At 37.5% G+C, this 60851-nt stretch overlaps 1 protein-coding gene across 3 annotated transcripts; it reads left to right on the top strand.

The window, feature by feature from the left end:
* Positions 1 to 5351: 5351 nt before the first annotated feature.
* On the top strand, positions 5352 to 52409 carry LOC149806128 (lysosomal acid lipase/cholesteryl ester hydrolase-like). Of its 3 annotated transcripts, none has more exons than XM_089937353.1 (9): positions 5352 to 5468; positions 11486 to 11669; positions 11953 to 12069; positions 12762 to 12964; positions 25223 to 25466; positions 33230 to 33388; positions 35204 to 35275; positions 50922 to 50993; positions 52112 to 52409. In XM_089937353.1, exons 2-9 carry the CDS (start codon positions 11529 to 11531, stop codon positions 52358 to 52360), a joined length of 1257 nt encoding a protein of 418 aa, XP_089793479.1. In that variant the 5' UTR covers positions 5352 to 5468; positions 11486 to 11528; the 3' UTR covers positions 52361 to 52409. The 3 variants fall into 3 exon arrangements, with proteins under 3 accessions (XP_089793479.1, XP_089793488.1, XP_089793498.1); XM_089937362.1 differs by having other exon boundaries at positions 5380 to 5468; positions 11622 to 11669; XM_089937372.1 differs by lacking the exon at positions 5352 to 5468 and having other exon boundaries at positions 11622 to 11669; positions 11953 to 12074; positions 12763 to 12964.
* Positions 52410 to 60851: the final 8442 nt, after the last annotated feature.

Genomic DNA, 60851 nt, shown 5'->3' on the forward strand with positions numbered 1-60851 from the left:
ACAATCACGGTTTTGTCACGATGAAGATTTAAAAAAAATGAGAACCTGGTAGCGATCCACAGAAAGAAAATGGATGTCGTTCTAAACAATCCCAGTTACTGCGAATTTTGTGTTTTGTAGCTATCAAAGTTGTTAATGTATGATTTTCACTATGGCCACGTCAAAAGAAAAAAAATACAGTGACGAGGCTAAGTTGCTTTTTACCGATACAGATTTAGTGTTATGAAATTGAGATGATGACATTTATGAAGACACGTTTGCCGCGAAGGAACGTTTTGACTTTTCTGATTATCCTGAAAACAATAATTTTTATGATACAGCAAACAAGAAAGGTATTTGAAAGTTCATAGAGTGGGGCTTCCTTTGTTCTGATAGTGGAATTTGATGGCCTTAGAGCAACGATGTGTTCTGTCAAACTGCTAATGGTGGTGCTAAGGTAAACGCACAGAGGGCATGAAAAAATTGTCGTCAAAAATCTTATTACAAATGATAATTATCTAAATGCGCCTGCAGGTGAAAAACATTATGCAACAATGAACGAGATCAACAACCACTTTTTCCACAGTCACGCTAAACAAGACGGAACCCCCTACTCACGATGACAAATTTTATGATCTCGATGATGGTGTCATTACCTTAACTTATGGTCATTTCAGAAGAAGAAAAAAAAAAACAACAAACTTTTATGCAGAATTGGGTTACATTTAGGGCGTCATAATTTGATACGACTCCGTAGACTTTTGCTTCACTTTATGCCCACGTAAAAATGTATCCATAACCACTTTTAGATCTTTGTTATACAATACAATAGGCTAGCTTTCTAATCCCTATCATTTTTGTGTAAAATGATTTATAGCTACTAATAATAGCTGACGTCCATTTAGAGATTTTTTGTGTGTAAACTTATATACAGATAATACAAAATGTTGACATCTAAAAGGTAGTAGGTACAATGGCGTTTACTGGGCGCTATGATATTGATTCTTAGTGTTCAGACAAAGACTTTCGGTAGCAAAATTCGCAAACCTTTACTTGAGGTCTAGCTCTGTGGTCGTAAACTATGATCGCAGGTCTTTAATTCACGGTCTAAGCCTCAAAAAAGGTTTGCAGACAGGACCGGATCAGGTCAATAATTTGGGGGGGGGGGTTTGGAGCTTTTTATTTCTCTCTCCATATTTCAAAAGGGCCATGACTTTCCCCAAAAGGACACCAAAGCAAAAGTCTAAGTATCTATTTACGCAAAGTTTGCATAATACCCAATAAACGAGCGCAAGATTAAAAATATGCTCAGATTTCTAGTAACAATTGACTGTACAGTTGTGTGTGTACGTTTTTAAGGGGGTTACCCTGGGAAGATCTTGTACCACCCCAATCCCATAATCCGGCCCTAGCTAAGGTTCAACATCGAAAAGCGAGGTTGACTTAGGAATCCATAATCTTGCACTCGTAGCCGTATTTTCACCTGTTAATGTGCATAGACAGTTTAGGTGGCGCTCACCAGTTTCGTATTTTGCAAAGGGTTAGAATTAAAAATAAAGAATTCTCCCTGGTTTCCTCACTGGTTATACTGATTATTTAAAAAAAGACCTTGTATATCTTAGGTGTTGTTCAAATAATCTTTAATTTCCTTTATTTGGTGTATGATTGATGGGTGTAATATGGGTTACAGAGTATACAGCTTGGCATTGCTTCAAATGTGCACCTCTCAAAAAAACTGCTAGCTCCGCTTGGTCATTTTCACTTCCTGAACATCAGAGGTTATTGTAAAAAAAAAGAGCCGATAACTTTTTTACATTTTATGTATTTGTTTATTCATTCATTACATTTTAAGAAGCTGGTATTGTCAGGTCTGGTAAATTTCATTGTACTATTTTAATAACTGCTAAAGATAGTGTACTTTAGACTAATTCAGGTTTATTTTTTGACAATAAGGGAGCAGTGATTTGAGTTAGCTGTGTGCTTAGATTATTTACAATTTCCACAAGTACAATATCCAATGAAATCCCTGCTACAGTACATGAATATAACATAGAGGTATGCCAACATTCTCTACATTTTCCATGTTGTAAATGTAAACAACTTCACCTTCCACACACCACTCTCTCAGAAGTTCATAATATCTATAGCGCGCCCACTTATCACGAAAATTCTGAAAGTGACACACGTCATTCGGTACTAAGGACAGTCCCCTCCCCCCGCCACCAATTTGAACTCTTTATTCGATTCGTTCATTCAATAATATCTCTTAGCGCCTCATGTGGCACATGCATTCTCCACGAGCGAGCGTCACTGCCGCCGTTATGCAGCCTATCTATCGATGGTTTCCTATCTCAGGTAACACACCTTCATCTCCTTCTCAACTATCCTTTGCCACGTATCCATGGGCTAACCCCTTTTCTGTGTTCCGTCTGGTCTCCAGCGTAAGGCTGTTCGTGATAGTGCGTCCTGTGACATTCGACACACATGCCCAATCCGTCTCCATCTCACCCTTTTCACTGATTGGACAACCGGTTTTGCCTTAGTCCTCTAATGCAGCTCTCTAATATTTTTTATTGTCAGATATTTGAAAGGATCCTCCGCATACATTTCGTTTTAGAAGGTCTCTAGTGTGTGAACCTTGGTGTGCATCATTTGAAAGGTTACTACAAAAAAGTGGAGTGGGAATTCCAAAGATCGCCAAAATATGAACTTTTATTGGTTCCTTTCAGAGCTCCTCTTAGGACCATGGAGGTCTGATGTAATCAGATTTGAGACTTAATTCTCATGTCATTTCATTAAAGTAAGTCAAATGTGTTTATATCATTAGGGTCATGAATAGCTTCGATTATGAGCAAGAGTGAGTGCATATTAATTCTGCCGTTATCTCTACAAAGAATTTATATCAGGTGTATCACAATAGACAAAATCAACATAGTTTAATTATGTGTGCTATTACAATACTAATAAGCCTGATTAGTGAAATGGTCAACATTTAAGTTATGTTAGTCAGTTGAGCGATATTGGCCCACTAGAGCCTCTTGCTGCCAACTCAATTTTAGTACCTCTTCCGTGATTAATTTTCTTCATGGTAATTATTGTTTAGAAAGGCTGCTGGAGACTACTAAAACTTTGTAGTGTTGCCATGTGGTCGTTGACTAAGCTCTTGTTTTTTTATTTCCTCTTATTTTATATTGTATATCTATCATGTATGTCGTCACCTTCGTGGTCGCCACCGACATCTTCATAATCACCACCACCATCTGTAGTAATACGTTCTTTCACGTCATTTTTTTTATATTGAGAAATGAAATATGTGGGAATATAGGGTCATGTCCATGTGTACCGAGAAAATTGTATAGGTCGATATGGTATTTTGGGACGGCTTATAAAATCATCTTTTTCGTCTACTTTAAATATAAAGAGGGAATTTGTCTAATATGTTAAAATTAATTTTTCATTAACTTATATTGAAAGTAATTTTCTACTAAAATATTTTGAGATTAATTTCTGTATTACAACTATATACTGTTTTAATAAAGATTGCGCCCTTATGAGCAAAGTCAAAACTACCTTGCACTATACATTTCTCTTGTATCGTAAAGTTAGGAAAAAGTATACTCGGTAAGTTGTGGAACTAACGAATTTCAAAAATTCCTTCTGAATGAGTAAGCAAGCTGATGTGACAGAATTGTCTGTCTGATGACGTAGTCAACACAGTCAGTTTATGTGGGAAGAGACGGGAGCCTCGTTCTGATTCGAGACAAACGAACGCAAGAAAACTAGTGTGTCCATATTGGCCATAGGGTTACGTTCAAAACTGTGTAAAAACTGACAGCATGCTTGTGCAAAATCGAGGAATCAGCAGACTCTGTCTTTTCTTACAGGTAAGAATCGTCTGTGTTAGTAAACTTCCTTAAAGAATAGGCATTTTTTAATATTTGAGATTTTAAAGGTAAAGTTCAGATTTTTGCAACATCTTTATGAGTTCTTTTATTTTATATTATAATGTAATGGAATGTTTAATTATTTTAAAGAATTTATATTCATTTGTATTTATGGTAATTATTATTGGAAAAGACGAGTTCGTTACCAACTTTATGTTTAGATTTAATGTGGAAATAAAATATTCTTCAAGTAATAAAGAATAATGTTTAGTAACCTATTCGAAATTAGTATTCTACTTTAAATTTAGTAATCGCAACTATTGAATTTCATACTATTTGGCTGTCATGAAGATAATTGAGATTTAACTATCATTAGTATATTCTAAAATGCAGAAATTATACAAATATATCAAGTTGGTAAGCTCGAAGGAAAAGTGTAATCTTATATGTATTTCGTGTATTGTAAATATGAAGGCTTTATAGATGTATCTCTAGAATGTAGTATTTTATATATATATATATATATATATATATATATATATATATATATATATATATATATATATATATATATATATATATATAATTTAAATAAAGTTCGTTCGTCAAGGAATCAGGAGACTCTCTTTTCTTACAGCATCCCTTACCCTCGCTTGCCATATTCCCCAAGATGTAACGGTATCTACACCGTCATGACTAACACACTTTGTTAAGAGAGCCTGCACCCTTTCTTCTCTATCTCTTTCACTATGGGCAAAGATATTTCTTAACTTATGAGTAAATCCTTCTCATAGCAAGAAATGGGAAGAAGGTTATGATACACGAAAATCCCTATCATAACACACACACACACATTATTATTATATGCGCAGAATATCGTTTTGCTTCAGAGACTATATTTCGAAGATTGACGATGTTACTTAGGGATTCACGGTAATAACTGTATGGAAACATGGGAACCAGTCTGGAAATAGGCGACGATAAAATAGAGTATACATGGAGTTTGGCTGGCCAGGATTGGTTGATAAAAATAAACGCTATATTTTTGTAGGAAGAATCTTATGAAAGCTTATCCTAGTTGGAACTGAAAAAAAGTAGAAACCTTGTTTTACTGATGGAATTTCAGTCCTTTAACAGACAGGAAAACTCATTACTGAAATTAGCACCTGCCTCATTGATGCCGATTTGAAAGCTCATATTTCAAATACATGTAGGTTCAGAAAATGCCCCGGCTCATATCATTTTCTCTACACAAAAGCTGTCATCCAAAAAGCATCTATACTGATGAATATAGGTTTTGGAGTTCTCAAAAATTTAAAGCTATTGGATTTTTAATATCGTGGTGTTTGCATAGGTTTACTAAGGGAACTGAGTACCACGAGTCCTTAGAGGTCCAGCACTGCCAAGTCACTTTGTAGCACGCTTTTCTCGCTTAGAACCTGTTTATCTAGTGTCGTCTACATGTTTAGAGATTCGGCAAAAGTAGAGCTCTGATTGGTCATTTTGACATGTCGTCATTTAAATAACATAAGACCCTCAAAATAAATACAAAACAAACACTATGAGGAATAACGTGTTTCATTTAGTATCCTATCAAGATAATAGGTAAGTTTAGCTAACAGTTTGCAAACGTACATATATGTTTCGTGTTGAAGTAGAACATAGTCCTGTTAGTGTTGCATGCCTCCTACTTCGAAAAGTATTACTGAACATGTAATGTTATTTTCACTTTAAATAACATAACATATTTTCCTTTGTTGTTCTTGCAACTTCCATCAGAAAGTGGACTACCAATAACACCGGTGGCGACTCTACTTTAAAACATGCAAATACTTAAAATAGGCTAGTTAACATGGTTTGCATTTTTACCAACTATAGAATATATCAGATACAAAGCAAATAGAAACAAATGGATACAACTAAATTTATAAGAAAATTCTCTAGACACGATGTCCATTGGTAATACGAATATGCTTGACAAGGTGGGTGGATGGGTATGATTTTGCCAAGCATCACCTATAGTACGTAATAAGTGAAAGGTTATGAATTAGTAACTTTATTAAAAACTCATTTAAGTGTTCAACTTCAGGGACAATCTATATTGTATTTTATTTTACGCGCAATAGATCGCAATTATGCTGTTGTATGTAGACTAATCAAGATGCAACGAGCGTTACATGTTTCATATACATTGGTCCTTGCGTACACTGCACGTAGTCAACATTACGACACCATGTAACTGTCTTCGTCCAGTCAATCCGGCCCCTTGACGTAACGGTCATGTACGCATAACTGTAACCCGATGGCTATCAAGCCTGTCTCATGGAAAGAACAGTTGTGGTCGGTGCTGATAATTGCTGAGAGAATTCCGAAACATTCCATGTTACGTTATAAAATAATTTATTTGCTTGTTTACATTTTACCTTTGCGTCCGTCTCGCGTGCGGAAGATTGTGGGTTTGATCCCTGGCCGAGTCGTACCAAAGACTCACAAAAATGGTACTAACAACTGCCTCGTTTGGCGCTCAGCATTATGAGGTTAGTGTTAGGACTGGTCGACCTGGTGTCAGGATAAAGTGAATGGGTGTGACATCATGCTACATGTCTGCTGCATGATGCCCCAGTGCTAGACAAAACTATAAACTGTCACCCTGCTGACATCGTAGCGATAAGACTGAAAAATGGCTAAAGCTACGTTACAAATCCAAATCTTACACACACACACACACAAACACACACACACATTTTACGTTTCTTCTCCTTTCACCGCATTTAGTTTTTTAAATATCCAACAAAGTTTGCATCGTCGGGTATCATCAGTCCTTCATTCTAAATACCCGTCTAAAACTAATGGCAAGTGCTTGTATTAGCTACTTAGCCTAAATAAATAATCATATACATTTCAAGAAGGATGACATAATATGAATGTTAATGGATATTTTTTAAACCTATTATTATGGTCCGTTTATTGAATATAAAGTCCTTTCGTCATTCCCAGTGTATTGATGGATACTCTCTAGATAGATAGATAGATAGATCGAGAGAGAGAGAGAGAGATGTATATATATGTGTATGTCTGTCTATCTGTATATATGTATGTATGTATATGTCTATCTGTATGTATGTATATATATATATATATATATATATATATATATATATATATATATATATATATATATATGTATGTATATCTATATATATATATATGTATATCTATATATATACAGTATATATATATATGTATATGTATATATATATATATGTATATACAGTATATATATGTATATGTGTATATATATGTATATGTGTATATATATGTAAATATATGTATATGTATATGTGTATATGTATATGTATATGTATGTATATATATATATATATATATATATATATATATATATATATATATATATATATATATATATATATATATATATATTCTGGCCTCCTTAAGCGGCAGTGTCATACCAGTGTTGCATTGCGAACACTTGCGAAGTAGTACTGGGATCGAACTGGGAAAGGGTAGTCAAGAATCTAAGTCAGCGACAGAGCAATTCTTTATTAAAAAAAAAACAACGCTACAATAGATATAGAAGAAAAATTGCACACAAATCACTTTAAATAAATAATAAAATTTTTATATTTAACTAGTGCTAATCGGCTGCACCTAATTCTATAATTTTTGTGTTTTAGAATTAAAGCCAAATAAATTGCCAATATTGTACAAATGCTTAAGAATAAATTATTACAAATTAATACCAAAGTTATTTTCAAATGTATTTTATTAAATTTTTATTCTAAAACTCGAATATTATTTCTTGTAATTTCAAAGGCATTTTATTTCTAAATCAATTATTTTGTAAATTAAAGTTGGTTACAAACCATTTTTACAAAAACCAAACTTAATATTATAAATTAAAATAAATTCTAAATAAATTTAAATCCGAGACGCACTATATGTAAAAATCCATATTTCAAAATAATAATAATAATAATAATAATAATAATAATAATAATAATGTCAGTTGTGATTTTGTGACATTTTTCTTGTTATTAATAGTTATTTTGTGTTTTGTGTATGACATTTGAACACTGGGTAAATTAGTTTTATCCTAATAATCATGCATATATACATGTGCTGCTTCAGAAAGCAAGATACAAAATGTCAGTTTAATGTGGTTGGTGGTCTTCATAAAGGGGAAATATTTAGACCAAAGTCTTTAATTTGAACATTTTCTCTTGAAGTCATTATTATATAAAAAAAGAGTGGTTAGAGATTTAAACTCAAGATTCATAAAGTATAGAAATCCGATTTAGCAATTGCAATAAAAATACAAGTGATAAAACAAAACTAAGGCAGTAACTTTGGGCCATTGAGAAATTAAAAACAACCTAGTTTTAAAACCTCCACAACTTCGAATGGTATACTTTAACACACGGATCGTCTACCTGTTTTCTAACACTGTTTAGTTTTTCAGATTTTCTTTACAAGTGATGTTCATTTGAGCGCAAATAATAAAAGGCAACTAAAAAGCGCAGAATGTCGCATTTTTGTACCAAAGGAAATACAACTGCGAGCAAATGATAGTCCAATGTGCACTCATGAAATGTAACGAAACCGCAGACGAAACAGTATTTATAAAATTAGTAACATCCGGCTGCTTTCAGACATTCTGATTTGTCGAGCTGATACATGTACAAAATGAAAAGACACACAATCATAATTCCCTATGAAAATTTTAGACAAAAATAACGCAGTAAATCTGCTTTATGGCTGACTAGAATATGAACAAAAATCAAGAACCCAACACATTTAATTTAATTTAATTTAATTTAAAACTTCAAGACTATTTATTTATATATTATGCACAGTAAGCTGTACCCAAATACACTATTGATAAGGTGTTTTGTGTGATAAGGTTCTTATGGTTAATGGAACTGGAGAACCCACTGAAAATGCTCCTGGAAACAAAAGTGTTCTCGAATAAAGTCAGATAAAATGGTCATAAATTTGTTAGCCATAGTTTGCACCTGCCAAAAACACGAGTACGGTTACGGTTATTCTTTGAAACAACGATTCGGCCCATAATTTGTGCCAAGTCTCTGACGCCACAACTTAATAATCGTAAAACACTAGATGTTACAAGCATTCTCATCTTCCCAAATAAGGAGCACACTTAGTGATTTGTTTCCTTTAAAAGACTTTCAAAGTAGACTTTTGCTTCGATGCAGATAAAGGACATGCGCACTACAGAAATACTATGTAGTACTCCATTTGACCGGTTTCGTACAACATAAATACTGCATTTATGACATAATCCTAACATCGCATCAGCGGGGGTCGGCTACAGTGGTGAATCATTGTGCAAATCACAAACTGAACTATTTGTGTTGATGTGCTGTAAAACGCACAATCAAACACCAAATTCAACATTTATAATATCGAATGTTTCATGCTACAGAAATACTATGTTGGTGTTGCACTATTATTCGAAATACTGGCTATCCTGAATATGTCGAGACATTTTAATTTTTTTTTTTAGGAGCAAGTTTTTATTGTGAAACCGACAGGAATTTGACATTTGTACAGTATGAGCACTCTGAAATCCATTTAAGCATGACATGCCAAATAGAATATCCAAGTCTGGCAACAGTTATCTGATTCTGAAAGTTCCATGTCAGGCTAAAATCTTTGCAAATATAACGCATGGTGATATGCTGTTGTTAAACGGTAAATCGACAAAATACTCGCCACCTATTCTTCGCGTCTTCAAAAGATATCATTAATACTAACAGTATCATTGCGTTTCGCGGATTATTGTTGTTGTTGTTGTATGGTTTAACGCCATTTTTCAGCACAAGATAGGCTGGCTGTACATGGCGGACAGTATAAGTGGTGGATGAAGAACCCGGGAAAACCATGGAAAAAACCCACCGACCCACGAGAAGCTACTGGCAAGCTTTCTCACATACCCACACTGGCCGAACCGGAGACTCGAGCCCACGCAGACAGAGGTGAGATGGCAATGATCCGTAACGTTGAGCGCGTTAGACCACTTGGACACTTAGGGCCCCCGTTTCGCGGATTTCAGCTTGGCATTGATTGTAGCATAGTACATGTATGTAGGCTTATTTAGGTTTTAACTCTAGGAGTTTGCTACTCTTTCTAATCGTATCGGCATTTTCAACAAAGTGACGATAATAGGCTGGTCCTGAATGACCTCAGATACGGCTGCCACAATGAACACGTTGAAAATCTTGTTACCAGTTTACCTGAATATGGTCATACAAAATTGGTTTTCACCTGACGCCTTCTAATGGTATACAATTTGTCCTAAATAAAAAGGATGTAATCCTTCATCCAATATGGCTAATGCAGTAGCTTATTTTAAATCTTGTTGTTTAAGAACATCACATATGGTTTGAACACTATGCAGTTAATAAGGACAACTGATACAGTAATGCAGTGGCGTCGCTAGGGGGGTGCGGACCGCACCCGGTGACACCATCTCAGAGGGGTGACACCAAAATGAAAAATTGCAAATTTTACAGAGCACACACTGCTCGGTCTAGTCGGATTTCATAAGCGGATAACCGATCATAGTTAAATACATGACTAGCAGGCACAGCAGTGGCGTCGCTGGGGGGATGCGGGGGGTGCGGACTGCACCGGGTGACACCATCATAGGGAGTGACACCAAAATGACATTACTAAGGATTCTGTATGGTCTGTTACGGAAGGAGGACCATGGGGGTGACACCATGAGCTACCGCACTGGGTGACACCAACCCGAGTGACGCCACTGCAGTAATGAATTCTATGTAAGTCTTTCGGATACCTGATATATTTTTGTTTAACTTGTGATCCAATTACAAATTAATTTGGGAGCACAATATTCGGCAAAAATGTTGTCGCACACGCAAAGAACAAATTAGCATAGCCATTTAAAAAAAGAAACTAAAGTCAACTAAGATTTCGCGACATTGTAGGCACGATATACGTCAGAAAGTACGGAAACGTATTATACTCGTTATTACGCCTTAAATGGGCGTCCGCATCTCTAAACACATTTTGGCCTAACATCCGTAAAACTTGATAACTGATCGCTACATGTTTGTCACTCTCCACCCCGAAAATAATTCTGCGGGCGCCTCTGGTACGTTACTTTGTAGAGTATTCAGTTGTCCTATTTCCATTCCGAAGACGCTTGGAAAGTTCGATCAAGAATTGGCACAGTATTGAGATTTTCTTTATTAGCTGTGATTGTCATAGTATTTCACCTTAGTCTAACGGGAGAAATTCACAAAACATTGGAGGGGGTGAGGTGGGGGTTGGCAACTGAAAAAAATTTGTTATCTATAACAAAGTTGGAAAGTCAATAAAGAACACTGCCACCGGGTACCTTGGACCCTCGCGCCGCCTCTGGTGGTCCCGCAAGAGCGTCAAAATTGCGAATTGTACAATATGGATAATACAGCCTGGAATGTTCTGTCAAACTGAACTAACCTTACTCGTTCATCACGGATCATACTGCCAGAAATGTTTATAAATCAGAAATGTGTTAACATTCGCTAATATTAAAGAGTTGTTAAGAAGACAAAGTTATTTCAATAATGCAGGCAAATTTGGATGAAGAGAACGACCTGAAACTGCGTCCAAGAAATGTCGGTCACGCCACGTTCAACGCTACTTTTCCTCTCCTTGTTAAATGCTGTTTCGACCCATCCACTAAAATCGGGCTACTACTTCTTTCAGGAGGAAGAGAATGCAAATTCCATAGACCCGGAAGTTTACATGAATGCAGTAAGTATACTAATCAATGATAAATATAAAAAATAGAACGTACAAAAATTGACACATGACAGCATCACAAATTTCTGAGCAAAACATTTAAACAGATAGCTTCTTTAAATATATTATGCAAGACGATACGAAAAAGACTCGTCAGCCATCGTAAAAATAAAATATTGCATGCGTATTAAGTGTCAGATTGTGATGACCTTGATGAATTATCCTTTCTACTTGATTAATACAGTTGCAGTGAATGACAAAAACAAGTATAGGATCCCGCATCATTACTTTTCAGACTGAGCTGATCACGAGCAAAGGATATCCGTGTGAGAATCATTACGTGACAACCGCTGACGGATTTATTCTCAATCTTCAGAGGATTCCACATGGGAGGCAAAGGACAAGCACACATGATAAGTAGAGCGATTTCTATCTTGTATAAAAAATAAACAAATAACAATAAGATGCATGCCCTGCTGCGGGCCATCTCGCCATTACATTGCTACTGGCGAAATAGATTGTTATAGATCGAACATAAAATAGCATTACTTAAAACAGGGTTACGACACTGTTTTCAAAACATAAAGACCTTGAAATTTATTCAGCTTTTGAGATGGCTTTGTTCAATATTGATCACAAAAACATGGTGGACGGCGATATCAGGAAAGCAGTTATGACAGCTTAATGTCATGCAAAAATATTCACAGCTAAACAAACACTGCGAAAAACAGACGAACAGGTAATGAATTTTTAAACACTTTATTGGTAAATTCAGTTTGCAATGGTCAGTTTCATTTGTAGTGTACACCAGGCATTATGTTATTAAAAATGTGCTTCTGATTGTACTTGTAGAAAATAATTAGGAACAAAAATTACTTAGTTATTATAACTTTACGCATAACAATCGAGACTTAATGCATCACCACTCGTTTCTCGTATAGTGCAGCAGTGGATGCCATCTTATTGTTATATTTTTATGCCACCTAAAATAAACATACCGAAAATATAATTGAACGAAGGCATTTAAACCTGATTGTTAACATTGGTAGTTTTTATTTTCAATTTGCCAATTTCCAATTATTAAGTCTCTTTCTACTGTATATAGGATGGCCAAAGCCAGTGGTTTTACTCCAGCACGGGCTCCTTGGCAGCTCCGATTGTTTTCTTCAGGATTTAGCCAACGAGAGCCTAGCTTACATTCTCGCTGACCATGGCATGGACGTGTGGCTCGGGAACAATCGAGGAAACGTATACTCGCGGCAACATACAATCTTGAAGCCTTCCATGAAGGAATTCTGGGCTTGGAGGTTTGTTTGTTTCTTGCTTTCTTTTTATTTTTGCTAGTTTTAATGGGAGCTAAGTATCTTTCCCAACGACAAAACTTGGGCAGCCGCCATCCCACTACCAGCTCAGCTACTTTGGTTTCCCAGGTTTCAAGGATGCGTTTCTCCTTCGAATACAATTCACGATCACATTAAAGTTATCGATGTAAGCCCTACTGTCTCCCGAATGGGGCCCCGAGTGGCCGAGTGGTCTAAAGCGCTCTCCGTTACGGATCACTGCCATCTCACCTCTGTCTGCGTGGGTTCGAGTCTAGGATTCGGCCAATGTGGGTATGTGAGAAAGCTTGCCAGTAGCTTCTCGTGGGTCGGTGGTTCTTCCCGGGATTTTCCCGGGTTCTTCCTCCACCATTAATACTTACTGGCCGCATAGTCTATCGTGTGCTGAAAATGGCGTTAAGCCCCATAACAACAACAACTGTCTCCCGAATCCAGCCCTCCCAAAGACGAAAATTCACCTTTCTGTCTATAAAATATCGACAAAGCACAATAACTCTTGCCCCTTAAGTCTACAGGTGGCGCTAGTTTAAAGCTTTCGCTGTGAATTGGACAGCCTTGGTTGAATTCGCCTCCAGAAAACAAATTGGATTTTGTGTTTTATTAATTTTATCCAACGAGAATTACATTATTTTCAGACTTACTGCATCTTATTTTAAAGGTGCTATACTTTCTTAACATCTGGACCATATTTATGAGAATTTTCTTCACCTATGTGAACTTAGTCTCTGCATTCTCTAATTGCATGGTTCTCACTGCTACACTATAATAGAAAAATAAACGTGTTTGTAGTTCGTGTTTGCGTACGCTATTTATTTAACACACGGTGTCTCTGATACGCTTAACTTTGTTTATTATTATTATTATTATTATTATTATTATTATTATTATAATTTCTTCTTTATTCATTTTATTCATTTATCGTTTCAGAACATAACAAAGACGACAGAGTGTACGAAATGCAAAGAATTCAAGGGCAGCATGAATTCACAATGATCTATGCATTTCATATACCAATTGTACATCATCAGTTACATGCAGCCCGTATTCGAACTGGTTAAACACTACATGGTCGACAGTACTAACGATAAGTTCAAAGAACAAGGAGCGACGAGGAAATCAAAGTCTGAGAGTACTTAAGTATATAACCCCTAGTATAGCCAGTGTCTCACTTCGCTAACGTCGATAACAATAATTATATTTTTCTTTATTTCTTTGTCGTTTCAGAACATAACAATGACGAAGTATACATTTTGGTATAACAGGCGACGACAAAATTGATTAGTTCTGACCAACTTTTCCCGTCCTTCCGTCTCGAGTCCTAGCTGAGAATTTCAACGCTATGGGGGAAGAATTTCCACCCAATTCTTGGCAGCCCATTGGGCTTAAGTTCCATCGCATGTCTTAGCATAGCCTTAGGGGCTGCAAATCTGGTGCATGGGGTTTATCAATGAATGGAATGAGCAGTACTATCTGACTGAACCAACTTCGGTGTGATGCTGCACTGGTTACACACCGTTCAGTCCAGCCATACGGCGAGCGATTCATACCGTTCAGGGACAGTGTGGTTTCCATTGTATACCGTACCACATTTCGTCAAATAGAGCGTGGAATGTTGAATTTGTCAGAGATTTAATTGATTGATCCATTCGTTCATCTATCATTAGCCACTTCACTGGTAATGCCGCAGTCAATCCTACCGACCGTACGACTGACTGAAGTACCGATAGCTTTGTTTCGACAAGCTGTCTGTACATGTCTTACAGATACTACTAGCCATTTACTCACGGATTACCCCTCTGGGACGATACAGTGGCCGCCTTAGAGAAGATGGCCACGCCTCGTCGATACCTTTTTGGGGTATGCATTATACGGATAATGTGGGGATAAACTTGTTGATAGCTCACACTCGGGTTCTCCAAGGAGATGACCAAGTATAGGTTTCATGCTGATATAGAGGAAATATATTTAATGTTATCGATTTCGAAATGTTCAACAACCCAACCTATACACCAACATAAAGGGTCAAGACCTCAGTCGATATTGACGATGAGGAAGTGAAGCCCTCCTTTCGTTTTCTATAGCTGTCCGGAAAAATCAAGGAATTTCTGATAGGCAATTCCAGAGCCTTTTTCTGAGACTCGAATACAGCGTCCTTTATATCAATTTGGTACGGAACTTGTTCTGACGTATTCTGTACAGATCTCCGCCGTTAGGCAAAATCTACTCGTCAACACGACTTCGCCTACTCGTTTAAGAGGGATAAAGGAGTTTTTTTCATGCCACTTCAAAGCACATTCGTAAAATTGTGGCCACGTCATTGTTGTTGGATTTGGCGTCACTGGCAATTTTCCGGTTAGCGGACAATGCTGGCAATGACCACGCCTGGGAGTCTACGGCTGAAATATTCAAGTTGATTCTCCGGGCGGCCCACCATGCAATGGCGAATGCTTTGACCGCTTCCGCTAACTGGGATCTTGTGCAACGGGACGCATGCTTATGCCTTTCATCGCTCAGGCCTTGTCATGCACAGACTCCGCGAACCACACCTATGGATCGCCTCTGATGTTTGGTGGCAAGATAGAGGAAGTACGGAGACAGCCATTCTCCTTCCTTTTCTCTTCACAAAAATAACGTTACAGATCACCCCTCCCAAATCTCACTCATTGACGAGATGACAGGAGAGGAGATAAATTGGGATCGTTTACTTCTCGACCGTAGAAACACCAACGGTCCCAACTCTAGCTGCGGAGACAATCTGCTCATCAGTCTCGGAGGCAGTCATCTTGTGGGAGTAGGACACCATGTTTCACTACGACCAAGCCTCCACTCTCACCGTTGACTCCTGTGCCCGACCGCCCATAGGCAGTTAACCGGTTGGTGCCATACTCGTAGGTTACCCAGTTATCATTCTTTAGGAGAACTACTACTACCTCGTAAATCCGGCCCTCCGAGATACCACTTTTAGCTAAAGAGAGTTAAAAGTTGTCTGCCGGCCTATGTCGTGGTCTGGCAGAATGATTTCCCCTTAGGTATATGACTTGGTGCCAAAGCCTAAAAATATCTCAGTTACCACTTTCGCGCGTGCGAAGAAGCACGCCCTCGCCACGAGAGACCTCGCAAAAGCCAAAGTTACGCGGATGATATACCACAAGTTGGAGGAGGTTTTCTCTTCTATGGAAAGTATACTCAATCTATATTTCCAACTTTTTCTCTTTCTATCAAGACAAAGTTCTGCCTTTACAAGTCACATATTTAGGTAGTTGCCACTTCACATTCAGTTTGGACTGTACTTATCATATACGTGCAAGTCTCTAGTGTTTATATAACTCCTAAAGATGTGTTCTTCCATTACGTACGGGTACACATTGGCGAGTTTCTATCGAAGTCTTTCGTAGCGTCCTGGCGCCAATTTTATATTTTTATTTGTACGGATGGTCTCTGTGTCATTTTCCTTACAAGTATTGCCTTCATAATGAATATTGTCGCACCTACTGTGTAAGTCTCTATAAGCGTGCCTCATTTCCTTTCAGCGAAGTTTTTATTGTGTGCAATGTAGACATTCGTGTTCATTACTGTATTTCTTCCGTTCGAGTCGGACAAGTACAGCTCAGCGCTCTCTACATGGTTTATTCAATCACCTCCTGCGTATCACGTTTCTTTAGGCGACACTCGAGTCATGTTTACCTGCACAAACTTTAAATCATATTTATAGAGCTCTTAGTCGCTCGCACGTGTTGCCTACCAGACTTCACAATATATATTGGCACAAGCGAAAGTAGTAACTGAGACAATTTTAAGCTTTGGCACCAAGTCATATACCTAAGGGGAAATCACTCTGCCAGACCACGACATAGGCCGGCAGACAACTTTATATATATATATATATATATATATATATATATATATATATATATATATATATATATATATATATATATATATATATATATATATATATGTATGTGTGTGTGTGTGTGTGTGTTTCATGACCACTATTTTTAGCCTTGGAACACCAGGCTTCAATGATTTTAACTACACATGCCGTCCTTGACCTTCCTTACATTCCGCAGACATGCAGCATGATGTCCCACGCAGCCACATTATCGTGGCACCAGGCCGACCAGTCTTAACACTAACCTCTTAATGCTGAGTGCCAAGCGAGGCAGCTGTCAGTACATTTTTATAAGTCTTTGGTATGACTCGGCTGAGGATCGAACCCTAGACCTCCCGCATCCGAGGCGGACACTCTAACCACCAGGCCACCGGAGCGGTCTTGACTGTTGTCGATTTCTGGGTTACCCTTTTAATGATTTAGCTCTACACAACATTGCGTTCCATGGACTGGTGCAGGGTTACCGTTTTATACGTTTTTCTCTATTTTGTTTACAGATTAGAACTATGGGCAAAGCACAGACAACATACAACTCATCAGGACGAAACTTTATGGGGACAAGGGATATAATTCAACTTACCCTTTAGTAACGAAGCACCGGACGTTTTCTCGAGCTGAAACAACTGCGGAATCTACGTCACCACCACACGGCTAAATATTTTGGAACTCACTCTACCTTACCAACTCAGGGTTCGACTTGATTCCTCTTGCGGAACAGTGGGGGACAAAGCCAACAGCCAAGTTCCCTCTCATTCAACAGATACACGGACAGGTTACATGGATCAACTATACCATAACACGTCCCAGGTAATGATCCTAACGATATTCTTCACACGGATGACCGGTTTCCGTTGCGACCGGCCTAAGCCATATACTAGAGATCATGAAGGGTCAAACCTCATTACGTTGTGCTCAATAAGAAACAGCCCGGCTTCCATTATGTCAAACCCGAATTTGGCAAACATGTACAGGGACCAGTCTAATCCTCATACCACCTCGAGACGCTCATTCGGCACGATGCCACGAATAGTTCCTCACGCATCAACAGCTGACACTTCGCAATTTCTCTATACTCAGCCACGAGAAGAGACTCTTTATTGACTGTCTTGAAGTCACTGTTTCTAATTCAGGGCGTTCCATTCTACGAGTTTAGTGAGTGACAGACCTCGTCACTCTGCATCAGCTAGTTCTCAAGCGTTACAGGGGACCCGATCCTCACCTCGCACAACCAAGATGTTGTTGTTTTCCAATACCGTAATCTCTTCTACACTATCTGATGGCATGGGAAGATTCAGCACACGGATGTTTGTCCTCCTCCTACCAATCCATCAACAACATGGACCAGATCTTCAACATCTGTTGATCTCATGACGGAATGAAGGATTTGGACTCTAGTTAGTTTCACATTCTGGGAGAGTTTAGACGTTCTGACTCGCCTTGATCATCAGTTGTTGGCGGTTCTACGTTTGCCCAGCCCCCACCAGTCTTTCATTCGGAACCTCAACAATTGACAGTGATTTCGCCGCTTTTGGGGATGACACTGACACATTCCGCATGTATGGATCGGATGCCCTTTGTTGAAACGCGACAGTTAGTGAGCAATATCGTTGCCTTGACGTCGTTGTTGGACTTGTGTTCTCTCTGGCTATCTTCCAACCTATAGAACCTAGCTTACCTTCTCCCACCACGAATACCTCAGGGTATGCATGGGAATCGCTCTAAAGAATGACCAGAATACTAAGCGGATCCGCTTAACACACTTTAGCCATTGCCGTAACCACATCTACCAGTCTAATCGGCGGAACGCATTATGTGCCTTTTGCCTGCACATACCCGAAGGACCAGGGGGCCCCTAGTGGCCGAGTGGTCTAAAGCGCTCTCCGTTACGGATCACTGCCATCTCACCTCTGTCTGTGCTGGTTCGAGTCTCGGATTCAGCCAATGTGGGTATGTGAGAAAGCTTGCCAGTAGCTTCTCGTGGGTCGGCGGTTCTTTCCGGGATTTTCCAGGGTTCTTCCTCCACCATTAATACTGGCCGCCATGTATAGCCTATCGTGTGCTGAAAAATGGCGTTAAACATCACCACAACAACAACAACAACCCGAAGGACCACTGTTCGGTCAAGCTAAGGGCATAACCTTTATCCTCTACCATCTGTTGAAAATCGCAATGGGTGACGTCCGTAAACATGCCATCAAGGAAATATATATTTCCATCTCTCAGGCAACCACAGCGTCGATATAGGGATTGTACTGGAAAGTAATAAGCGGACTCGAGGACCAGTTATAGAACATGAACCTCTGACAGCTGTCCTATCAAAACTCTACCCACTGAAGGTAGTTTTTTTTCGCATACTAAACGGATATAATACCGAGAGGGTTGCATCATTTGTTGGTCGCCTTTTCTTGGTCCCAACGGCAAACGATTCTCTACGTCTGGTCATCGGCGTAAGCGCCCTCGATTCATTCATCCAATCTCCTTGGTCCCCACTGGAAACACACACCGCATTTTGAACGCTATCCTTGGGGAAGACTTTGCCGTCACTGTGGACTTGGAAGGATGGCGCATACCTTCATGTCTATATTCACAAGGCTTTCAGGACGTTCCTGTAATTCGCCTACAACATTGTATACCATTTCAGGGCACTCCAATTGGGGCTCAACGTCGGCCACTGGATCTTCAATCGTCTGAAGAATCGAGTAAGGGCGCAAGTCCGGACCATTTCTATAGAGGCAACATCAAGGTGCCTGGACGACATCCTGGAGCAACAACTTGAGTGAGTTAACTGCAGCAAGACAAAATAGCCCTATTTCCCAATACCACCATGTACAATCTCAATGATTTGTTCATCTAGAATGGAGTTCAATACACAGGCAAATATTTCGTCTTCCTCAGGATTGGGCACTGAAACGATCCAAGGTAGCACCTTACTTTCGAGAAAATTCTATCAACACGGGAATCCCTTTGCCTACTAGGCTTGCTCATTGCGGACGCGGACCTCATGCTCCTAAGTCGCCTTCTACAGCATTGCTACTGTTTCCTCTGCACTAACGGAGTTCTAAAGTTTGACCAATGGACCATACTCTCACCACTGAAGACCCAACTGAGGTCCCATCTGCGGAATTGGGAGCAAGCTAACTTGGCTCACGGCGGATATCCGTCTACACGTCTACCCACTCCAAATTATAGTCTGTACCGATGAAAGTACAGAAGACTGGGGAGCACGCCTACTCCCATCATCTCGGGACAACAGCGGTGCATGCCCTTCCCAAGAGCAACATCTTTATATAAATAATTCTGGAGACGACAGCCACTGTAAAAATCCTTCACCGGTGGCAGGAATATTTGCTTGGTAAGGGAGTTCTCATTCTGTCATACAGCTCCACAGAGGTGACTTGTTCCAAACGACAGACAGGAACCCAATCCCACAATGGTGATTAATCTCGAACAAGGTGAACTCCATGCCTTTGCGTCACGGTGTGGGACTTTCTGAAACAATGATGTCATCAACAAAGCCACATACATATTCGCCATACCCCAGAACGACTCAACGTATTGGCCGACTCTTTGTCACGGAACAATCAGCTAGTACAGATGGAGTGGTCTCTCCATTCATCGGTTGTTAATCAGACATGTATCCGATGAGACTGACCATTGGTGGACATGTTTAACACCTGATTCAAAACGTGATACAGAAAGCAAGGGAATCAGCCTGTCGCCTCATCCTCATTGCACCACTCCGATGGGAGTAGTTCAAGATTAGCGACCTCGTCAATCTTGCATCGGGAACACCGCGAAAAATTCGCGTTTTCCATCATCTACTCGTACACGACAGCAGTTGTTCCATCCTACTTCGGAGCTCTCGAACCAGCACATCTCGATCATCACAACAGACCCTCAGATTAAACAAATTTTGCAACCAGTACTAAGTGGAGAAAATTGCTCAAGGTGCGACGGCCCTCAACTTTGAAAACATATGAAGTCATATGGCACATTTTCACGCAGTGGTACGCAAACGATAATATCTTTTCTCTCCCAGATATCGATACCACAGATAGACAGTGTCCTCCTGGGCTCTTCGAAGAAAGCAATTAGCACAGAGTACGATCAAAGGTTAATGCTCCACGATCGCCGACATCTTTCGTCATCATGGTAGATAGGATATCAAATAAACACGGGACTTACACTACTTTCTCGCCAAATTTGTGTATACACGGGCAAAATAGTTAACCCTATGCCCACAGCGGAACCTATCTTGAGTATTAACCTGGATGCATAAGACACCATTTGAACCAATTTCAAGGGTGTTCTGGCGCTTTTTTTCCTACTGGACCTGCTTCCTCATGGTGTTAGAAGAATTTGAAAAATACATGTGTTATGTGTTTTTAGTTTAATTGTTTGTTAGTTTTAAATTTTTTAAAATTTCATTACATGTAATTGTACCGTAACATTGTATGCTGGACTTGACAGTGTCCAAAACTGAGATCATTTCTGCTTGACCCGACTTACTGTTTTATTTCATTTATGGAAACAACTAATAATAGCTTGATTATTCTCAATGTGCATGAGCTTATTATCAGGATTATTATTCAAGGCAAACAAGGACTAATACGTTAATTTGGGTCAGCGTTTTGGAGATTCCTAAGTGAATTGTATACGTTATTATGTTATGTGTGTGTGTGTGATTTGGATTTTGAACGTAGCTTTAACAATTTTTCAGTTATATCGCTACATGTCTGCAGTGTGGCAGTTTTTAGTGATGTCTAACACTGGAGCATCATGCCGCAGACATGAATCATGATGTCCCACCCAGTCATATTATCCTGACACCATGCCGACCAGTCCTAACACTAACATCCTAATGTTGAGCACCAAGCGAGGTAGCTGTTAGTACCATTTTTTATGTCTTTGGTATGACTCGGTCGGGGATCGAACTCGCGAACTCCTGCATCCGAGGTGGACGCTCTAACCACTAGGCCACCTGAGCGGTCTATTATATGATAAATAAACAAGGTTCATTAGATCATTCTAGAAGTTATTTTCCATTAGGTAATGGTTAATTTTAGTAAATGCTAATTGTTACTTGAGGTCAAGCAGAGAGATAGGTAATCTTGTGACTGTAGGATTTTACCATTCGTGCTTCAATATCTAGCACCTTCAAGTTGTATTATGTTGTGACCAGTTTGGGCTAAATTTTATTTTCTTCAAATTACTGAATTCAAGTGATTTTCTCGGAAAATGCAAAGGTGCTCTGATAAAATTCGTGGATAAAGACATTCACTTGATTTTATTCTGAATTCAAACCTGGAAAAATATTTCTGTGATTCAACAAGACTGTTGACACATCAGCAATTCGTAGACTATAACAGACGTGTTATCACCTTCAATTTCGGATCTTTTTGGGACTTGAACTGAGTTTTATTCAGGACTTTTTATTATTAGGACTTGTCTATAAGTCTTGGATTATTCTGGGATTTAATTCGCAATACCGTATGGTCTTTTTTCTTATTTTTCAATTTTGATTCTAGGTAAATAAATTATTTGTTAAATTTTACAAAGCTCTTTGTCTTCACTCTATTCTGTGACATATTTTAAGAGCATAGATTCGTAACAGAAAATGGGGGGGGGGGGGGCTCGTCAGGGATATGAAGTTTGCTAAAATATTTCAGAAAACTTTTTGAACTTTAAATTCCCCTAGTTTCGTAATTTTTAAAATCCCAAGTATTATTTCACAATTTAGAAATCTTTAGTTAAATCAACAAGCTTATCACAATGTCATCAAAAGTTGAGATCTTTATTTCAAATCCTATCCAGGAGCAGTTGGACTCCTTAAAAAACATGAATTGCTTCAGCTTGCCAGAAAAATATTATCTGAGGCAAAAGCTTCTTTAACGAAGCAAGAAATAAAAAAAAATTGGTCCAGTATTTGGTGGAAAAGAATGTTCTGGAGTGCTTTGGATTTATTAGTAGGTCTGTATCAGACTCTGACACAAAAGTAACGGAATTAAAATTAAAATTAAAGATGGAATTAGAGTTAAGAAAGTTCGAGCTACAATAAAGACAGATGCAGTGAGAGAGAGAGAGAGAGAGAGATGCAGTGAAGGAAGAAAGGAAGTATCAATTTAGATCAAAATAGAGCTGGTAATGGAAAAGCATTTTGAAAAAACAAATTGAGCGTTCGACAGAGTGCACTTTTAGCAAAGCCCAATACATATATGCTTCCCAGTCGGTACAGCAAAGTGCTGACCATGATCTGGTTAAGGTATGTATCTTAAGGGGTCATGAGTTGATACCCGAGGCTTATCGACAAGGTTTTAGGAATTCTAGAAAAATTAACTGACCAGACCTATGCCGAATTTGCATGGGAAAAAGTACGATAATTTGATAGGTTGTTCTCTTCTAAAAAGGCTAATAAAGATTACGAACATCTCAGACAACTCGTACTAATTGAAGAATTCAAGAAATGTGTCCATTCTTACATTAAGATTTTGTTTTGAGCATAAGATCGAAAACTTTTAAAATGCTGCTCGTACTGCTGACAAGTATTCCTTAGCTCATAAAGTTTCTTTTGTAAACAAGTCTTCTACTCAGCAGTCTTCTGGTAAGAAAGTATTTCAGCCTAATTCGAGCCCTTCTAAACTTCAATCTGGCACAAATTTTATAAATCAAGTTTCTGATAAGATTGATCAGAAGCTCTTGTCTTTTCCTACGTGTACCTATTGCAAGAAGGACACGTTATTTCTGACTGATACAAATTAAAAAATAAGCAACAGAATCTAGACAGACCTAATCGAAATGTTATTTTTAAGAGGTCAAGGTCACGGTCATGTATTGAAAGCAATACATTTGATTTTATTATGGAGAATAATGAACCATTCATGTCGAAGAGTTCTATATCGCTCACGGATGATTCGGCCAGTCCTACACCTATTAAAATTTTAAGGGACACTGGAGCTTTTCAGAGTCTTATTAGCAGGTACTTTGCCTTTTTCTGAGAAGTCTTCTTCTAACGAGAGCGTTCTTATTCAGGAAGTAGGGTGCGGCTTTCTTAATGTTCCTCTGCATTGTGTAAATTTGTCATCACACTTAGTCTCCTGACCCGTGAAAGTCGAAACAGTGTATTCTTTACCCATGGAGGGCATTCATTTATTACTAGGTAATGACCTGTCTGGACGAGAACGTCGATACTATTGAAAAAGAATTCCCTAATTTATACCCAGCTTGAGCAGTTACTACAGCTCTTGAGAATGATGTTGATGAGGAAAGTATTTCTTTAGCTGACACATGTATTGGTCAGGCATTTAATGAGGTCACTCTTACTCCTTGTTTGGATCAAAGAGTATTGATCACAGTGATCCTCTTTTTATGACTCATTCTCTTTATTCTACTCAGCATGACAAACGACAAAAATCAGGCGTCGAACAGGAAAAAGATCCCGAGATCTCCGGTTTGTTTCAAAGCGCCATTAATGAAACTGATGCTACATGAGTACCCGTTTGCAATTTCAGTATAAATGGAATTCTTGTGAGAAAATGGAGACCATCCGAGGTACCTGCTGGGGACTAGTGGTCAATGAACTATCGAATTGTAGTTACAAAATCGCGTAGACAGGAAACCCTTAGCTTGGCCGATGAAACTCCTTTGGCTGGTCATTTAAGGATTAATAAGACTTGCATGATCTTGACTCACTTCTATTGGCCAAAAATTAAAAGTGATGTTTGTAAGTACCGCAGATCTTGTCACACTTGTCAAATGGTAGGATAACCCAATGAGAAGATACATAAGGCTCATCTTCAACCTATTCCTGCATTTGACGAACCATTTAGCAGAATTATGGTAGACTGTGTAGGTCCCTTACCTAAGACCAAGTCGGGTAACCAATACTTGCTGGCCATAATGTGTGCATCAATAAGATTCCCTGAGGCAATTCCTTTGAGAAATATTAAAACTGAAACAATAGTAAAAGCTTTGATAAAGTTTTTTAAAACTCGAATTTGACCTTCCCATATCTGTCAAGGGTCCAATTTTATGTCTGGAATTTTCCAGCCAATTATGCTTGAATTTGGCATCTAGCAATTCAAGTCAAAGGTTGAAATTAAGGTACGAAAGAGCTACAATGAAGAGAATTTTTCAGTCTGGTGATCCTTAAAAGCATGATTTAAGAAATTCAAGAAAACTTTATTTGCAACGCATTACAAATATATTGAGCCTCAGCCTGAACTTTTTAAATATTACAAACTTTGCAGAACTTTATAACATGTACATTCAGTATAAACTTGACTAGTTCGTGATCATGAAACTCGTTAATGTTATTATTATTATTATTATTCCAGTTGGGACGAAACGGCAAAGTACGACCTTCCAGCTAGTCTGGAGCACATACTAAAAATGACTGCCGCTGAGCAATTGTATTACATCGGTCACTCCCAGGGAACCGAGGTAGCTTTTGCTGCACTGAGTGAAAACAAGAAAGTTGCTGCAAGAATCAAACTGTTCATAGCGATGGCACCTATTGCTTACCTGGGCAACATAAAAGGAGCACTTAGACTTCTTGCGCCTCTTACTCGGAATGTTCAGGCAAGTTAACTGTATCTTGTACAATGCATTTAGCAGTGTTTTATTTTTGAAACGATCTCGCTGAGTTCTTTCTTCTTCATCATCATCTATTTTTATCATCTTCTTCTTGCATTAGTTTCTAAAAGAGAGCAGTCATCTTCCCATCCCCATAATTCTCAATAACGTAACTCCCTAGGAGTGACTTAAATCTGGAAACAGAAATCACTACTCCCTGAATTCACAACGATCAAAATTCTCAGCAGATAAAAATCGACAATGTTTTTCTCCCCTCGACAAACATGCCCCATCTACCAACTGCAGAGTATCAATTCAAAAGTGTTTTCAATGGTATAGCAGTGTTAGGGACCAGCTTCGCACTGCTAAAACAGACCGCCGTAAAGCTGAGAGGCTTTGGCTTTCCACCAGACTCACTATTCATAAGCAAATCTATGAAGCCGCTAAGAAGAATGTCACAAATATGGTCCATGCAGCGAAATCAGCCCACTACACTACTAAGATCATGGAAAGTTCCAGCTGCAAAGAGCTCTTCGAGATTACTAACAAGCTAACGTCAGGGAACAAATCTACACCACTTCCAAATACCTTCTCTCCAGTTGACCTTCCGGACATATTTGCAAATTTCTTCCGTGACAAAGTACAAACAATTAGAGATAAGCTTGACACACAATTTCAATTGACTCGTCGTCACCATACAGTTAGGATACAGAATTTGAGCGGCAACCATTCGCAGCATTTGAACCTGTCTCTGTGGATTTCGTACGTACAATCCTGATGAAGAGTGCACCAAAGTCATGTGAACATTATCCAATTCAACGTCACTGCTGCTTGGGTGCTTAGATCCAGTATTGCCTTCACTAACTGATGTTATTAATACCTCTCTCTCATCAGGGGAATTCCCATCATTTTTCAAAACTGCCATTGCAAAGCGTCTGCTGAAGAAACCAACACTAGACCATAACGATTTAAAGAACTACCGCCCAGATTCTAATATCCCATTCATATAAAAAATCTTAGAAAAGGTTGTTCTATCCCAGCTTGTATCTCATCTGAATTCAAACAGTCTTTTTAGCAGTGTACAATCTGCATATCGCCCTTGCCACAGTACTGAAACTACTCTTCTAAACGTAGTTAATGACATTCTCTGCGTTGGATAGCGGAAAGATTACAGTCCTCACCCTCCTTGATTTGTCTGCAGCATTTGACACAATAGACCATGATATATTTCTTGACCGTCTTCAGCATGTATTTGGCATTCATGACGCAGCCTTACTGTGGTTCAAGTCCTACTTGGTCAACAGGACACAAATTGTGTCTGCAAATGGAATACACTCCAGCCCAGTTAATCTATGTTGTGGTGTTTCACAGGGGTCTCTTCTTGGACCTGTTCTCTTCATTATGTACACTCAGCCGCTCTCAAGTGTGATAGATCATCATCCAGTGTCTCACCAATTGTACGCTGATGACACCCAAATATACAAATCTAGCCACCCAACTGAAGTTGATGCTACCATCCAAGGTGTAGAGAGGTGCATTTCTGATGTGAAATCATGGATGACATGTAACAATCTGCAGATGAATGATGATTAAACTAAGGCCATTCTGATCACAACACAAAGAATTTTTAATTCACATCCTTTACCGCAAACAATAAATATCAGCAACACCAACATCAAATTTACACAATTAGTACGAAACCTAGGTGTTACTCTGGACAGTACTCTCACATTGCACCAGCATGTCATGAATATATGCAAGGCTACATATCTTGAGCTGAGACACATCAGCTCCATTCGCAAATATCTTTCAGTTGATGCCACTAAAACACTTGTGTGTTCATTAGTACTTTCAAGACTGGACGATTGTAACTCAATTCTGTCTGGTTCATCTCACTATCTACTCTAGAAACTTCCAAAAGTTAAAAACACTGCTGCTCAGATCATATGTAGAGTACCACGATCAGAGCACACCTCCCCGCTGCTCTGTACCCTACACTGGCTATCCATTCGATCCAGAATCAAACACAAAATTTGTTCTCTGTGCTACGTTTCACTGTCGGACTCTAGTCCAACATACCTATCCGATCTCACCCATGTGTACACACCAGCAAGATACTTACGCTCCTCTTCTGATAATCATATACTCTTTATTCCCACTATGAAAACAAAGTCATATGGACAGTGTTCTTTTGCATACCAGGGCCCAGCAACGTGGAATGAATTGCCCACTGAACTTAGACACAAAGACAGTGGTCCCATTCAAGAGTGCTCTCAAAACTCACTTATTTTGACTGCAAGAACAAACTTAAAGACCTAATAATGTTTCCTACCTTAAATATTCTCAGCATGTTTTTTATGTTTTCTAATTTCATGGTGCTTGTTTCTGTAATCATATCATTATATATCTTTTTTATCTTATAGGTGTTGTCTAATGTTGTAAAGCGCTTACAGCTCCTAAAGATTAGGCGCTATACAAAGTCCCCATAATAATATAATAATAATAATGTGTGTGTGTGTGTGTGTGTGTGTAACATTTTGGGGGTCGGTGGTTCTTCACGTGGTCTTTCCGGGTTCTTCATGAACTATTTATACTGGCTGCCATATATATCCTTGTGCTGGAAAATGGCGTTAAACCCCATAACAACAACAACAACAAAAGACCTACATGTCAAAAGAGCTTTAAAGTGTTTTACTCTATAATTTAAAGATAACCACAAAAAGCACAAAAAAAACCCCCAAAAATATTTTGGAGGATACTGCAAAATAGGAGCTCATTATCTGATCTTCCCACGATAAATGCTGTCATCGGATGGGGATCTCATATCCTCCAGAGTTTCGGCGCTGATCCACAGCGCTATCGGTGGGTATGCCGACTAAGTTGATCAGACTCTGCTTGGGGGGCAGGAGACATATTTTATGTACAAATTTAATGCCGCAATCAACAACCTAGTATAAAAAATCATAAAATTTCAAATACACAAGTAAGGTCAAAAAGGTCCATATATTTGAATACCTATATTAAAACAATGCATACATATATTATCCACTTGACCAGAGAAGTCAATGGCAGTTCATAGCATAAGTTTATGCACCCGAATCCCAAATTTATGCCTGCAATTTTCATGTCCGAAGGTCATTTTTGACACCATCTGATGCTAACAGTGCAAACACAAACCGTTTTCCTAGATGAAAATTTTGCGAAACAGTATGTGCTAAACAGGCTGATGCAATTGAAAATAGTTGTCATCCAAGCCGTTTTGTTTAGATATTCTACTTGCCCCGAACACGTGTGTTTACTGCTATGGGAGGCTAACTTTCTAGCCGACTATTGGTATTTCACTATCAATATACTGCAGAGTAACGATGGAAGGCGTACATGGCTAAAAATCAATTTCAAGAACACAAGCCTGAAACACATAGTTCACAAATATATCCATATCTTTAATTAGTAAACAATAATAGCTGAAAAAGTCACACCATAGCAATAAGTTAAGAAATTTGCCAGGGGCCAATTTACGAAACTGTACCCTGCCACCTTGGAAACCGATTAACTTTTCCATTGCTTCTCTCTTACGCCTAATCCAATGTGAGGTTTGCTCAACATATTTGCCAACCATGACAACCAAGTTCCTTCGGCTAGGTATGAAGCGCCGTATCGGACAATTGCTGGTCCAATGAAAACGTTACAGTTTAAAACTTAATGTCATATGTCGAGAATTCCTATTTCACGTGTTATATCAAAGTGCGTATCCTTAAAGTTCCATCGTCTAGGTCGAGATTTTATATTTTGAATTGTGCAGCGGTGGTTGAAATTTAAATGTGCTATGTCCAGAATTCCAAGTTCACATGTCGAATCTGTGTGTGTTGAAAGTTTGTTTGATTCATCGAGTATTTAGATTTCAGCTGTTGAAATACATAACGTTGGTTGAAACATAGATATTAAATGCTGATTTTTTTTTTATACGATTGTATCCCAGCTGCTCCCATGAGAACGTTGCCGTTGAAATTTCAATGTCGTATGTCAAGAATCGAATTTCACATGTTGAATCCAACTGTTTTTCCTTAAAATTCCGTTATCTAGGTCGAGATTTTAAATTTTATCTGTTGAATTGTACAGCGGTGATTGAAATTTTTGTTTCATTTGTCGATTATTTAGATTTCATCTGATGAATTATACAGCGTCGATTGAAACTTCGATGTCAGATGTGTTTTTAGATTTTAGCTGTTGAAGTGTACAGTGGTGATTGAAATTTTAACGTTGAACGTCATGAATCACATTGTCTAGTTAGTTCCATTTCGTATGTCAAGTTTTTAGATTGTATCTGCTGAATTACACAGCGGTGGTTGGGCGGTTTCGTTTGTCATATGCTACTTTTATATAGTGAAATACATGTTGGTCTTAATAATACATTACACAAAGAGAATATTTTAATGTTACAATTCAGAATTATATCGAGTATTAAGATGTATCATTTGTGTATTCAATAATGAGACCCCATTACAATTTATACATTTACAATTTGAAAGTTATCATTCATGGTTAAATAATTACTAGGAACTTATTCGTTAGAGGTCGCTCTCGCTAAAAGAACCGCGTTATTTTTAAATATGGAAGATTCCCGTTGGTTGATTTTTATGAACAAGTGAAATATCTACTTAAGTTTAGTTATCTTACTGCTTTTTATTGAAGCAACTGTAACTAGTGAGCTGCAGGACTACATTTTAAGTATATATAGTGAATGATATTCTTATGTTTTGCTTTATCATACCTATCCAAATATATGGACCTTTTTGTCCTCATGTATTTTATTTTTTACGAATTGTTAGATTAGGCAGGTGTATCCATCATTAAATTTGTGCATAAAAACTGTCCCTTACATTCAGATAGTTCCCGAATGACGTCATCAGCAGCCATATTTGTGGTATGCTGGCAGGTTTACCGTTGAATTTTTATGGATTTGGAAGTTGAAATATATTTATTGAGTCTGACGATACCGTTACAAAGCACACATACATAAATAGAACGCGAATCCGGCTTTCTTTTAGTATCGATCTAATCTGTTGATGCTAGATTCTACTTTATAAGTTGATTATGCTTCAGTTTCGGCTTGTTCAAAAGCGTCAGTTTTGGTGGTTGCATTTAGGAGAAACAGACAGGTTGCCCATCGTCCAAGTTAAACTGTCAGAATATCGTCTGCTAGTGACCTTATCGGGAAGCATCTATAGGACTGGTTTAGGTTATAATCAGGGAAAATAACCTGCAGACATCTGATATTTAGCTAATTACATTTAGATGAATAAGATTACAGTGTATCAACATGGCTAGGCAGTGAGTAATCTGGAGGGAGAGTGTCACTCAAAAGAATACAAAACAAGTTTGAACAAAATTGCTGTATAGTTTTATTAACATTGACAAACATTCGAATTCTATCCGAATAATAATCTTCCAATAAAAATTGCGTACACTTCAGAGGTTCAGTTGCGACACGTGCGTATATCCTTTACCTAAAGAGACTCCTCACTAATTAGTCCTCAACTAAGGCGGATCCTGAGGCTCTGGATCTTGCAGACGACATATCGAATCTGTTGCTGTTTGACTCAATTGCCCCTCTGCCCTCATCTAACAAGTTCGCAACTGAATCCAATCCATTCGTGTCGGCTGCTAGATTCGTTAGAATGTCACCGAAATTACGGTTCAAGCTTACCCGCCTTCTCATTTTATCAGCGTAAATGCAACAATTGCAATTCCATTAAAATAGATAGAATTTAAGTCATGCAGCACATTACTACTATTTGTCAAAATAAAAGTAAGATCAACTCTTTCAGCGGAGATGTACCCGTATCTACGCGCATCATGATAAGAGAAATGAGCGACAACGACCAGCAGCCTCATTGTTTAAAAATAATACATGCCATTTTACAGGAGTGACCTCTAGCGAGGAAATTCCTAGTATTTCTCGACTTGTGAATGGTAACTTAAACTGTAAATGCATAAAAGGTAATGGCGCCTTACAACTCAATACACAAATGATACATCTTACTATTCGATATTTTTTTTGAATTGTTAAAGGGGTATTCTCGTTGTGTAATGCAAGCTTTAACACAAACGTACCATTTCACTATATAATAATAGCAATTCTGACCAGCACAATGAAAGGTCCGACCACCGTTGTGTAAGTCAACAGATACACTCTAAAAACTTGACATACGAAATGGAACTTTCAGCACAATGAATATGAATCAAGATGTTAAACTGAAATTATTGACATATAATTTTAACATTTCAACAAACGCTATGTAATTCAAAAGATACGATCTAAAAGCTAGACATTGGACATCGAAATTACAACAAACGCTGTGTAATTCAATAGATGAAAGCTAAATACGCGACGTATGAACTGGAACTTTCAATACCAACAGTTTAATTAAACTCTTGAATTAAGAATTCTCGACATATGACATTGAAATTTCAACTACCGCCCTGTATAATACAAACGACACAATCTAAAACCTCGACAATGTAAATGGAACTTTCAACAATTGCTGTGTAATTCAACAGATACGATCTAAAATCTCAAAATAGAAAATAAAATGGAACTTTAAGGACAATGAATTTGATTGAACACGTGAAATTAGAATTCTATACATATTGCAATAACATTCAACAACCGCCGTGTAATTCAAAAAGCACAATCTAAAAACTCGACGTTGGATATCGAAGTTTCAACAAACGCTGTGTAATTGAACAAATGAAATCTCACTACTCGACATATAAAATGGAGCTTTCAACACAAATTCAACAAAGTGAATTAAGAATTCCCGACATATGACATTAAGATTTCAACTGCTACGTTCTCATTGGACCAGCTTTTGTGCGCTACGGCGCCTCGTAGCTAGGCCCTATGAGCTAGATTGTAACGTTGAGATAGAAGACCAGTTTCGCTGGCATTCATATGAAGCAAATCTGTAGTGAAAAGATCAAAAGGTCTGAGTAATGGCAGTACAGCATCGACCACACAAACACGTGCAGTTCTGTTATATAAGAAAGATACTATGATACGCAATAAAAAGGGTAGACGAGACATTTTAATTGACGCCGTGATTACCATTTGAAATTATATAAAAACTGTGATTTCTTCCTCTACAGTGCGTTAATTAATAGAGTCGACATAAAATTTTAATTAACATGGACCTTCTCTTAGAACCGATATGTATATCAGGAGCGAGAGATGATCTCCCTAACATACAAACTGAAACTAAGTTCATGTCAATTTAAAAACTTGTTCGATCAAACAGGAATATAATAAAATTTATTTTCTTTTCAAAAGCAATTAAGCCTAATTACTGAATTTTATACATTAATTCAAAGAGATTCTTCCCAAAAATAGCATTTTGAAAATTTTCAGGCTGTTACTCGTTAAGCACACACACACACACACACACACATACACACAGAGGTCAACATGAAAATAATATCACTGGAATCCGTGGTATATCAGTTGTCGGACTCATAAAGATTGCAAGTTCATTACACACGTGTCAGCCGAGTAGGCTGCCTAGGCGTGTCCTTGCGGAAAGACACTTCGGACTCGTTTCCACGGTATGACACAGCCAATAATGTGTTAAAGATGACCACTTTTCCTGCCTAATACCACTATTATTTAATTTTCTTTCTTTCCAAACTAATAAATGAGTTTAATTTAGTGAAGCCTTCGCAAATTTTGGTAAGATAATCTGCGTGAATAACTTTCCAATTATTTATACTAGACGGTACTTGCGTTGCTCGGAGAGAGCGAATTCATGCCCAAGACGGAATTCAGCAAATGGCTGGCCACGCATGTCTGCAACCATCGTATCCAAGCATCGTTCATATGTCAGAACTCTAACTTCCTGATTGGAGAATACGACTTCAAAGAGGCAAATAAGGTAAAAGTTTGTAGAACTATTAAATCATGTTGTCATTTTCTTCGCCGTCGTATTAGGTAGGACTAGTATGCCCAGATTATTTTTTTTTTTCGTACTGGCTTGCATAGGTATATTCGAATAGAAAACGAAACCCTTTATCGATTTATTTTCACATTCATAGATGACATTTGCCTAATCGTTTAAAAGTCGGATAAGGAGTAACAGTTACCGTAGATACTGGCTTTTAAAATGTGCGAACTGTAACAACAAAGATCCTGTTCTGCAGTTGCATAATGCACATGCAGATTATGGTGTGTGTTGAGTGTTCTACCGATTTCTTCTAACAAACTGCACATAACCAGATCTACATGCGCATTATGCAACGGGAGAGATCTGTGTTTATGCAGTTTAAAGTTGGACTTGTAAGTGTATACAATCAATGCATACCGCTATATAGGAGTAGAGTGTACGAAGTTTTTAATAAAGGCTTAATATAATTTGCTTTTGCCATCTTACCGGAAACGGAGAACTTTTCTTAACTTTAGTTAAACAACTCCTATCTGACCAGCTTATTCCAAACTGTCAATCTAGAATCATAGAACCATACAACGTCAAATGTTAAAAGAAATGTTTGCAAATTTTGCTTTAAAGAGTTCTTGGATATAGTAACAGTGACAAAGGTTAGACAACCCCTTTAAAAATCCAAGGCTGTTCTTACTTTATATATAGTATCAGAATATTGAAGGTGCAACAATCGATATAACTAGATTTTGTTTTTTTGCTGGAAGAGGAGCATAAATTTATATTAGAATGACAATGTTATTTGCCACTAAGAAAGAAGAACTCTTTACTTCTGGAAAAGCCAGATTATGTAAAATGATGCATACTACTTAAAAGTGCATACAATTACTTTAATTTATTTGCTCTTTAATTATAATTATTTTGTTGTTTTGCTCGCTGTTACTTGCTGACATGACCTGCATCCATTCCGTTGTTAGGTACATAAATTACCTGTTTCTTGTATAATGTTCTTGTTTATACAATCAAGAACAACAATAAGTCGAATAATATATATATATATATATATATATATATATATATATATATATATATATATATATATATGGGTGTGTTTGTTAGTCATACAAATCCTTGTATTGATTAAATATCTGTACATGTCATAGATTCGATTTATGTCATACGTGCCACTATGAATTATGTCACAAACGTATATGATTAGACTTCTGATGGCCATTATATTATGCAAATAAGTGTTGTGTTGTTTAAGCAAGGCAAAAATGAACATTTACGCCAACTTATTTTTCAATATCTGATTAGTTCTGGGAGATTTTTTAAACTCTGCATTATGGGAAATTTATATGTAACAGACAAAAATTGCACACGCAATGCTCAGGTCAAAGCAAAGTCCAAAACGGATGCAACGATTTCTCAGAAAGTTTGGGAAAAAATGCAAATCAATACACATTCTAATGTTATGCGAAGTTTATTTTACCCTTCAACGAAATTTGTCTGTATTTTATCTTTGTATAATGAAAATTGAAATGGTGAACTCGCTCTTTTATCATCCTCTTAATGTATTTGTGTACGATTTCAATGGAGGAGTCGCAAGTACAGTGCTCAACTAGATCTGTATCACTTTTGACTGCGGTTTAAACGAGGCAAAATTTGTGTTAAAACTGGACTTAACTCGGCCACCTCTCACGATGTTTTTCCCTTTTACCATCTCAGTCACATAACCAACCCTATGTCTGAACACAATATTGTTAGAGATGTTGATTGACAACACATTACTTTAACTTTAATATTTTTTCGCAGAGTCGACTCCCGGTATACACTGCTCACTTCCCTGCAGGAACTTCGGTACGGAATATTGTGCATCATGGGCAGGTACGTCGGCATTTTGTTCGCAGAACATTTTTCCGTAAGAAAGGAGAAACATTGATCTATTATGACTTGGCTTGGCTGGTTCCGCCAGTTCATTTACTGTAAGATTGACCGAGATGTTAACGAATGAAAAAAAAAGTTTTATCATTCGTGACTTCGGTAAATCCTTGTTTGGTAAGGAGCCAGTGTGATCTGAATAGGAAATATCGACATATTCGTGCTATGGTCAGTCAGATTGGCCTAGAAATTGTGAATGCTCTAGTAGACGTAAGCTATTGTACTACACGGTGAAAGTCTCTGCCGGCATGGAAAAGCAGATATTCATGGACATCCTCAATATAATTATTCTTTCTTCCTGGTTCTTAAGAAATTTTTGCCTTTAGAAATGAGCATAAGTACGAGGAATACATGTGCTATTGGAAAGGTATTTTCCTTTGACAACATCTGCGCGTGTTTACACAATATCTTTTGGAGGAAAATCTCGTGTTTACACATTAGCTTTAGGAGGAAAACCTCGTGTTTACACATTACCTACATAGGAGGAAAACCTCGCGTTTACACAGCACCTTTAGGAGGAAAACATCGTGTTTACACATTACCTTTACGAGGAAAACCTCATGCTTACACATTACCTACATAGGAGAAAAACCTCGTGTTTACACATTACCTTTAGGAGGGTAGCTGATATTAGACCTAAGAATCTGCAAACGTTGGGTGTTCCTTATATTTCCTCCTAATGCTTATGGCATAATACGTGAAAAGGCAAGACTTTCTAATACACTGAGGTTATATTGTAATTCATTTTGTCCATCAATCCGAAGTCTTCAAATAATCTGATGACAATAAACAAATTTTACCGTTGTTTTCTGATGTCTTCGAAAGCCTTGAAGTAAAAGTTTAACAATGGTCTCAGAAAAGACTTGTAAATGACAGATCTATTAGTAACAATAGTTTCTTGTTTTCCTAAGATTCAGATTTATGATAATTACTTTACAAACAAGAAAATAGACACCGCTTTGCAGTCCTCACAAATTTGGTGTGTAAACATGTCACACGATGGGACCTCGCAATTTTGATGAGTAAACAAGACCTTTATCAAAGTTGGGATGTAACCAAGTCCCATAATAGGACCTCGCAACTTTTCTTGATGAGCATACGTTATATACATCTGTATTTTGTAATTTACCTTAGTGTTACGAGTCTATGCTCATAAAATAAGTAACAGTAGAAAGTGAAAGACAACAAGCTTTGTAAAATTTAACAAAACATTTATTTCCCTAGAATACAAAGTGAAAATGAAAATAAAATTACGGTATTACGAATTAAATCCAGATATAATGCAAGAATTAGATCAGACACAAGTCCTAGTAATTTAAAGTCCTGAATAAAATCAGTAAAAGTCCCGAAGAGATCCAAAACTGAAGATGATGACGTGTCTCTTAAAGCTTATGGAGGGCTAATGTGTCAACAGTCTCTTGTTGAATCACGTTAACATTATTCCAGGTTTAAATTCAGTATAATTTCCAATGAATGTCTTTATCCAAGAATTTTATCAGAACACTTTTGTATTTCCATAGAAAATATTCATTTTAACTGAAGAAAATAAAATTCAACCCAAACTGGTCAAAACATCTAATACAACTTAAAAGTGCTATATGCTAAAGCACGAATGGTAAAATCTTCAGTCACAAGATAATAATGTTCTCTACTTGACCTCAGGTCACAATTAGCATTTTCTAAAATAACATTACCTAATAGAAAATAACCTTCTAGAATGATTTAATGAGCCTTGTTTATTTACAACACATTTACCTGTAAAATTCACATAGGAAACTCCAAAAACCCGACCCAAAACAACATATTTATTTCTTGTTTTGCTTGAATAATAATTCTGACATTAAGTTCATGCACATAGAGAATAATGAAGCTATTATTAGTTGCCGACATAAATGATTTTTTTAAAAAAAAGTCGATTAGGTCAAGCAGAAATGAACTTCGTTTTGGACAAGGTCAAGTCCATCATACAATGTTACAATACAATAGCACGTTATGAAATAAAGTTTTTTTTTAATATAAATAAACAACAAAAAACTAACAAATAAACAACTAAATTAATATATATAACACTTCCCCTCATAAAAATGTACACTATAAAGCTTTCTTTTTACTACAAGTCAAATATACATGTGATAAAAATTACATAAGATAAAATCTTATGACACAAAGTATACATGAAACAATATATTTCTATACACGTGAAAGTGCATCTGCTATTAAATTGTACTTTCTGTATCTGATATCAATACTATATATCTGCAACAACAAACTCCATTATTAATCTCTTTTGTTTTTCATCTTGCCGATGCAAGTAAGGGGGTTGTGATCACTGAATACAATAATCGGAGAAGGAGCTGAATTAATGTAGACTTAAAAGTGTTGTAATGTCAATATCAAAGCCAAATATTTCTTCTTTATTCTGTGTGTGTGTGTGTGTGTGTGTGTGTGATTTGAATTTTGAACGTAGCTATAACACTTTTTCAGTCATTTCGCTACAATGTCTGCAGTATGACAGTTTATAGTGATGATTATCACTGGGGAATCATGCCGCAGACATAGCATGATGTCCCACCCAGTCATATTATCCTGACACCAGATCGACCAGTCCTAACACTAACCCCCTAATGCTGAGCGCCAAGAGAGGCAGCTGTTAGTACCATTATGTAAGTCTTTGGTATGACTCGGCCGGGAATCGAATCCACGACCTCTTGCATCCGAGGAGGACGCTCTAATCACTAGGCCACCGGAGCGGTTTCTCGATTGTGGAATAATTTCTCTGGTGCTTATTTAATTTCTTCGAAAAATAGCGCACTTGATGATTTACACCATTTTTGTCTTCTTGAATCCATACTGCTCCAACCCCTTCATCACTTGACTCAACGGACAGTTTAAATGATTGAAATTAAGAACTGGTTCACTCTTAAGTATGGCCTTTAACTTATCAAAAACCTCCTGACATTTTTCAGACCAATGAAACTTTTTCTTGCTCAATAAATTTGTCAGCGGGATCAGCAACTATAGAAAAATTGGATCAGAATTTCCGATAGTATCCAGCCATACCCAAAAATCCACTTGTTGCTTTTTACTGATAGGTACAGGGAATTCAGAGAAAGCATTGACCTTACCATCAATAGGTTTAACTCGTCCATGGCCCATAATATATCCTAGAACTGTTACACAAGCACCACAAAACTCACTTTTGGATAAATTGTCAAACTTGCATCAGTGAGTCCGTCAAAAATGTCCAAATTGTTGCTGGATAATCTTTCCAGGCGTCATTGTAGATGATGCCATCATCGATGTAAGCATCACAATTATCTAGACCAGATGTTATCATGTTCATTAAACGTTGAAAAGTACTAGGCGAATCTTTCATCCCAAGCGGCATCACTTTATATTGACAGTCAATATGGAGTCACGAATGCCGAAATTTCCTTTGCCCTTTCCATCAGTGGAATTTGCCAAAAGCCTTTCAGAAAGTCAAATTTGGTGACATACTTTTCATTTCCATATGTATAAATGCAGCCATCGATTCATGGTAATGGAAACGAATCTGTTCTAGTCACAATGTTCACCTTTCTATAATCAGTGCACATACGGAAAGTATTATTTGGTTTCGGAACAAATAGACATGGTGAACTCCAATCACTTTTACTTGGCTCTATGAAATAATTCTCCAGCAAATACTGAATCTTTTTTCAAACATTCCTGTTTGAGAGGGTTCATTTGTATGTGTGTTGTTTCATAGGTGTGGAATTTACAATTTCAACATCATGGTAGATTTGATTTGCTCTTTTAGTAACATCTGGAAATAAGTGCTCATATTCAGGTAATAGCTGTTTTAGTTCATTCTTTTCTTGTTGCTGGAAACGTGAAAGTTTCTGGTCCAGATTACTCATAATTTAATTTCTGAATTCCGAAGATTGTTTATTCGAAAAAAGAGTTCGATTGCATTCCATCGCTTAAATCTTCATGAGTGGGACAGGTACAAATAAATTAATTCCATGATTAACCTGGCTATCTCTCTCAACATACTGGTGCTTCTTTATTATCTTTACATCCCAGGAGTGCTATAACTAGAATTTAACTCGTTTTTTTCTTAACCTTGTAAGGGTCATAATTCCTAATATGAAGAAAGTTTTGAAGAATGAGCAAGAGAGACAGAACTCCATAACCAGACTGAAAAGTTCTCTCCATTGTAGCTCCGTCGTACCTTAATTTCAACTTTTGACTTGAATTGCTGGATGCCAAATTCAAGCATAATTGGCTGGAAAATTCCAGACATCAAATTGGACAGATATGGGAAGGTCAAATTCGAGTTTAAAACCTTTAGCAAAGCTTTTACTATTGTTTCAGTTTTAATATTCCTCAAAGGAATTGCCTCTGGGAATCTTGTTAATGCACACATAATGGTCAGCAAGTATTGGTTACCTAACTTGGTCTTAGGTAAGGGACGGACAGAATCTATCATCATTCTACTAAATGGTTCGTCGAAGGCAGGAATAGGTTGCAGATGAACCTTAGGTATCTTCTGATCGGGTTTCCTACCATTTGACAGGTATGACAAGATCTGCTGTATTTACCAACATCACTTTTGATTTTTGGCCAATAGAAGTGAGTCAAGATCTTGTGATAAGTCTTATTAATCCCTAAATGACCAGTCAAAGGAGTTTCATGGGCCAGACTAAGTATTTCCTGTCTGCAAGGTTTTGGATGTACAATTTGATAGTTAATTGACCACTCGTCACCAGCAGGTACCTCGGGAGGTCTCCATTTTCTCAAAAGAATTCCATTTTTAATGAGATAACAGACAGGAACTTCAGTGGCATCAGTTTCACTAATGACTCTTTGAAATAAACCGGAGATCTCGGGATCTTTTTCCTGTTCGACGACAAGTCACCCTGATTAGAACAAAGAGAATGAGTCGTTAAAAGAGGATCACTGTGATCAATACCTTCTGACTGATCCAAACAAGGAGTGAAAGTGACCTCATCAAAAGCCTGACCAATACATGTGTCAGCTAAAGGAATTCTTTCCTCATCAACATGGTTCTCAAGAGCTTTCTTGCACAAGCTGGGAATAAATCAGGGAATTATTTTTCAAAAAGATCGACTTTATGATCCAAACAAGCATTGTCAGTTACAAATGGGTTAATCACAACCTTAACATTGCCTAGTAATAAATGAACGCCCTCAATGGGTAAAGAAACACTTCCGAGTGTCACGGGTCCTGAGACTAAGTCAGATGACAAATTTACACAAGGGACAGGAACATTAACAAAACCGCACTCTACTTCCTAAATAAGAACGCTCATTAGAAGAAGACTTCTCAGGAAAAGCAAAGTAAGTCTTGTGTCCCTTAAAATCTTAATAGGGATAGGACTGGCCGAATCACCCAAGAGTGATATCGATCCCTTCGACATGAATGGTTCATAATTCTCCAAAATAAAATCAGAGGGGGGTTTATTAGACCCAACAAATGTATTGCTTTCAATACATGACCTTGATTCTGTCTTGATTCTGTTGCTTATTTTTTAATTTGTAGCGATCAGAAATAACGTGTCCTTCTTGCAATAGTTACACGTAGGAAGAGATAAGGACGTCTGATCAATCTTGTCAAAAAATTGATTTCTAAAATTTGTGTCAGACTGAGATTTGGAAGGGCTCGTATGAAATACTATTTATCAGGAGACTGCGGAGTGGAAGACGTACTAACAAAAGAAACTTTATTAGCTAAGGAATACTCGTCAGCAGTACGAGCATTTCCTAAGGTTTCGATCTTATGCTCATCAAGATAAGTCTTAAAGTCACTTTGGACGCAATTCTCGAACTCTTCAAGTAATACGAGTTGTCTGAGATTTTCATAATCTTGATGAACGTTCTTCACTAAGCACCACCTGTCAAGTAACTGTTATGTTTCTCTTGCAAATTCGGCATCAGTTTGTCCAGCTTCTTACTTATAGTTCTGAATTTTTGCCGATAAGCACCAGGGACTAACTTGTAACCCTTTAAGATGCATTCTTTAACCAGATCATAGTCAGCACTTTGCTGTACTGACAGGGAAGCATAGATGTATCGGGCTTTGCCAAAGAGTGCACTCTTTAATAATAGTATATTATTCCCTTGGCCATTTCGAATTTTCAGCAATTTTTTCAAAATGAGGAAAATATTTATCTACTTTGTTCTCTCTAAACGGGGGCACTAACCTAATATTCTTAGTAGCATGAACACTTAAATTTTTATGTAAAGTGGGCATGTTCTTTTCTCTAGTAGTGTACTACTGGAGGGGGAGGCGGACGGTGCGGTTGCCCTGGGCGCTAGAGGTAATAGGGCGCCAAACCCCCACCCCTTGGATCATCATCGTCACCCCGGGCACCATTTACATTTAGTACGCCACTGCCAATTTGTCCTAAATGAAATTGGTGCCGATATAGCATAGTTGCAACAGGGGGCTAATAAGAAAATCTTACTGAAAAAGTATATCAGAGATAGTTTCAACATTCAGCAGTTAAAAAGAATAAATGGTTTTATCTTGAATTCCAGGAAATTCTTTTTGGACAGTAGAATATCAGTCGCTTCAAGAGACTCTTTTTTTCCAAATACTTGCCAAGAAATTACAGTAATCTCAGTAAAATCAGTACCTCTGAGATAAGTACTTTGTGGGGTATCGAATGCCTTTCTAAAACAAGAGTGAAATTACATTGTGACGTCATAGGTACATATTTTAGTATTGCAGATGTTTCACAAGTCGTCAGAAATCTTTGTTTCAGATAGAATTAAACGGTTTTGAGGGTAAATTCGGACTTGGTGTAACTTGGAAGACAAAGTTGCAGAGTATGGCGTATAATGAAATGAAATCGATTTAGGCAAGTTTCATAACATTTATTTTGAGCCCGAGTGGCCGAGTGGTCTAAAGCTCTCACCGTTCCGGATCACTGCCATCTCACCTCTGCCTGCGTGGGTTCGAGTCCAAGGCTCGGCTAGCGTGGGTAAGTGGGAAAGCCTGCCAGTAGCTTCTCGTGTTACGGTTTTTCCTTCGGTTTTCCAGGGTTCTTCCTCCACCAGTTATACTGGCCGCCATGTATAGCCTATCCTGTGCTGAAAAATGGCGTTAAACCCTAGAACAACAACAACAAAAATCATAACATTTTGTTCCATTTTGTAAACATAAGAGCTAGGGTTCATTTAACATTTCACTATCTAGCTTTCATTCAAATGTTCTCCCTACATTATCAGTGTCTTTTCGAAGTATGCACTTCTAGCTATACAGAAATATGCACTTCTAGCTATACAGAAATATAAATCTTGTTTAAAACTGAACCAGAGCCTAGTTTAGCATGTTAATAGTCCCAAAGAAATAAGATACTTGGCTCTTCATGATAAAATAATTTTATAACGGTAACAACATAAATAAAATAGCGAATCGTCGGAGTAGCCACCTGCATATAACGGCAACCAATGGAATAAGGCAAAGGTCGATAGGTCATCAAAGCATATATAAAGACGATATGCTTATAAAGACTACTTCCATCTGGTACCTGGTCTAGTCTTTACACCGGTTTCACTGCACCTCATTAACAGATAAATATTTCAATATGGATGTTTAATGATTCTATCTCAGGCTTTTTGAAGAAATAAATTGGAATTTGATCTGGACACAAGTTCCACTGGATGGCTGATGGGACACGTTTTCGTGATAGATGATCGGCAAGCCGGTCAGTCACGGTCATGTACATATTATCGGGACGGCCAAGATTAGCTTCTGTTGATATGTTGGGCGGATTCATCCCATCGCATATCTGGCCCTTGGGAATATCTTGTATAGAAAGTCGTGACTCCTGTAAACAGTGATTAGGTGGTTTGAAACTTCGAATGTTTAGTTGACCTCAATAAATCGATACGGAGCGCAATATTCGTCTATGATCTATAATATAGGTGCATTTGTTTGACATGTATAATATATTACATAAAAACTAGAAAAACAAAGTAGATTATGAATAACATTTATTGCATATAAATAATCAAGTTTTGAATATAACTCGAAAAAATAAAATGAATATAAATAGAAACTAATATAAATAAATTTTATTTACACGCCGTAAGCGTAAGTTGGGGTATGCTTTGCTCATTTTCACACATCCTTAATCATTCTGAACTGGTATATGGATTGTTTACTTTCGGTTGGGCACATACGAGAAACGTAGGTTATTATCATTTGCTGACGATAGAGCGGCCTCTTAGATATACTCTTGTTTGCACCATATTTTTAATTTTTTGTGTGTGCAGGTTTTATTTCTTAAAATGCAGAGTATTTCCTTGTTGGACTGTCTTTCTCAGTTGTACATAAGACATCTAATGACCTATGACTTGTTTTCGACACGCACCCACGGCTGGTGCAAGAGTAATTGGCCCCCTAGTCGAACCGTCCACCTCGCCCACTGTTCATTAAAAGTAGCACACGTTAGGCTTGATAATTTATTTCATTACTTGTATTTAGCATTATTTCGCTGAATGCGCACTGCTGAGTAAGAGCAGTACTGCATCAAGTGAACTGAGGTATTTCGTTCATATTCAATGTAAAATTGTACCCTGCAGCGGAAACGGTTTATGTGGATACAAATTCTTTTCAAACGATATGTAAAGTTTCTGTGAAAAGCAGTGTACACCGCAGTAACCGAAGTTTACGTTTATGTCACGAATTGGCGCGAAAATCTCGAGCTGGTGAAGAAATGGTCTAAACCAAAACACTTAATTTCCATGTAGATCGGACGTTTGCATAGGAAGATAATGTTAAAATTTTACAGTTATTGTAATGACATAACGTAACACAGAGAGAGGCAGTTCACCCACTGTCTTTGTATTGTCCAATTGCACCATTTTATATGCAGATGATTGTCGGCATTGCGAGTGTCCTAGCTACGATGTCGTAACCTCAACTTGATTTGTTGTTGTTGAGGCTACGCACTGACCCATATTATGTAATGGGGCAAATGAAATCATCACTAAAGTCAGAAAAACAAATGGTGTAGAAATCTACTATATAAGTATAATCATGTTGTGAAAGAAGTTTTGCTTATTTTGAATGTATTAAGCCCTTACACGATCAAATACATTGACATGGTTACATTAACCTCACCGTGTCCGCCATGACAGATAACACGAGACTCTCGCCGTGATCCCTTTTCTATGTAAAGCTTGCCAGACTATATTTGGATATTCTACGCCATGTTATTATCAATCAAGTGTCGAATAATGGCTTCTTGGTGGAACTTCAAAGTTGCCGATAAACCGTATTTACCTTTAATGGGCAGAATTTCTGACTCAAACAGCGCCATATTTATACTACGATTTGTTTACGTTTCCAAATAAGGTCTCAGTGTTCTTATATGGCACGCAAACAGACGAGGCTGAGAAAGGAAGTAATCATTATTTGAACTAATAAGGCAGACGATCTAAACGAAAATATCGGATAAAAGAGGTCAACGAAATTTTACAACTATTTCTACAAAGATTTGCGATACTTCCGGTATTAAATAAGATGACTACTCAATTTATTTCATTATATGCAAAGAATTTGTTCAAATTGTTGAAATTAGGCTAAAAGAGCGCCGGGTGTGAATCACACCCGGCTTGCTCCATTGACACGTATATGCTCATGTTAGTACCCGTCCACGAGGTAGGAGATGGGGTACTAATATTAGTACTATGAGTGTCTATGTCAAGGTCGTTTAACGCTCGCTCGATAGCTGTCGTTAGAACCTTACTATTCCACAAGTAATATGGTCACATGCCAAAATGTGTAGTCTGATACTCGAGTAGGTAGACCTCGATATGCGTTCAGGTTAATTTCTATAATATACAGCTTACTGTGCCACCCATGAAATAAGGTCGTTTTAATTAATAGTAATGTATATTCTAACGAGTAAAGCAGTTCTGATTCGCAGTATTTAGAGCAGTAGAGGTAATTTTTGTGTAATGGGATCGTGTGGGTCATTGAATGTGTTACCAAGTAAATGTCTACGCTCTAACGTTCTCTCTCTCTCTCTCTCTCTCTCTCTCTCTCTCATATTGTATTTAGATATCTACGGCAATAATAATTGCATTGCAATGCAAGCTATGCCAGATTGTACCTCCTGTAGCACAGTTTCTAGACACTGTTGCATGTATGGTCGTGCAATTTCATGTATGCCTTCATGTTTATTACTCACATTAACAGAAAAAGTTGTTGTTGTTGTTGTTGTAGGATTTAACGCCATTTTTCAGCACACGATAGGCTATACATGGCGGCCAGTATTAATGGTGGAGGAAGAACCCGGGAAAACCCCTGAAAGAACCACCGACCCACGAGAAGCTACTGGCAAGCTTTCTCACATGCCCACATTAGCCGAATCCGAGACTCGAACCCACGCAGACAACAGAAAAAGTAAACGGAGGCTGTAATGACCCATGTCACTTGCTAAAATGGGATGTACTACGTTTTGGATTATATACTACATACAAGTGAAAGCGTCAAAACATCAACATAATTTTCCGTCGTTAATTCTTTCCACAGACCTCGCCTTGGTATTATAGGTGTGAAAGAAAAATGCTTTGTTTGGTTTGAATTTGGGTTTCATGTAATAGTTCCACTCGCATCCTCTTTGGTATTTTTCAGATCAGCAATTCGATTCTTGTTGTCGATCTTTGAATTAATTTCGACAAAAAAATTATGGGAAGACTACCTCCTCACCGTGTGGACTCGATTTCGACTGCAAGATTTTACATTAACTTTAGACCAATCCTTTGACCCACTCTCCACTCGATACTTCCGAGGGCAAAATGTATACACTATTAACTGCGGTTAGTGATGCAGTCTGGACATTTATTACCACATGAAGTTGTAGTTGCGAATATATGGATGAATACTACAAAAGGCCTGATTGTTTTTTCTTTCATAATCGAAATTTCTTTCATAATCGAAATTAAATTCCAAACTTAACATATTTCTACCTTTTTAATGCTCTTTTTTCTTCAGTTGATCTTACAATTGAAAACATTGCAATCTGAACGATATTTCCTTTTTATTTCTACCAGTTTCTTGGTAATTTTTCCGTTTTATTTCTGAAAATTTTCTGGTGACTTTTCCGTTTTATTTCTACAAGTTTCTTGCTGATTTTCCGTTGTTTTTTTATACCAGTTTCTTGATTTTTCCGTTTTATTTCAAGCAGTTTCTTGGTGAACGTCTGCCTCGGATGCGGGAGGTCGCGGGATCAAACCACGGCCGAGTCGTATCAAAAACTTTTTAAAAAAAATAGTACCAACAGCTGCCTCATGTGAGGGTAGCATTGTGACTAGTCGGCCTGGTGTCAGGATAATGTGACTGGGTGTGACATTACATGCTACATGTCTGCGGCATAATGCCCCAGTGCTAGGCATCACTATACACTGTCACACCGCAGACATCGTAGCGATACGGCTGAACAAAAAATTGTTAAAGTTACGCTAAAAATCAAATCTCTCTCTCTCTCTCTCTCTCTCTCTCTCTCACACACACACACACACACACACACACGCGCTTCTTCGTGATTTTTCCGTTTTATTTCTACCAGTTTCTTGGTGCTTTTTCCGTTTTATTTCTACCATTTTCTTGAAGGTTTTATCTGAAACTAACATAGATGTTTCACATAGTGCCCAATACTGTATCCAAATGCGGACTTTGCTTTGTATATATATATATATATATATATATATATATATATATATATATATATATATATATATATATATATATATATGTGTGTGTGTGTGTGTGTGTGTGTGTGTGTGTGTGTGTGTGTGAGAGAGAGAGAGAGAGAGAATGGGCGATTGAGTGAACACTCTTTTATGCGAATACTCGGACTATTGTTTATTAGCTATCCTATGGGCAGCCATCACCCCCAAAATTATATTAATCAATTGATGTATGAAATGAAATGATTTAATCCAGATTCCATATGAAGTGGTGTCGTATGAAATGATTTAAAGAACAAAACGGAAAGATACATAGATCCCAAATGACGTAGTATTAAATGAAATTATTTAGTGTGGAATGAAATGATTTAAAGAGCAAAACGGAACGATGAACCTGCTTCCAGATGACGTGGTATCATAAAAAAAAGATGTAGTCTAAAATGAAATGATTTTACTCAAGAAATGGAATGATGAATTTAGATTCCAAATGATTTGCCATTGAATGAAATGATTCAGACAACAAAATAGAATGATTAATTTCGACTCAAAATGACGTGTTATTAATTGAATTTAAATAGCATAAAATCAAATGGTTTCACCCAATAAATGAAATGATGAACCTAGGTTCCATATGTCGTGGTATTCAATGATATGACCCAAAGAAGAAAGCGGAATGATTACATTTTTTTCTCTCTAAATGACGTGGTGTTAAATAAGACGATGTAGTCTAAAATGAACTGAGTTAACCCAACAAATGAAATGATGAATTTAGATTCAAATAATTTGGTATTGAATAAAATGGTCTACAGAACATAATGGAAAGACGTATTGAGAATACTGCAGAACGCACTTGGACAGCCATGGTGTTTTCTTTCCTATGATACAAACAAGAACTATATTTTCCAGTCGGCATAAAGTGACTTGATCCACACTAATGAATATGCGTGCATTCTTTAAAATTTCTTCGCCTTGTATTGTGTTCTTCCAAGGCTTCACCAAACTTAGATCTATCAATTAAGGAGGTTAAAATTGATCTTATTTTATCAATATTTCATTTCCATGTCTGATGACCTTACGTATCATACACACTAAATTAAGAAGTTGATTTTCGACATTTTTTGTATACAGCTTACATTACTGGCCGTAAGTACATATGCATTATTCGTCGAAGTTCTATAGGTAACAATTTTTTCGCCATTGATTTCCAGTTTGCAGCAATATATTACTGGGGTTTTTAAAAAAATTCTCTTGGAGATGGAATATAATTTTCTATAGAATCCCCGACTAAGGACTGTTGGTGCTTTCGAAAGAAGTCAATTTCCAATACAAACGTATTGACAGTTGCGGTAGTGGGTGTGTGGGGTACTTAGTCATAGACTTAGAAAGAAATGAAGACGCGAACAATAAACAATTATTCATGTGTAACGTAATCTTTGCAAAAACGATTCTTGAGAACCTGTGCTTTTAGGTCCACACACAAGGTCTTTCTTCTAGGCTAATCTGACCAATCAACTACTCCACCTCATCCCCCACCCCCTTTCCAACATGTGCTTATGCTGATGGACAGTTTATTAGATATGATGCCATCTATTCATTAAATTGCACAGTTGATGCAAGCAAATGTGTCTGCTGTATATAAATGTACGCTTTTAGACAATTACCGTTATTTCCTGCGGTTCTTCATACAAGGCCTGCTAATGGACCCTATCAGAGCGATGTGTAAAGACTATATTTCCAGATCAAAAAACTTTATTCGGACAACTTTAGAATCCACGTGGAATAACACAACCCCAGCTCGTGTGGCCGTTCCGTAGTTCGTGACTACATGCTGCTGTTTTGTCAGATTATCTGACAAACTCAGATACAACAACCAAGGCGATGTTACTTTGCTCATCGGCTCTATTGAAAGTTTCCATTGACAAAATCGTGTCGCATATCAAAGCAACGGAAATATCCAAATTAGTGAATGCGCGCAGTTCGCATCAGGTTGGTCGATGCATTTGAAACGCTAAGATAATAGTATTAAGGAAAACCCTACCAAAAATAGGGTTAGAACTTTGAAATTAAAGTATGAAAATACAAAGTTTTGAGCAGGTTTTTTTTTTTTTTTTTTTTATACAACTGAATGGGTGAGGTACCAACTACCTGGGGACTGGCGAATAATTTAGCATCCTGCTACGGTAAGAACTAGTGTCACGTGATGTAGACTGTGCTGACGTAGGTTGCTAGTACTGTTCTATGTGAAGGAGCCGCAGTGGTTAGTGTGTCGAACTCGCGACTGAAAGGGTACTGGTTCGAAGCATACCATTAGATCGGCCAGGGCTAGCCGATGTGTTCTGTCCTTGGGCACTTGTGTTTCTGTGTTGTAAAGAAAAGCCCAAACAAAGATTCTCAATAATAAAACCTACCAATACCTATCGTTGAAGCATTCCCCAATTGGGAGCAGAATGTTCTAACTAATATTAAGCAACTGGCTACTCGAGCTCCAAGCTCATGTTCTGAACTTTCCGGACATTAGCGTGTGTGTGTGTGTGTGTGTGTGTGTGTGTGTGTGTGTTTCATGACTTTATCTGAAAATAGGCTTTCGAGAGCCATGTTAATAAAAACAAAATTAAAAACCCTTTCTTCTCTTTGACACGCGTAGTCATAGAAAGCAAAGTAACCATTGTGGATTACAACAAGTTGTCTCGACCGTCTTCATCATTGACATTCTTTACAACCGTGAGGAAAATAGATTATGTATGTTTGTCCCATTAAAGAGTGTTTTTCTTAGAAAAAAGTATTATGATAAAGAGACTACGGAAACGATACGAACCAATAGTGTATTACGCAAACCAAAGTATACAGAATCTTTCTGGTGACGCGAGTCGTGGTGGCATGTCCGATTCTAGGCAGAAATGGTGCAGATTCGATTTCCAAGATCGTATCGATCTAGTCCGATAAATCACCCCCACCCCCAATCTGTGTTGATACTGATGGACCATATGTGCGTCTGATATCACTTGTTCATTAAAATGTGTAATTTTGCTGCATCCAGAGCTTTTCGGAACAAGCCTGCGTACGTTTTAGACACGTACAGGTGGTAATTGGTAACAGACATATCTTGCGCGAAATTCAAAATGACCACAGGACCTAGTGTTGTGATATTCCATGTAGATTTATAAGTCATCAGAGGATTTGCTCTGGAAATATAATGTAAAAGACTCCATCAGCATACGGTAGCTCCACAGCTTGAAGAAATACTAGTATGTGTATAAAATGTTCACCGATGCATGTTTTAATGAATAGGTTATATCAGCCCCTAAACCACCAATCAATATCATCACGGGTGAGGGGCTGACTTACCGGCCTTTTATCAATTCGGGTTGGATACAGCCGTGTCCTTTGGCAAAGCACTTTACTCCAATTGCCTCGGCACTAAGTAATCTTTGGAGTAGCAGTTTCACCATTCGAGTAACATTTATTATTCAAAATCCAGAATAAAGTTTTATGATAGTGGTCTCGGACAAAATTGCTCTGATTTCCGTTACTAATGTCGATTGATTAAACAGAGAATAACGGGAATTTATTTTTTGTGTGTCTTCTTTCGCGTCAATTTATGGAAATGAATGTTCAAAGTGTCCCTGCACAAAGCCGAATTTAGTAACATTAACCGTTTGATATGACGTTTGAGCGCCTTGTGTATTGATGTTCGACGCCAAAAAAATTCTACAACAGTCATACTTTGGTTCCTTGAAACATTTTTGCGGATTCTCAATATGTCGATTACATTAAAGCGCGAACTAATTTACAATATGCTTGATTTTACACTGGTTTTTAAACAATAATTGTATCTTTCTATCTTTACAACCTAAAATAACATTACTTTGTTTTATTTGTTTCAGTCGGTTATGTCTGGAAAATATCAGATGTTCGACTTTCAGTCGCCTGAAGAAAATATGAAACACTACAACCAGGTATCTTTATTTCAGTGCATATATCATGTTTTCCTCGCCATCAGTCGTGACAATTTGAACTGAATAACAACGCGGAAAGGGGAAAAATAATAATAAAATTGTCTCCCTGTACAATATATGTTATTATACCCATGTCCACTACATGTAATTGAGGTCGAGACTCGTATATATTGGTCAAATATTAGATTTGCCTTGCTTATGTAATCGTTTTAATTAATTGTGTTAAATTATTATTCATAAGATTTAATTCACCTGTCTTTCTTTTTGAAGTTCGTTAATTGACTATTGTTGCAAAAAAATAAAGAGCGCTAATATATTCAAAATAAAAAAATAAATAAACGAACAAAGACAAATCTTCTTTTTCCTGTCAGTACAAGGAGACATTGCAAAATCAGTTTAATTTTTAGAAACATTTTCATTTCATTATTTTCCATCATTTTTATTTTAAAATATTACAAGCACTTTATGACGGACCGTTTATCATAATTACTAATTTGTGGACCGCTTCGCTGGCCTAGGTGGTTAGAGCGTCCACCTCTGATGCTGCAGATCCAGGATTCGAACCCTGGCCGAGTCGTACCAAAGACTTATAAATATGGTACTGACAGCATCCTCACTATGAGTTCAGCATTAAGGGGTTAGTGCTGGGACTGGTCGGCTTGGTTTCAGGATAATGTGACTGGGTGGGACATGATGCCACAATGCTAGACACCACTATAAACTGCCACACTGCAGACACCGTAGTAATTTGACTGAAAAATGATTAAAAGCTACGTTAAAAATCCAAAATCACACACACGCACTAATTTGTGCTGTAGGAGCTGAAGCCGTATTATCTCTATGGTCAGAGTACCGGACTCTCTACCAGAGGGATTCGGGTTCGAATCCTGGCTAGACACTTTACTCCCATTATATCGGCACGATACAACTTTTCTTGTGTTGATGTTCCGTTAAACGTAAGATGAGCAAACAAGAGTAGCCTAACCGAGCATGATGCATTTAGGAAAGTTTATATGTCGAGTATTTCTATTTGTACGTTGCTCATGAAAAGAGCATGCATTTAGGTTCAACATTTGTTTGTTTTGTTTTTTGATAAAAAATGTTGATGTATATTACAGACGACACCGCCATTGTATGATGTCACAAAAATAGAGACACCTGTTGCCCTGGTCACTGGAACATCTGATTGGCTGGCAGACCCTACTGACGTCACAGCTCTACGATCTAAACTTAAAAACATAGTGTTTGACAGGATTATTGAGGGCTGGAATCATTATGATTACCTGTATGCGATGAGTGCTCCACATAAATTGTATAAGGATCTTATAAATCTCATAAAAAATCATGAGAATTCCTTACAAGTCTAACTTGAATGTTTTATATGACACGTACAAATACAGGAAATTGAAACATGAATGTGTATTCTCGTGTGAATTGTTTTATTTTTATGTTCATTGGTGCTTTACTATTTTGTTTTTTTTTTCTTCTTTTTTGGTTTACTGACGGCTGGCACGATATTTAACGAAATATCGGAAAGTCGCAGGTTCGAATCCCACCCAGATCAGATTCTTTCAGCTGCAGTTTTGTGTCTATGGATACGGCATTATATATGCCTTGTACCTACGGATGTTTCGTCAAACATCAGCCGGTGAATGAATCAATTAAGTCCAGTAATTAATGTCATAATGGAAATGTATTGCAATTCCATATATCCCCCGAATCAGGTCAAGGCCATTGCGTCTTGATTTTCTAAGTAAAGATGATGTAACTGATTTCACTGACATTTTTAATAGTTTTATTTGTAAATTAATGCTATTAAAAACAAACAAGGTCACAAATCAATATACTCCGATTTACGTAACAAAGCGATTGAACGCATCCCTGCGTACCCGTGACCCTTAGCGTGAAGATTGTTGTCTTAAATTATTATGTTACATTCCAGCATGAAACTTAAATGGAAATTCACTAAAATTTCGTCACCTAATGTTTACCAGATATGTCTTCACTTTTCACGATTAGACAAATGTGCAAATAATTCGGAGGATTTCCAATGATGGGCAGATATTTAGCATGAAATTGTTAAAAGTTCGTGCGACCCAAAACACAAATAAGTCGGCCTTGCAAGCATAACAAAAAAGGAAAAAAAAAAACAACAAAAAAACAATTCACAATAAAAGTACTATGTATAAGAACGGTCAGCGGTAATCGCGATTCACTTCAAATACGATGATTACTTTTTACAATCTTTGCGGTTGTTTCATGTATGTTAGTGGAAACATAAAAACAAGAAAATGGATTTCAGCGACTTGTCTAAGAAAACGGATCATACGGTGATGAACGCTACAGTTCGTAGAGAAAGAAGCGCGTAAAGGAGACCTTCTTCTCCACTCTTTTTATATTTACTGTACCTTGTAATAATTGTATCGATGATGTAAATAACGTCTGTCACGCCAAGATAAGTGTGTGTGTGCGTGTGAGTGTGTGTGTGTTGTAAACAATTATTTCGATAAGAATGTATATCAGATTTACGTTTACTCGCAACGTGCCTTAAAAATAGCATTGTAGGTATTTTAATAATTGATGAACTTGTAAACAAATAAATAAAAACTAAATATATAAATAGACTCGAAGACGTTAAGCAATTTTTGGACATCAAGATGGTTTCTTACTATTCCTTATTGTCTCCATATAAAAGGAAGCTACGTAAGGTAAGCATATGAATAAAGAAATAAAGAAAAGCAAGATGCAAGAAGAAAAAAAAGGGGGAAAAGGAAAGGCTTTAATATACGCGAATTTCCTAATATCCTAACATCCGGATACAGTTTCATTTAATTTTAAAGCCACTTTTTTCTATTCTATTTTCTCTATTTTCATTCAAATTTTTAATTCTTTATTTTTGGAAGTCTTTTTCAGTGGTATTTTTGTTTCACGAGTTTTATCAGTATTAAATAAATATGTATATTTTCAGAAATCTTGAGAAGACCCTTTTATTGTCAGAAATCGTTTGATACGTCCGTAATATGTTTATGGGGACAGGAAAACCTTTGGTTTCCTATTTTAACCGTTACATGAAGGACAACGCGAATAAAGTGGCATCATAAAACTCTGTCTCTCTGTCTGTCTCTCTCTCTCTCTCGATGGAAGAAAATCTGTATTGATGCACATACCCTAATGACAAATCAGTCGGCAGGGCTGTTGCAGGTGTAATACATCATGGTACCGACAAAGTCCAGAGTAGTCAGTAATACCTTCTCTATAACACAGTAGTACCAGGGCTGGTTGATTGTCTGGCATTAACACGACTAGTTGTATCATGGGTACAAATTAAAAGCGTAATGCCTTTCTAAAGGATATGTCGAGGCAACCGTTTCGAGCTGACCTAGGCGGGTATCGAAACCACAAGCAGTGGATTAATAAAATAGTTCAAATTTAAAAGGAAATTGGTATTAACAAATTTGTTCTGAGGGTCAAAGAATATGGTAAGTAAACACATCCCTCTTGATTATTAAGGTACATCTCGGGAAATTATAATAATCTTGGAGCTATTAGCGACGGTTGCATCTGTCGGATTTGCTCAGCATGGCCTTAAGTCTCCTGCAAACATACCACTCGTGTGGTTCAGTGAGATCTCCACCAAACAAGGGACAAGTTCTCACAGCTCGTACACTTTCAGAATATATCATAGCTACGATGTCGTAGCCTCAACTTCATTTGTTGTGGTTGAGGCTATGAACTGATCCAATATCATGTAATTTAGCACACAAAAAATCACTAAAGTCAGAAGAAAAAAATAGTGTAGACATCTACTACATAAGTATAATCATGTTGTGAAAGAAGTTTGACTTATTTTGAATTTATGAAGCCCTTACACGATATAATAAATTGGCATGGTTACACTGATCTCACCGTGTCTGCCATGACAGATAACGCGAGATTCTCACTGTGACCCCTATTCTATATAAAGCTTGCCAGACCATATTTGGATATTCTACGCTATGATATTATCAATCAAGTGGCGAATAAATGGCTTCTTGGTGGAATTTCGAAGTTGCCGATAAATCGTATTTTACTTTTAATGGAAAGAATTTCAGACTCAAACCGCGCCATATTTTTACTACGGTTTGTTTACGTTTCCAAATAAGTCCTCAATGTCCTTAAATGGCACACAAACAAACGAGGCTGAGAACGGACGTAACCATTATTTGAACTAATATGGCGGACGATCTAAACGAAAATATCGGATAAAAAAGGTCAACGAGATTTTACAACTATTTCTACAAAGATTTTCGATACTTCCGGTATTAAATAAGAGGACTACTCAATTTATTGGATTATATGCAAGGAATATGTTTAAAGTGTTATTATTAGGCTAAAAGAGTGCCGGGTGTGAATCACACCCGGCTTGCTCCATTGACACGTATATGCTCATGTTAGTACCCCGTCCATGAGTTATGAGTAGGGGTACTAATAGTACTAAATATATCACTGCCACAGGACTGTTTTCACAACAGGATCATCTGAATCTTAGAACATAATCCTGGCGCAATACTGAAAGAGCATATGGACTATCCTACCTTCCTTTAATAATAACTGATCTAAGAAAAATAAAATAAAGGATAATAGGCGGTTTATAAATGGCGACTCAGATGCGCAGTATTGTGACGTTGTCGGTATATTATTACATCTAACTGGTGTTGCCCAATCGGAACGCCATCGACATTTTCCGTCGTCTGCTAAAAAAATGATCTGATATCAATAATGGAGTTTTTTCTTAAATACCCTCATATCCATGGTTGGAGATTTTGTCAAAATTCATTTACATCACAATGACTTGATGTCAATGTAAATAAAAGTTTTTGAAACCAAATAATTACTTGGTTTTTCATTACGACGTTGCATGAATAACATTAAATTTAAGGTGCTGGCATTTCATCGATTACTGAAACGTCGTCGAGTGTTATTTTCGATACGGGTCATTCTATAAACAGATGTTCTTGCACATCTAGCTGGATGTTAGGCTGCCGAAAACTTAATTTGGGTAGGATTACTAAGATTACCACCTCGTCTCTGTCAATGTCGATTGTGTTGTATTCAACTCGCATCGGAAGGACACGAGATGTTCCGAATGGAATTCCACATCGTAATTTCGTCAGCTCAGTGCCCCATATCTGCAGAGAAAAAATTCTCGACCTTTTCCTCTTGCATCTTAGGAAAATCATTTTCGTGCACTAAAGCCATTACAGAGAAAGGATCGTAGATAATGTAGTATGAACTAAGAGTAATGCAGTTGTCAAATCGTACGACTTTGTCGTCATGGCATTTTACCACCAAAAGTACAGCGTTTTGGCAGGGGTATTAAGGAAGGTAACTAACTGAGGAGTATGTCCATCTTTGTTATGTGGAAACGTTGCGGTGCCACGCGAGTCCGTTTGAACAAGACTATGAACATTAGGTCAAGAGAGGAGTGTGTATCCAACAATAATATACCAAAATTCTTCAAAATGGTCTAAAATGCTAGAAATCAAACGTTTGATTTAAACAATAACCAAGTTTAGGAAAATTCTAACTCTGGAGCCCAAACTCCTGTAAGTGTTGTCTTAAACATCGAATTATTTCAAGTTCTCGTCTTATAAAGGTACATATATAATTTGGTTGAAATCCAGCAATCATTAGTGAAGCTGTGATATGGAAACTAGGTTTAGGAAGATTGAAAACTTCTGCAAATGACTCAAGGAAAGCTTATAATCGAACAATTTCAATGCCTAGTTAATATAAAGTCGTATGCCAAACTTGGTTGAAATCTTGCTTAAAGTTAAATTACGGACACCAAAAATTAGGGGGCGGGATATCGAGAGTCAGAACTAATTACTGTAAATAGAAAAGTCATCCAAGGTCTCGTCCGTAAGTAAAGTTTAGTTGAAATCCACCAAGTCTGGGTTAATTTGCGCGATGGAAATTGAACTTAGGACGGTGGGCAATTAGGTAGTAAGTATATTTGATTTAATTTATATCTGATGTAATTGTTTGTAAGCTTTAAAATCTGTTTTTTAATTTCACTATATGTCAAAATAATGTAGTTCTGTTGCTAGGAACTCGATACTTTTTCCAGAAAATAGCTTGACCTTGACTGTTCATTTTTTGTAAACACACAAGGCTGACCTGGTTCCCGACCTTAATTCAGAATTAGTAGCAGCCACATGAACAAGTTATTTTTAATTTATTTTTATTGTAGCAACAATAAGGTTGAGCTCGAGGCTGTGTTGGATACGTGACCCTCGACTTGTAAATAGTTTTTAGTGAAGTAAACAACTTTTATTCTCGGAGCAAAATGATTGGTTCTTATCAAGAACATAAAGGGGCTACGTGATTTTTTATATGTAAACATGATCACGTGACCCTTATCCGGGCATCTGTTTTATGCATTATTTAAGTTTTAAACCATTGCTTAGAGAGAGATCTCACAGCCTGGGCTTAAAAACGCTTGCTGTCAAGTCGTTTCCTTCTGTTGTATCCAGTTTTCGAGTTGTGTGTTAATTTTTCTTCAGATTATTTGGATTCTAAAAGATTAATTCGTTTCTCTGGAAATATTTTGTGCTCATGCAGAATTCTTGAACAAAGACATTTCTTAAAAAAATTATTCGGATTTCCAACACTGGAGTGTTACTTCTTGTGTTTCTACAAGGATCTGTAGACCACAACACAATACAGGATACAACATACGTCATCACCTTCCATCTTGGATTCTTCGTCGTGATTCGAACTTGATTTCATTAGGACATTTCAATATTAGGACTTTTAAAATTTTATTCGCGGATTATTCTTGGATTATTTTTGGATTTGATTCTTAAAACCGTAAGTTCTTATTTTTTTCTTCTCATTTTACAGTATTTTTAAAGGCAAATAAATTATTTGTTATATGTTTCAAAGCTTGTTGTTTTCACTCTTTCTTGTGTTACTGTTTATTTGAGCCTAAATGCGTAACATAAGATAGGGACTACAACTCTTCTAACTTGTGACTTAGAAAACACCAAACTCGTTCGTCCAAGGTCTCATTAATATAAACTACATACCAAAGTTACTTGAAATCCAATTATTTTGTAGAAATCAACCTGTTGACGGATAGACCAAGTGATTACTGTAGAGCTCTGCAGTTTTCGTCGAGTGGGACGATTTGATGTCGTAAACAGTCAGATGTAGCCACTAGCCTAGTACACAGGTATCCAATGATCTTCGCACACTGAGCCAGGCACGCACCAATGAAGGGTCGATACGAATTGAGAAATTTAAAATGGCGGAAGTAGTAAAGAAATAGTCGGCAATAAAGAAACAGCATTAAATCAGATATTTCCAGCTGTGTCGCCACAAACATTTTCCTTATATTAGTCACAACCATGCAAACTAAAGAAACGATGCGGAGCATCACGGGAAGCCAGGGTAACAGGTCCATATATCCACTTAAATGGTACTTAAGAGTTTTCTAAAGAATAGCATCATAGTATGCTACCTCCTTTGGGTAGGACTAATAGAATGTTTCATATACATCGCTCTTGAATATCAAAATTCCACCCGAGGGTAAATTCCGAGTCGGAGACCCGTGTCTGACGCAAAAGTTTTGTCCTGAGATTGGAAGTTTTCCTATCCTACATTGAAGCATAATGATGAATTCCCTTTTCTCACATTTCTTAACGAAATACAAGCGGCAAAGTAAAAATGGCACATTTTCAATGCTATGGTAACTTTCAATTTCATTACACATAGATAGAGCGAAAAAAGTTTGGTTTGCACTGAAAAAGTTTAGGTAAACGTTCAATGACGTTCAAACACGTTTTAGCTTTCATAGAAATCGTTGAAATATATGTGCTATGGTAATAATACTGCTTTGTGTAATGCAAATATATTGCGCAATGATACAAATGGTGAACAGGTCAAAACAATGTACACTTGTATCAACAAGATGAATCGAGATAGAAAGATAATGAAATAGAGTTGGCCGTATTCTTTCATAACTGACCACACTCATTTAGACTGCGTTTACTTTTCTCTGTTAGAGTTTTGTACAGAAATGAAAGATGTTACCAAATACGTAAGATAATAAAGTCAAGAATTATTTACTTACCGCAACGGAACACAAGACTGAGAATATTGCACAATGTGTAATGCGGCAAACGTCACAATAAGCTAATGGCATCACAATGAATCGCAGCTGAACCGCTATACAGTCTAGTGGTGTCGTTATAGACGTTTTGGATTTTATTACTTTCTTTGTCACGGCTTCTATCCCCCATGACGTTTGCTCATTTTAGCAATCAAGCCACGTGCTTTGTGCAACCCGTGGATTATTTATAGAAGCGGAAAAAAGATTCGAGCAACCCCAAACTTCGGGAAACAGACAAACTAATGGCAACCACCAATAACGGTTGCAAATCCATTTGTTTTTAGCCACAAAACTTTTAGATTAGCCTTGTATCGGCCCAATATTGGAAGAGCAAACCAAGCAAACCAAGCAACAATTTTGTCTTCCAACTGGTGAATGTTCTGGTATATATGGATAACAATAGTGTGAAAAAATAAATTCCATCAACAAATATGGAAGCAAAAATATGGAAAGGAACACACATAACGTCATTATAGAAACAAAACAAATAACAACAAAAGCGTCGCTGGATGCTAGCATTCCAATAATAGAGCATCGTTTGCCAATATGGGTCTTTGGGCGGAAAAGAGTGTAGCCATATATTTGCTGCTCAAAACGCATACGAATTCATTTGGTTGCAAACATTTTCAGGTAAAGATGGACCTACAACATTGTAAGCACTCGAAGACTAGCAAGCAGAAGATGGCAACAAAAACGAAGTATGCTCAATATGTGTGGACTATATATATGTATTTGGATATTTTGCCCGAAACGATATTGCATACTTACATGGAAAAACTACATGCACATCTGGCGAAAATGGTATTACCAAATTGGTTTTGGTGTAATATCACTGGCAAAATAAAATACAATTGCTCGCGCTTTGCACAGCAAAACACCTACTCTAGAAACAAACACTAGATGCGAGCAACCCACATTCATTCCAACAAAAATCATATAAACAATTTCTCTAACAAGCAAATGAGAAATGTCCGGGACCGTTTGCGAAATGGAACATCGAACCAACCAAAAACCTAAAAAAATTGGCTATAACTCCATAACAATTCTAGGCCAGATGCAATGTTTTCCGAATACCAGTGGAATAGTTACAAGCCAGACTTCCAGATTTCGAACAACATTTGCTTGGAAGGGGCTTTGGTTTGCATTGCATCAACTGCACCCAAGACTTTTCAGGTGTTCTAGATCGTTCAAAACAAATCCAACATTTGCGCAAACAAGGTTTTCGAATGCAAGGAGACGAATGCGAGAATTTCAACAATGCTGCTAGAACAGGCTAATTTGATATTTCGTTTGTGTTGAATTTTTGTATATACTGCCTGGTTTTTGCTCGCCATAGATCGGCTGCTAGATTGTCTTCCATTGCAAGAATTCGGCGTTCTCGTTCTCGTACAGATATTGCACATATACATGGACCGGTAGGAATGTCCTCCGCTGGCCATGGGAACGCGTCTTTGCCACATTTATTTGCTCGCCAAACCCAACCCACACGTATGGTGAAACACGTACTCCTCCAACACGAACTAATTTTGTGTGTCCATACCATACCACAATCCAAGTATACTGTTTTCTGTTTTTCATTCTTAGAACAAAGGTCTTATCACGTTATTTTACGAGACTGCTCCATTGTCTGTTTGGCGGTTGGACTACAAACGAACCATTCCAGGTTTCACCGTTTCTACACCGTACGTAAAACAGAATAATTA

Source organism: Sinohyriopsis cumingii, chromosome 2, assembly GCF_028554795.1.
Source record: "Sinohyriopsis cumingii isolate HCF-2022 chromosome 2, ASM2855479v2, whole genome shotgun sequence".
NCBI lineage: Eukaryota > Metazoa > Mollusca > Bivalvia > Unionida > Unionidae > Sinohyriopsis > Sinohyriopsis cumingii.

Excerpts from the sequence above, each read along its gene's own strand:
- LOC149806128 (XM_089937353.1), top strand. The coding sequence starts at position 11,529 with ATGTCGGTCACGCCACGTTCAACGCTACTTTTCCTCTCCTTGTTAAAT. Across the intron at positions 33,389-35,203 it reads ACTTCAAAGAGGCAAATAAG|AGTCGACTCCCGGTATACAC; the intron begins GTAAAAGTTTGT and ends ATTTTTTCGCAG. Across the intron at positions 35,276-50,921 it reads ATATTGTGCATCATGGGCAG|TCGGTTATGTCTGGAAAATA; the intron begins GTACGTCGGCAT and ends TATTTGTTTCAG.